The following is a 64,328-nucleotide window of genomic DNA, read 5'->3' on the forward strand; positions in this document are numbered from 1 at the left end:
TCTGTCCCGTTATTTTTTTCCCGGAATTTTCTCGTCTCGTTTCGTCTGTCCCGGTTCATTTCGAGAAAATTATTTCGAGACGCAGGAGTCTATAAATCACTCAGTGAAATTAAAGTATTTGTAAATGACGCTAGAATTAAGGACAGAGTGCAAATTGCTGGCGTTTTATCCAAGTCAAAGAGTTAAGATGGAATTCCAGCATACGAAACGATTGCTTCGAATGAATCGCTTTTGGATTGTAAAATCTTCAAATTGCAAAGTTTGTTTACATTTATTTTCTATTCAAGGATTTTCACATATATGATGAATACCAATGATGTTGAATCATTTCAGTGCGTTTGAATGCTTCTCCACCAGCGAACTGCAAGCTAAGAAGACGATAACAAAGGTAAATGATCAAATCAGAAAATGCGTCCCACAACAAAAGGTAATCAAACATTTAACTCTCTTTTAACCAAGAGCAGTCAAATCCGGGTTTGAATAACCTGTTTTTTATTTATATTCAATATATTCGTACCTTTTTATACTGGTCAGGTTTTGCGCACTTGACTTTTCAGTTCAAATAACACTATTAGCGGCAACGTTTGGTGCCCAGGGCGGGTTTACATAGTTGAATGAACCGTATTTATTTAGGGTTTCCGAAAAGAAAAATACATTTTTATTAAACGTCACTTTGCTAAAATATTCTGAATAAACATCAACAAACTTAATAGAAGAAATGAAGGCATTATAAAGTGCAACGCTTGACCAATAGCCCTACATCAGTGGTTCCCAAACTTTTTCAGGCAAGCGCCCCCTTTGGCTCCCTAGTGAATTTTTAGCGCCCCCCCACAGACATGCGCCTCTTTCTTGAAATTTAGTACACTGCAATTTTAAAAGATAAAGGTTAAACACAAATGTATATTTCACAAATAGAACCCCATTTAGTGAACCAATATGTTCTTCAGCTCTTATAACTGTTTCAGCACTGGAAACCTAAGACGTCGCGTGCGAATTTACGGCTGGACTCGTGGCCGGTCTCACGACCAATCTCCAAATTAAATTATCAAACAATATCTCCCAAACTAATAAACGCAAATCTATGAAACTTGGAACACGTATTCATCAGAATCTAACGGTGATGTTTAGCTCGTAATTTTTTTTAATTTTACCTTCTTTCGTGAGTTACGCGTATATTGCGAAACAGGGCAAAATTCGCAGTGATCAAAGAATTTCTCCCAAACTATTGAACAGATTTGAACGAAATTTTGAATATACATGCATTCCTAACTACCAAACGGTGATTTTTAAGCTTATAAAAAATTTTTCGGTTTTACCTTCGTTTGCGAGTTTTTTTTTTTCATTTCGCCGTCATTCTTGATTTCACACTTCCTTATAGCCTATTCGGCCCGTATAGCCGGGTAATTTGTCACTTAAATTCGCGGCGATCAAGAAATTTCTTCTAAACTACAGAACAGATTTCAACGAAACTTTGTATATAAATACCTAACCTCTCAACGGTGATGTTATAATATTCGATAGAATGTTCACCTACAATTTAAAGGAGTTTACGAAAGACACAATCGTACCTTTTTATACTGGTCAGGTTTTGCGCACTTGACTTTTCAGTTCAAATAACACTATTAGCGGCAACGGTTGGTGCCCAGGGCGGGTTTACATAGTTGAATGAACCGTATTTATTTAGGGTTTCCGAAAAGAAAAATACATTTTTATTAAACGTCACTTTTGCCAAAACATTCTGAATAAACATCAACAAACTTAATAGAAGAAATGAAGGCATGATAAAGTGCAACGCTTGACCAATAGCCCTACATTAGAGCAGCAATGACCAGAAGGTTCCACCTATATATGTTCGTATTCATGTAGTTTGGCATGATTGAATAGCCATATACTTTATTACCCAGAAATTTTCATTTCTAAAAAAAATCTACTTTTTGATTCGATGAATTTGTATCCAAAAGTTAACTTAAGCAAGCTTACTCGATTTAACGTTAATGCAAATACGTTTGGCTGTGCAATTTGAGTGATTGAGAATTTAATGGAATTATAGTTGAATTAATGCATTAATATCTTAATATTACTTGAACTTTCTGTCAAGGCACGAAATTTGTGTTCGGTTTGTTGAGCAATCGCAATTATCATGAGACCACTTGAGTTTATATAATCATGAGATAAGATTAAACAGCCTCTAATTTCTTCACTACTAAAAAGTATACAGCCTACAAATACAGAAGCGTTAAATTATTAGTAGAATAACATAATACGTTTTCTAATTAATTGCCAGATAAACTTTCGATTTATATTAATGGAAATGCTTTTAAATCAAATTTTCGGGAAAAGGAACTGAAATGCAGACTGAATTATTACTTTAAATCAATTAATTGTGATGCACGTGAATGCAACAACAAATATCTCCTTGCCTCCATAGATACAGGTACTCACGCACTCTATGACAATGAGACAACAGTGCTGGCTAGATATAAAGTTTGCTGGATATTGATTGTCAAATGGCTGATCAAATTATTCACGAACCAATTATTCTACGATTTATTATTTACAACTACGACAAAAAATGTATCGATGCCACAATTTTCCCAGAATTTCCCACACGAAGAATATTTTAATCCCTATTAGCGAAATCATTTATAGTCTTCAGCAAGTAGTATGTCATTAGTAAAGTGAGTTAAACATCGTTCGGTGGATTGAATACTATTCTCGTACAATAACATTAAAGTCGGCGAAATGATCGGGTGGTTAATATTAAGAGCAACAAAATCGGATCTGGGAGTTATAGGTTCTATCCCAGCTAGCTGTAAACTTTCGGTCAATATAAGCCAGGTGGTTAAGAGCAGACAGATAGGAGCAGCAAGTTGCGGGTTCGAAGTCCAAGCCAGCTATACGGAAATATTGCGATGTTTCGAACGATGAATCTATAACTACAAGTCCGATTTGGCCTGATCGACATTGACACCACTTTCACTAATATCACTCAGCCACAAATTGTTACAGGCAACTCTCGATAAATTTCCCAATTCACTATACCCAAGACAGTTGAGTTATGATGCTGAATCATATATCGATAAAAACGCTTTTATTTTAAGTGCAATTTAGTGAAAACAGCGGTATTTGGAGACATTTACATCAGAACTGATGTTTCCTGCCGATTTTCTGGTTCAAAGAACAGTTATAGCTGCCATTTGATCATAACCATGTTTTTCGACACAAATAAGATTAACGAAGTTTAATGCATCCTCAGAAAAAGGCTCGAATCTTGGACAAGTGACAATTAACTCTCTTTACCAGATCATCCGCTCCTCGTGGCATTGACAGGATGAAGTATCTTGCAACAAATTTGTACCCATATGGTAATGACCGTAACTGTAGATATTGATAAGTGCAACGACCACCACTACAGTTAGTTAGTTTAGTGGCCACATGTTTACTAGCACTTCAGCTATTTAGCCACCTCGCACAGACAGTCAAGATGGGCATCACCAAAGAGGTGGAAGGTCTCAGTTATCGAAAGTTTCTCAAATCAAAAATTGTTCATCACACACAAGGGGCGGAAGGTCTCAGATGTCCAGCCCGCTGAAGCTGGCTCGAAAGAAGCAGCGTTAGCGTCTCAAAGAGACGAAGTGACAAGGAGGGACAGGTGAAAAGCAACAGAAGGCTCAGGGTCTTATTTAAGAGTAAAATTTGTGGCCTACGGCTGCGCCCCCCCCCCATCCCCTCGTGAAACAATCAGTTCTTCATGCAATTAGCTATTTGGTAGGGCAATTTGAATTTTGACATTTCAATGTGGTTTCAAGAGCGTTTAATTGAAATTTAATTTTAGCTGCAAAAACTACGTACACAGATATATTGGCTTCACCTGGACCCTAAACAACTGTTGAATAATTATTTGCTAATATAAATGATCTGTCATTACGATTATTCGGATCTTTCATTATAATTTTATATCTAACTGGATGAACTAAGAAAGGCATGATATGTTAACTAATCAGGCGTTAGTTAGAAACGATTTGCAACAGCTGTCAGAGGCCACCAACCTGCGTTGTACAGAAAAAATATTAAATAAAAAATACATTAACTTATTGTACTAATTTCTAGCTGATCTTGAATGATAAAAATAATTACCTAATAATACTTATTAACGGCTAATACTAATTTTAATTGCATGTTGGCAGAATGCAGCAGAGACCTGGTTATTTCCAGGGACTGTACTCGCCTGCAGTGGTATTATATGGTGATTTTAAACATACTACATATTTATTTGTTATATTTGTGAAGATGATATGAAATAAATGATATTTATAAAACTTAGCCACAAAAGTGTCTTTTCATAAAATTATGATGTAAAAAGTTAGGTTCAATAATTTTTAATTCGTTATACTATCGACTTCACCGTGTCTTAGAGGGTTTAGGCTTCGCGCACGAGCTGGAGGTTCCGGGTTCGATCCCGATTAAGGTTGAGGGCGCTTTTAACGGAGAATTAAATGTGAGGGAAAATATTGGTTTTAAAGAGTATAGTATATACGTATATTCATCAAATGTAACTCACTGTAATACAATGCCCAAATAATGTGACTGTCTTGTATAATTATATCTGGTCATAAACGAATATGATATCAACATTTTTGTCTAATTTTCAAAACCAACCTTTTATCAAGCGTTTTCAACTCGATCATTCCAACGTTGAAATAACGTTTGCATACTACTAATAATACTAGTGACATAATTTCAATCTTGAAATCTAAAGTCAACACAACTTTGCATGAATGATTTTGCTTCAAATTTCGTTCTGGACTAGTATTCAACTTAATTCTAACGTCGCGAATGGTGGTTGTTTCAACGTTGATTCATTCAAGAAATGCCTGCTGGGTTAGCTTCCACGTTAGTCATGGAGAAATCTGGCCAAGAGGGCAATTTTCAGGAGACAAGTCAAGAACATTACAAAAATCGGTGACATGTCAAACTTGGCCTAATTATTCAACGCCGCCACAAATATACTATATACTAGAACACATGGACATAGTCAAATTGATCATATTGAAAATACATCATTTAATTGGCGGCGCATGTACAGTTCTGTGATTGGATCTCTTGCGAATAGGGCTCATACAGCGTGCTCTCCTACAGTTAGGCCTTCTGCAATTGAACCTCATTGGGCACCGCTGGTCCCCCCAGAGGGCAGCTTGTCCGTGATGTGGAGCCAAACCACCCCTTCCTTTCTGTGGGAATGCAGCAGCGTTACTACCCACTAGGCAATGAATATCCTGAGTGACAAATGACATATTATTACAGCAGCCGACATCTTACGTAGGCCTGAGCCATAAGATTGGCCGCCATTTGAATGTACGGGCCGTCAGGATGGACAGCAATTTCAAGTGGCCCTTTGACATATGATTCACCATATCTGAATGGGTGATCCATCAGGATCAGCCGCCATTATGAGTGGCCCTCCTTCATTTGATTCGCTGCCCTCTGACCGGGGACTGTCCGCCATGATTGATCGCCATTTTAAGTGGACCTCCTTAATATGATAGGCCGCCATCTGAGTAAGTTGTCCATCAGTACTCTCCCACATTTGAGTGGCTTTTTGTCATATAAATCGCAGCCATCTACGTGGAAAATCCATCAGGATCGGCCGCTATTTCGCTTCATTTTGCGATGGACTTTATAATCGCACTTTCAACATCGGTACAATATATATAGTCTATAAGTAGTTATAACCGAGCTTATGATCACAATCTGCCTAAATAGCTTAATGGATTACCGATCATTTACCCACCGATCTTATTTCGAATCTCGACCGTCAAATTGACCAATTACCCCCGAATGAAACCTGATCATTTACTTAAAATCTTACCCCGAATCTTGACCATCAAAATTGATCAATTACACCCAAATAAAACCTGGTCATTTACACATAATTTTAATTTTTATTTAGAAACTTGGCCATCAAAAATTTGAGCTCTGTCTTCCGATTGAAAACCTGTACATTAACCCACAATCTTACCCCGAATCTTGACCACTAAAATCATGAGTTAACGACCATTTACTCCGATTGATCGAGCACTTTTTAACCGAGAAAACCTGGGGCGGCTGTCGAAAATACTTCTGTGGAATATATAATTGATTTAAATTTCTAAAATTCTTTCCAGAACCTGGGTGCTCATCTTTATCAATCAACACAAAGCGATAAGGTACTTTATACGTTTCATTACAAAAATTCTTCGAACCCGGCAAAGGGCATATCACAAGCAATGTAAACACTGTGAATATTCTTCATATCGATGAAAGGTAACTCGGATAGAATTAATAAATTTGAATTCGTTCTAATTCGTTCTACCCGCAAACTATTTTCTCACCTATAATTGTCTCACTAGTTTATCCTCAATACCCATTTATATATTTTGTACTTTGTCATCGAGTGCTACCTGCAAACTGATGATTTTCTCATCAATTTGCTTAATTAGTTTTTCTTCAACATGCAATTCCAAATTCTTGACTTTGCCGTCGAAAGCTGACTGCAAACTGAAATTTTCTCATCGAACTGTTTAAATAGTTTTTTTTTAGAAGAATCGACTTATTTCATATATATATATATTTATATATAGCTTCAAGTGATGACTCTAAAAATTTCTAACCTAGATAAGTATTAGAAAACTCAACTCGTAAGTCTTCTCCCAGGGTTGTAATAATTAAATTGAAATGTGGGATGTTCAGTTCGAAGAGTTTCGATTAAAGTTTTCAGAGACTCGAAGGGAAATACTTCAATTGAATCTTCCTCACCATCTTTGCAAGTTGATGAACGATTCAAATTAATAGAATAGATATAATGCTAGCGTATTAATACCGTCTGCCAATATATATAAGTCTTAATAATCCCTCAAAGTCAAATCTTCATAGAAGTCATCGGTTTGGATTTTATAAGAGTGAGTTGGTAACTGTGAGCAATAGCTTTGTTCCGCTACCATATATTTTTACAATTTTAATGAAAGTCTCCATCAAAGTCCCGCTTATATCCAGTATGCTCATCCCTATACATTGATAGGTTTAATCGAACTTTAGCTTATGTTCTCTGAGTGTGACATGCTATCAAGTTTTCCGAGAATATTTTGAATCCTTTGAAATTGGGTTTATTAACTAATTTTCTCAATTCGTTTTTAGTCTTAACCAAATAAACTTCGACTCGGTTTCTAATGTTCTCCACTGTATTTCCGGATACAGAATTATTCATTAGCTTGAAGAAATCTCTATCAAAATCCGATTTTACGTGTTGACGCATTTCAGTATTCAGATCTATATATGACTTCATCCATTGACTTTCATCGAATTCTAATACTCTATGAATCTTCTCTAGTTTCAATACAAGTTTCTTATGGTTTTAAATTACTGCAATGGATTGCATATTTTTCACGCTTAGGAAGATTAGGTACTAACTTATGAACATCCCCTTTTTAAATATTTTCAAGAGCTATTGGTAAATCATTGATTGTTATGCAGTTCTTTTTGATAGCTAGAGTCAACTTCGAGAACGTAGCCTTTATTATATTTGAATGGTTCATTTTCTTTCAACCATCTAAGGTTTCCTGTTGCAGGCTCTATGACATTGCCCAACCATGTAAATTATTTGCGTCCTTGCATGATATATAATTAATCGGTTTTTGAGGATCAGACCTCTCAGGAATATAACTGTTATTTGCTTTAGCATATCTTGTAGAAATCATTGGAACACCACCTCGAACAGCTTTCTCAAAGAATAGTATCATATCAGGATCGTTTAGCAAGAGCGTTTTACTAAGTAATCCGGAGCTGTAAAATAATATGCTAAATCTAATTTGTGTGTTTTCAAACAGTTATTTCTAAAGTTCTCAAACACTTCACCTAATAACAAGGTGTCGACTTTGAGATCGAGATTATGATAATCTTTGAATGTTTTGCATTTGAATACATTCCAAACCTCTTTAGTATGTTCATATTCTTTCTCTGATATATTCTTATCATTTAATTTCTTATGGATTTCATCCTTCAATTCTGAAATAATTGAATACATTGTATCATAGGTATCTTTGTAATCGTATAGATATATACCGTTGTTTTGTATCAATTTAACTTTTCATTATTAGGGAAATGTCTTTTCAATTCCACATGCTCCATTAAATTTTTTGATAATGCATCCAACGATGAAGACATGTATCTGAGAGTGACTAAGAATCTTAAGTCTCTTGTTATATCTCGCTCCCTCCCAGTTTTTTTTTATCTATATAGGTCCCGACTTTGATGGTCTGTGTGAAACTTATGTATTTCTGATCATTTATTTTACCACACACTTTACCTAGATCTTTAATTAACAGATTTTAATCATTATTGAAGCAGTTAAGCATAATCACTGGAATAATATTAGGATTTCTAATTTTAAAATTGCACCTGAGATGTGCTGGACCTCTATATGGGTTTCCCGTTAGGTGGTTGTGATCTCAAACCTTTGGATTTCTTTAGTAAACACTTCATGGCAGACATAGAAAACTGTAGCATTTCTGTGATCGTGATATTTTTCGGTTGGTAAGATCATCTTTTTCGTAAATTGATTTGATAATTCATACACACGTTTGGTTTCTGCTTCTAGATATTTTACAAATATTTCCGAGGCATCTTCACCATTATACAACTCCAACTTGGAATGCCTATCTTCTTCGCATTTATTATATCAACAGAAACTTTTATGCTCTGATTTTGAATATTCCGCGTATAATTCGACTTTAGGTTTGGTTGACTTGCATCAACATACCAAAGTCGATTCAAATAAGCGTAAATTACAAAGGGATGCTTGATAGTCTTTTGAAAGGCCATGAATTTCAGTTTCTCATCACTAAAAACATATATGACGCGTGTGTGAACAGAGCAATTATTTTATGTCTTTTCAAGTAGGTCTTCGCGTATAAATGCATGTTGGCAGTATGGACATACATATATAGTTCTATGACTCGCCTTATGAATAAATGGACTTAAGACGTCATCAAAACGTAACTATTTCCATTCTCATTTGTTAACAATAATGAAACCACATCTTTATTTTTAGTTTTAATTTTTCGGAGTGGACATAGCTCCAAACAATAACTCAAGCTATATACATTTATAGGAATATTGTTCATTTTTTAGAATTTATCGATGTCTCTAATTCTCATAGGGAATTTGGTATCTGCGGAATTCAACTCTTCAGCTTTCATCTTTAATATTTTCGTAATTCTGTTAACATTTTTAACGCATTTTCTCATCTATGGAAAAAAGCGCTATTGTGCTCGTTATGTCCGTCTGTCTGTCTGTTTGTCCGTGACTTCATGTTTTCGTCGACGAGAAAATGCGCTTTCCGTCACTCAATTAATGCAGTGAGTAATGAGTTATATTTTTGCATCTCTGCATAAGTGACGCGCAACCGTCCACATTAAGCACATGTTATCTTGGTTTTTAATGTTATTTAAGTTATATTTAGGATGTCTCAATTTTTTGGTAATTCAATATAGCTAGAACCTCGTAAAGGTTTTTGTATTCAGTATGCAACAATTTTTATTGTGAAGTTTAGTAACTTGTTTAATATCCATGCAGAAGAGTTGTTCGTAAATACTTCGATTCTATGTATCAGATTGTAATATAGGTAGCCCTTTATTTGTATTTAAATTTATGTGAATCCTTGAAAGTTCTATAAACCTGTTTGAATTGAATCAAGCGGTATTATGGATTTTCTCTCTTCCTAATTTGAATTTATGAAACTCGACTTGCAAATTCATCTGTAATTTAATATTATCAAATTTTGACTTTTTATTTACTTCAATAATTTCAGATGTTATATTGTTGAGAAATAACTTCGGATCGATCGTTCTCATTTCATGATAAATATGTTTCGAGCAATCATCATTAACAGCCGTCTTAATTTCACCTCGTATGCATTCAAATTTATTTTTAAAATGTACATCTGAGTTTTCATGCACTCCAATATCGTGCGCTTCTAAATTATAGAGATTACGATAAAAGAAAGAGCTGGCTAATATGCAATCATTTAGACATTTTATTTTAAGTTTTGAACTTTACGATTGCAAATTATACATCCTATCTTTGAATTAAAGTATTCATTTGATATGATCGAACTGTTAATTGCTTTACGATGCTTTTGAGTTCTTATATATGTTTGTTCAGGTTTTAAATACTGTGTTACAAACTTTGCAATGATTCATGCCAACAATATTTGCTTTGGATTTATTAAAATGTTAATCCAAAGACTTTTCACATTAAATGTATAATTTTTCAGCAAGACTTACACTAGTAGATTGCTCGACTCTTATTTTCCTTAATAAATTTATCCAAAGGATTTTTGTACTCATGTGTTTTTTGACATGATTTACATTGCATGATTCATCAGCTCTCATTTTATATAGAAAATTAACACATGATCCAAAGGATTTTTGTACTCATGTGTTTTTTGACATGATTTACATTGCATGATTATCAGCTCTCATTTTATATAGAAAATTAACACATGGAAGAAATTCTGTTAATCTAATACATTTATTTGTCCACAATAATTGCGAATAAAACATTGAATTGATAAGATCATTTTACTGATTGGATGAAGTAATGCATGCTCCGACTATGAGGAAGTTAGCGGTGCTTGCAGTGGGAAAAACTAAGTGGATGATGACTTAGAAAGCTCTACTTCCAAGTCAGTGATTGCATTACATCACATCCACTGATTCATCCTGAAATCATCCTGATTTTATAATAAATTAGAAATCAGTTATTATGGAATAGTTGATATAGAGATATTTATAAGTTCATATATTTTTGATATTTATGAGTTAATTTACCCAGGCATAACAAATGATTAACGAATGAGATACTCGTGGGGGTACGTCGCTTCCAAACAATTATGCATTCAAATTTCTATGGAAAGGAGCTTTCATGCTAGGCGTGCGGTGTGCGCATAGTCAATCACCGACAGCGTTGTCGCCACTGGCGCACGCTTCACCCTCTACTTCCATCAGTTGTGCGCGGTGAGCGGCACTGTGTGCATCGTTAATCACCACCCCACAGCTCCTTCCACATCTACGCCCCGTAGATCCTCCCATGTCTCATCCCACTGACGTAAGACCTGGAAAACCCTCAGGAGATGTTTGGGATCGAACCCTGGGGTAGCGACTACGAAGACGCATAGCCAGCCACTCGACTATCGAGGCGATGTCGAGTTAAAGTAAAATCTGGCTTTTCTATTACCTACTGTTTGTTAATACAGAATTTTCAGATATTACAAGCAAACTAAATGAGTTCGATAGCCCATAAAAAGGCTTTAATGGGTGTAAAACTGTCGTTGTAGGAGAGAGAGCGGTGGTAATACTGCGATAAATGAATGAGTCACAGCTGAAAATACAGTACATTTATGAGCAGTATCAAAAGAAAATGAAGTGCAGTTCTGAATTAAGTAGGGTAGGTAACTATGCTAAACTGAGGCGCTGTTCAATCATAGTTGAGTAAGCTAGGTTATGGGCAGTAGTTCTGCTTACCCAGGTTAAGATACCGGGTTTTTAATAACGAAAAGTTCATAAAATTTACTAACAACGGTGATCCAAAAATATTGTGAGTGCTCGGTCAATCGGGGTAAATGGTCGTTAACTCATGATTTTAGTGTAAGATTCGGGGTAAGATTGTTGTAAATGGTCAGGTTTTTGATCTGAAGACAGTGCTCAAATTTTTGATGGCCAAGATTCTAAATAAAATTGCGGTTAAATGACCAGGTTTTATTCGGGAGTAATTAATCCAGTTTTATGGTCAAGATTCGGGGTGAGATTTTGGGTAAATGACCAGGTTTTATTCTGTGGTAATTGATCAATTTTTATGGTCGAGATTCGAAATAAGATTGTGGGTAAGTGATCGGTAACCTGTTAAGCTGTTTATGCAGATTGTGATCATAAGCTCGGTTCAGTAACTACTTCTATCAATAAGACCCCAGACTTATTCACTACTATCTGAATATTGACCCACAGTTCAGTGGTCACCGCCAACTCACCCGACAGCCACGGCGCGCGTGTCGTTTCCACCGCCCGTTCCGACGGCCCCGCCAGCTGTCCTGACACCGCATCCCTGCACCTCTTGCAGCAGTAGCGGCAGCTCTTCCGCACGCAACTTGCAGTCCAGCAGCCTCAGCCTCCCGAATCTGGGCACACAAGCTTGTGTCATTCCGCCAGATGGAAAAGACTACAGTGTCGTTCCGCTAGACGCAAAACCTGCAGTGTCATCCCATCAAGCGCATAAAATGCAATTGCATTTCCCCATGCGCACCAGCTGCCGCATCATTCTTCCTGACACACTGACTCCAGTGTCATTCCTTCAGACGCACGACTGCAGTGTTATTCTACCTATGCATAAACTGCAGAGCTATTCCCTCATACAGTGGCGGAAATGGCTATAGGACCACCCAGTTTTTTCTAAATGTTTTTTCCTGCATAAAAAATACTGGATTCTAATTATACTGAGTTAAACTACGTTTAAAAACAGTTCCAAAGCTATACGAAATGGACAATTTTTTCAAAATATATGAGAAGAAATGAAGATTAGAAAAACCTAGGTGAAAATGGTAATAAGACCATGAAAGGTTTTTCCGTTTTTGGATCCCATACACTCGTTTTAATTGGCAATCTTACATTCTTTCGCCTTAATTACCTCAATGCATCTTCTCCCCATGCGATTTACCAAATAATCCAGTCTTTCGAGGAATTTATCCCAGTAACGAAGGATAGCCGTGCTCAGGCCACTCACAGATTGGAACTGGCGCTCATTTTGGTAAACATCCCTCGCCATGATGCCATATAGGTTTTCAATGGGGTTGAGGTAAGGACTAAGCGCTGGCCACGGCAACAGAATAATATTCTGCTCATGGAAGCACTTATTTGATGACCTTGAAGTGTGAATCGAAGCATTGTCTTGCTGGAAAACATGTGATCCCTCATGTTTCTCATCGGCAAAAGGGAGAAGATGGTGAAATAGCGTGTGCTTGTATGCCTCGGAATCTTATCTCCCTTGTGAAATTGAAAATCCCTTTCGGCTGAACGCCCCCCAAGCCAAGATCGAACTAACACCAGATTGCCGCTTGGAAAATAATTCAGGCTAACGGTCCAGGTGGTACCAATAGCATTGATATCCATCCGGAGCATCAAGATTGAACTTTTTTTAATTACTGAAGATAATCCCTCACCGACAAGCACATTTTTTCAAATTTTAGTCGGTTGATAATATGCTTTTGTTTAAGCATAGGAGCATATTTCCGTTTCATGTACTTGAATTTCTTCGAGTCATGCAATACTGGATCTGACGGATGCGTCGAGCTGTCACATCAGCTCCAGAGACCAATTTTATAGAGGTAGAGGTATAGCGCCAGCTTTAGAAGCCTCTGAAAACAGTAGCCGAAGATCCCAGTCGGTTAATTTTGGAGTTGGTCCAGGGTGCAATTTTTGATATGTAGCCGTCCGAATTAGCAAAAAATGATAGCAGAACGGTTATTGAGCGTTTTATTTCCCGTTGGCTTCTGCCGTTGGCGATGTCCCGTTGGCTTCTACCGCATTTCGCAAAGGCCAAAATTTGCGCCTTCTCGGCCTCTTCGAGTTTTGTCCCTTTTGGCATCTTTTTTTACTTCGAAAAAATATAAATGAGGACACTGAACTACACCAGAAGTACACCAGAAGTACTCTAAATGGCGAAAATTAGGATATTCTATATGTTGCTGTCCTTTTTAACGTGAAAATATTATAGAAAGATACTAAAACGAAGAAAAACCCATCATGGTTTTGTAATGTATTTCCGCCTAGGTTTTTCTGAATTTCATAATTTCTTCGGATATATTTTGAAAATTATTTTTTTTCGTATATTGTTGGAACCGTTTTTAAACGTAGTTTAGCCTTGTATAATTAGAATCCATTATTTTTTATGCAAGAAAAAATATTCGTGAAAAACCGGGTGGTCGTAGAGCCATTTCCTCCGCAGTACGCACAACTTCAATGTTATTCCGCAAGACGTACCATGAACTGCAGTGGCATTCTCGTAGACGGACAAACTGCACTGTCATTACCCTAAACGCACCAAAAACTTCAGTGTCATTACTTAGACGCAAAACTTCCCTACACGATCTTATACCTAAACGCACAACTCTTCCAAATTTGATCGTGCCCCAGACGCACAACTTTCCACTTTATTCTTCCTCTAGACGCAAAACGCCCACTAACTTGATCGTCCCTAAACGCACAACACCCTAAACCTGATCGTCCCCAAATGCACAACTTCAATTTTATCGTTCTCCTGTCGCACAACTCCCTAAACTCTCGTAGCCAAACACAGAACACTCAACACTTTATTGTCCTCAGATGCACAACTCCTACAATTTATTCGTCATCCAGACGCACGACACCCTAAACTTAATAGTCCCCAGACACACAATACCCTAAATTTATTCGTCCTCAGACATAAAGCCTCTTCGATTTGATCGTCCACCAGAAGCACAGCTCTCCCAACTCGATCGTGCTCCAAACGCGAAACTCCACCAATTCAATCGTTCCTTAAGGTGCTTATAAACGGGGCGAGTGGTCGAGTCGACTACTCACATTCCCAGTTTTGCCGGCTGATAGCCTATACACGAGTGTTTTCGGTACCGTCCGCCGGCGCCAGAGCCACGTTGAGAGTTGTCGAGTGAGGTGTGTGCATTGTGGATTATTTGGAACGTAACGGTGATTACGAGTTTGAGGAGGTTGTTTGTTAATTCGATTTTGTAGGTTGATCCTATAGTCCTTTTTCTCGTCCTTAAAAATGTAAGATCAGGAACTAGCAAACCTTGTCAAATAAGGTCTCTCAGTTTTATAAGACTAGTGTCTCGCTTAGTTTTGTTGGAATAGTCATTATGACGTACATTCCAAAGTAATTCGTACTTGTGGAACGTCCCCAAAAAACCACTCAATATCGCCCGGACTTAGTATAGTATATAGTATAGTATCTTCGGCATTTAAAGAATAGGCCTGGATAGGCCTGTCGCCGATTCTTGTACTTTTCTTGACTAGACTGGCCTTTTGATCAGATCTTTTCAACGGACGGTAGATTTAAAATAGCTTCTAGATATCAGTTGTTCCGTAGGGTACGAGGCATTTTAAGACTAAACATATGCTCACCTTGTCTAGTCTGTTCTTGAACGCGCTCATACTCGGAGCGTCAACAATATCTTCAGGGAGGCTGTTCCACATGTCAGTGACTCGAAGCGAGAAGAAATGTTGTCGCGTGGATAAGTTGCACCGTAGTTTTTTTATTTTATAGCTGTGGCTCCTGGTGTTGGTTCTTGTTTCAAATTCTAGTAATCTTTCTGGGACCTTGTACAAACCATGAGTATACTTGTATACTTAAATGAGGTCACCACGCAGGCGACGATAACGGAGACTGGGAAGCTTCATAATCTTCAATCTTTCTTCATAAGACTTGCCCTTTAATCCTGGGATTATCCTTGTTGCACGTCTTTGACTTCACTTCACGTTCTTCTTTGAGCTTTCGTTGTTTGAACAAGACATACTCGCAGCACGAAAGTTACTTGACACAAACACGAGAATGAGCGACACAGTAATGCACACTACAGCGGCCAAGGCGGTACTGGACTACTGGCCATACTCGACCGGCTCAGAACAGAGTGCTTTGGGTGCAATGCACCAGCAACTCACCCCTGAAGACGTTAATAATCACATATGGAGTCGAGTAATTGACTCAAATACTCGACGCGACTACTCGCCCCGTTTATAAGCACCTTTAGACTCATAACCCTCCTCCCCAAAATTAATCGGCCCTGAAACGCACACCAGCCTCAACATAATCGTCCTAAAACACACAACCGTCTCAACATAATCGTCCCTAAACCCACAACTCCTCTAATTTAATCGTCCTTCGGACGCACAGCTATTCCGATATCTGTTTCCGATTATGTATTTGTTTGAAATTATTTATTAACACAATAAATGACGCGAATTTTCGTGATAAATGGAACTCTATTTTCCCTACCTGCGGGAGTCGGGTGTTACACACCTCTTACCAGAAGGGGCAAAGGCGGTGATAGTGGAAGCCACGGCCTTCCAAGACCCCGCTTCTGCTCCCTCCACGTATAGGTATGGCAGGGGAGAAACGGGCAGCGGCCGAGCGAGGGAGGCGCGGCCACGGTGTGGTAGGGGGCGCGTGTATACGACTGCGCGACACGTGAAGACAATGAGATAACATTGAGGAAACGTGAGATAACAGTAGGAACATATAAGAAAACAGCACGCATAGCATATCAGTAAGGACATGTAAGATAACATAGAGGACATTAAGATAACAGTGAAGACAAATAAAGTAACGGTAAGGGTACATAAGATGATATTGAGGACATATACGATCAAAGTGAGGTTACATATGATAATAGTGAGGACGTAGACGGTAACAGTGTGGACGTGTACGACATCGCTGAGGACATATAAGATAACAACGAAGACAGCCGTGAATTTTACAGACGTGTACCGGTTGTGTGCTGCGGTTACTTGTGTAGTTCTTTGAGAAGGAATGACGACCTAGCTACTCCAGTGAGTGGTCCACGCGTATGGGACAGGGGCGCGCGCGGGGGACAGAGGTTAACCTTAGTGCTTTTTTTAGAGATGAGGAAGCAAATACAACATCAGATGCCGCAACTGGAACTAATGCAACTCCAGATGAAGGAGCTGCTGACCCAGAAACGCCTGACGGAGCGGTTTCGCTGCAGATAAGTGTACCAAGAAGAGGAGAGTCTGGCATTCTGCTGGCCAACACCGAGGAGCTCTTCCCACAAAAAGTCCGTCACAAAATTGGCGTGCTGAGAGAGATGGCAGACGAGGGTGGGATGATTGCACTAACGGAGTTGCATCTAGGAAAAGATCCTTGATGCAGAAATTGCAATGGAAGGATTCCAACACTACCGCGCGGACCGAAAAGAAGGTAGGAAGAAAGGAGAGGCACTTGTTTACCTTAGGAACTCCCTCGCAAGAAGCAAGGTGGAATTGAGATCGGAATTCAGTAAATCTGATGGCTTTGTTGAACACGTGCTACTCCACATAAAAGAATTTGACCTCTGCGCAGCTGTAGTCTACAAGCCGCCTGCTTGCCCAGCGGAAAATTTTAAGACATTTTTAGGAAATAAAGACTGGGTGCTCCAGCTCTCACTCAGCCTGATAATGGGGGGAATCCAATATCCAACGTATCCATTGGACAAGCCCTGGCGGCTTGGAGGTAGATGACCACGACAGAAGTCAAGATGCCAAACTAGTAAAGTTTGCTGCGGAGCACTTGCTCAGTCAGCAAGTTCGGCTGCTGACAAGGGAACACAATATCCTCGAATTCTTTTTTACTAAAAATAAAAGAATGGTGGAGGACGTTCGGGTTGAAAAAACCTCACTGTCCGACCACCGGCTGGTGATGGTGGATCCTCTGAACTGATACTTCAGTCTATTACTGCTTATAGGTTATACTTCATAGGTTACTTATAGGTTACTTTAGGGTTATACCCCAGAAATAACTGGCAAGACTTAATTTTCACCATCGAAGAACGGATTGGGTAGCAAGTTGGAATAAACTTGACGAAACCGACTGAAGAGAAGAGTTTTACGAGATGAATTCAGAGGAAATTTATACAAAACTACGTGATAAATTATCACAGGTGTGTGCACGTTATACCCCAAGAAAAACTGGCCCCAATGTCCACAGCATTACGGGAGATAGGCGAATCCTCATGAGAAAACGCAAACGAATAAACAAACATAGCTGAATCCGCTCTGAGACAGAGACTAGTAGAGTTCCACAAGGAAACGGAACGCAGGTTGCAAGACTCGCACAGGATGGAAGAACAAGCTTTCGAGGAACGAGTAGTAGAGGTCATCAGCGAGAACCCCAAAGCATTTTTTCAAATACGCAAACTCCAAGGCTAAAATAAAGACGCAAGTTGGCCAGCTGAAGGATAACGATGTCCTTGTTGGAGATGACCAGGGCGTGTGCGAATTACTAGGATCGCAGTTTGAATCAGTGTTCAGTAACCCCCGCTACTCAAAACAGGAGAATGAAATCGAATTTCTCCACGAGCTGCCATGGAGGGAAGGGATTAAAGAACATCGAGTTTGGACCAGAAAAAATGGAAATAAGTATCAAAGAACTGGCGACGTTTTCAGCACCAGGACCGGATGGAACTCCGGCAGTGCTGTTGAAGAAGTGTGTTGAAGCAGTGAAGGCTCCGCTCACAATGCTCTGGAAAGCCTCGGTGATGGAGGGAATTATTCCTGAGGGCCTCAAAGTGGGACTGATAACTCCAATCCACAAAGGAGGCCCGGGGACAGATCTCAAGATTACAGGCCGGTGACCTCACAGGTGATCAAGGTTTTTGAGATTGAGAAGGTAGTAGTCTGGAAGCTTATCCAGTACATGGAAGAGGCTGAACTGAATAATAATGGACAACATGGTTTACGGCGGTATCGTTCCTGTTTGTCACAGTTATTGGAGCACCATCACCGCCTTGTGGCCCTACTGGAGGAGGGAGCTGACGTAGACGCAGTGCACCTGGACTTTGCTAAAGTTTTTGACAAAGTTGACTATGGGGTGCTCTTTAGTAAGCTAAGGCTGTTGGGGATAGGAGGAAGTCTGTTAATGTGGATCCACAATTTCCTTGCAAATATAGTACAAGCTGTCGCAATTGGAAACTCGAAATCGAAAGAAGCAAGGGTGAAAAGCGAAGTAACACAGGGCTCGGTGGTAGGACCGATCCTCTTCCTCATCAACATCGCTTATATTGACTCAGAGCTTACCCACGCATTTACATCGCCATTTGCCGACGACACATGAGTGTTGATGAGTATCACAGAGAACATAGACTGCGAGAGGTTGCAGAATGACTTGCCGATTGGGCCCTAGTTAATAAAATGCAGTTCAACATGTTCGAAGTAATGGGATACAGAGTCGGCACAGAGGCAGGGATGCCACATCGATATCTTGGCTACTTGGCACCGGATGGCACAGAAATTAAGGAGAAACAACTTGTTCGAGATCACGGAGTGTTGATGGTACCGAAGCCACATTCGATAACCACATCGGGGAAATAGTAGCCCGAAGCAGACAACGGATGGTTTGGATCTGGCAGACATTTTGAACGAGAAAAGCAGCACCAATGATTACACTCTTCAGAACCCTCGTGCTCCCCAATCTTGAGTACTGCTGCCAGCTTTGGGCGCAGCTCAAGGCGGGCGCGGTGCGGAAACTGGAATCAGTCCGGCAGCCCTCCGCGTCCAGGATCAGCGGTTTGAGGGAGCTCGACCTGAACTACCAGGAAAGGCTGAAACAACTGGGACTGTACTTACTGGAGAGGGAAAGAGGAAGGTATGTCATACTGTACACTTGGAAGATGATAACCGGCCTGGCTCCCAACTTTGAGAGTGAGACCTCCAGAATAGTGACATATTACAACGAAACGAGGGAAGACTGTGCAGGATTCCCAAATTTAATAACCGAGACGCGGCCACAGTAGACTCTTCGTGAGGGATCACTGTCCGTGGCAGAACCGAGACTGGTTAATGCCTTGCCGAAAGTGCTGAGAGGTGGGGAGTTTACCCTTGCAACATTCAAGAGACGACTGGACAAGTGATTGAGAAAGATTCCGGATTGTCCAGTTATGGGAAACCACCCTCAGTAAGTGACAAGCAACAGTATATTACAGCAGCTGGCCCAAAGAAGGGCAAATAGACGGATCACGTTCAACGTTACATGCGGGACCCGAGGGCGGGGCGACTTGCCTATCGAAGACTTTGAGTCGGAGGACGACGATGACGGAGCACCAGCTTGACCTTGGACTACGAAATCCTAAACTCATCATAAGGTGTGCCGCTTGTTCTATTCATACTACTTGAGCTTAAGTGTTATGATATTTAGTGATCGTCGGAAAAAATGGACCTCAGTAAGTCAGTAAAAGTATCAGTTGGAAGTGTTCAGGAAAATTACTCCTTTCAAAATTTCGGTTTTAGGCAGCCACTCATGCGGGCTGAATTACACTCGGCAAAAGAGGAACAAATTAAAAAGGAATGTAGTTTTTATAGTAAAGTAGTGAAACAGCAAAAGCAGATAGTGAAGTTGGCACAAGAAATCAGTAAATAAAACAGAAGCAGTAAATGCTGTAAGGCGGCGGTAAATCAATCAAATGTTTACTCACGGCGTTTCAAAGCTCGCAGTTTCTATGTCGAGTCCAGTTTCTATTGCAGTATCTAAAGCCTTCATCTTGAGGCAGCCTAATCGTAAGCAAAGTAGTAACTAGCGGTGACTAGTGGAAGGCTTGCGAATCTTGTAGAACGGAATATACATTGTAATACTGAGATTAGGTGAAGTATGACGGCCAAATTTATTCTGATGGGACCCACAAAAAGGAAGCTCGTGCGCAATCTGAAAAATATATGTAACGCTCAATTGGCCAAGCTGTGCATTGATTGCCGGTTGTTCATTCATCTGCAGTGCACTGAACTCAAGTTGTACCACCATGTAACAAACAAATCTGTCTCATCTAGGCATGTCAGGCCTAAGCGGCATCTTGCGTAGCTAAAGCGACCTCTATCATCCCCTTCCGCACCAACTACATTTCCTCAGTCATAGCACTGCTCCCACAATTACCTCTGTACTCATTCAACTCTTCTCTGTTTCAACCCCCGACGCTTACGTTGCCACCATCTCTACCACTGCCCCAGACCCCAATGATGGGTATCTGGTTCATTTTGATTTTCATCGTTTTCCAAACTTACCATCTTCTCAATATGTACATACCCTCTAGCAGGCCACATGGAATGGAAGATATATGCTAGAACCACCTTCAAAAGAAATAAGAGCAGTACAACGGACATTCATGTCTACGATGAGGGTTCTGTGCTACTGTGGCAAGTTGGAGCACCTGAAACTGTTCTTATTGGAGAGGAGACGGGATCGAGAGGTATGTCATATTGTATATCTAAACTACTTAACATACTGTATGCTTGGCTCCTAACTTCGAATGCGGGACCTTCATGATTGTGACGCATCACAATGAGAGAAAGGAGAGATTGTACAGGATACCTTCATTGAATAATCAGGCTGCGGTCAGAGTTCCGACTTTCCGGAGGGAACTCTTTCAGTGGTTGGTCCGATTTTTCAAAGGGGAGTCCACCCTTGAGAAATACAAGAGACGTCTGGATGCGATTTTGTGCACGGTCCCGAATCGTCCGTCTACCCTAAACACTATACACAATACATTGTTAAACTACATTACTATCAGTAAGATGCAAGCAACAGCATTTTGCATCAGCTGGATCAAATGAGGGTAGATGCACGGTAGTCACGTTTAACGTTACCTCTGCGACCTCGCTGATGAGACGACCTGCCTATCGACGGCTTGACGACACCGGACGACTAAATCGGTGCATCAGCGTGACCATGGACTAGGACGTCCTAAACTAGACATAAGATAACATTAAAGATACGTAAAATAACAGTGAGGACACATAAGATAACGCAGTGGGGACCCATTAGATAGCAGTAAAGAAACATAAGAAAGCAATGAGGACATGTAAGACAGGTGATGGCTGATGACCAAGGAGATAACAGTGAGGACAAGTGTGATAACAATAACGACAAGTAGGTAAGCAAAAAGGAAAAGCAACATACAATAGAGGAGGTGTATAATAACAGTGAGGACATTTAAGATAATAGTTCGGATACTCGTGATAGCAGTGAGGACATATGAGATAATTATGAGGACATATAAGTTATCATAATTAACATATGCCGACACTCATTTTCATCTATTTTCAATCGGCATCACCATATATTCAATATCAATATATTTTAGGATTTTTAAATATACAACAATAGCACTCTCCATATGAATATAAAATAGAATATCGTGTACCAATATAATGTAATCTAGCATACCAGTGCCTGCGCTTGCTGCTTAATGACTGATACATAACTTGGGGTAATAATCACTCACAATGCAATTAATTACGACAGTAAAAGTATAATTGTATGGGCTCAGAGGCACCACTGCCCCATCCGTGCTAAGACTCACAGAGCTCCCTGTATTTTCCCCTGAGGGTGCCGAGGTCCAGGAGCGCCGCCATGCGGATGCTGAGGCGAGCATCACGCGCCGCAGACGCTATGGCGACCACTCCGGCCTGTGTGCCCACGCACCCGCTGAAGTGAACCAGCTTCACCCTGTTACCAAGTGCGGTAATGATGAGGCATGAATATAATGTACTCAGTTTATGAGGGATCAGGAGACCTTCAAGAGACAACTGGACGTTTTCCTGGGCACAATCCCAGATCGACCTCCCCTGCAACACTATCAGCGGCGAGAAGCAAGCAACAGCATCGTGCATCAGGTGGCCCAAATGAGGGCGGATGAACGATAATCACAGGCGGCGATCCATCGTGGCCTGGGACTGCTACGTTCCAAACAAGTACCAAGAAGATGAAAAATGTGAAGGAGCAATGCCGAGTAATGCGGTATTGTTCACGAAAAATTATCGGTATTTAGCAATACATTGCAATTTAGACGATAGGAAAACAAGCGATCTCCTTGCAAATTTTACTTAGAAGCTTGCCATGTTCCTGGTCAAGACTCAATCCCCTTTTTGTGCTTTATGATGCCAAGTGACACTAAATAAAAATAAATTTTTTAAAATTCTCACGAGTTGTATTTTTCTCTAATTTGGCTTCCGTAATACATATATACAGCGTCTGGCAACGAATTTGAGGCAGATGATAATTATTCTAGAATTAACTGTATGGTGTGCATCTATAGATGCTGAAAATGTCGATGAATTTATTAGCTTTTGTTCTGCAGAATGTTCATTCGTAATGATTTGAAAGAATTTTATTACCTGTAACCTGTAAGAAAAATTTTATCTCTACGAGATTCTGAAAAGTGTTTCCCAGATGGATATATTCAATGACACATATGTGATTGCTATGGTGAAAGATTCTATTGACTGAACTTCTAGTTGATGGAGCGCATGAAATAGTGAATGAAGAATTTTCTGATGCATTATATTGCCGGTTGTCGACAGCAGCAGATCCAGATAAAACAGCTCAACAATTGGATATGTCTACGTCAATACCTGTTGTACATGAGGATGAGACTAGAGCAGTCAACGCTCAGTCGATAAAGTGATGGTTTCTGGCTATGGCTGGATCAGTCGATCTCAATGCAGTAGGAAATGTTTAATAATGTGGTGAATGTTTTTGAGAGTTGAATGATGGCTGGGTTGAATATGTGTCTGATGGGAGTGTAATGTTGATACTATTGATATTAATATTAATTTAACATTATGAGTGGAAACGAGAGGAAGAATGTCATGGATATTATACGTGACCATTTGAATTATGTGCGTGAAATTGTTCGAAATTTCAGGGATGGTTAAAATTAACGGTGACGTAATCGATTTGAATGTAAAAATGTGTCAAAGAAGCCCTCAGCACGATATTTTGGTTAGGGTCCTCTTCCGTGAACGGGCCTCCTAAAATAAACTTCATTCATATAAAAGTGAGGCTTATATTAAAACACATTTTTAATGGAAAAGAAGTAAAAAATTTACGAGAAACCGGTGTTACCGCTGTCCTTGTCATTACAAGTCGAATGATTGGAGAAAAACTTATTTTCAACTTGTAGATGCTAACGCGACTAATTCTCCAAAATTTTCACCCGAAAACGATATATTGGTTAGATAAGCATGTGAAAGGATCGCGTGATCTATCACGTGTCTATATCAGATGTTGACTCGTCCTCAATCTCTATCAGGTCAAGTGAATTGACACCGGACAGGAAATCGCTATTGAATGTTGTGAAACAAATAGTGATGCCCTCAGAAATGAGGAAGAAAGTAATGGAATTATCATTTTCTCCACCAGTATTACTGATGGACACTTGGGCGTTCAGAAAACGAAGGTTGAGTATTGGAACGTTTTTGACCAGGCTATCACAATGATATTCGTCTGTTGCATGTTATCGTCCTTAAATTACCATCAATCAAAATGCCTATAATCGGAGGACCATTTCAGCGCGTAGATGTGGACATCATAGGACCATTGTCGAAGAGTCAGAAAGGTAACAGTTTTGCTCTTGTCATGATTGACCTAACGACCAAACATCCAGATGCGATTACTTAAAAGCGTATTGATAATGAAACCATTGCCGAAGCTTTGCTTGAGATGTTTTGCAGATTTGGCCTGCCATCAGAGAATTTGTACAATCAGGAAAGGCAATTCACGTCTTCAGTCATGAGAAAATTCAATCAGTTGCTTCGTATTAAAAGTATTTATTCCATCCCGTTAGAGACCCCATATGTATGATATCGAGTTCAGGTGGGGTTCAACAAGCCTTAACATTTATGCCGAAAGAGCTGGAAGAAGAACGTGCTGACTACACGTTCTTTTGATGACTTTCTTTTGTTGATTAATGACAAGATAATGATTGAATTCATTTATTTTAAAACTAGAATATGCAGTCTCATATACCTGTGATATTATTTTGTTTACTTTAAGGATTTTACTTATGTATGACTAAGTTATGCGTAGACATATTTTTCATTTCGTGACAGAAGCAAGAAACCTCTTTTATGACTATGATAATATTTTGTTAATTCAGGGAATTCAGTTATTGGTGTAACTATATGTCGATGTGTGGCTGAACGTCTTGTAGCTCTAACGCGATTGGTCGAATCAGCTGCCAGCCTCGAGCGGGGTGCGAGTTTATTCCCTTCAGGGATCCACTGGTCTTGGATGACTGAGAACTCGATCTCTTTAGAGTTAGTTAATGATTATTCGACCATTGACTTGTGATTATTCTGCTGGAGGATTAAAACTAGGATTACATATTGAATTGTATCATATTATCTTCTTATGTACATGAATTATGAGGCTAGTTCATTTTGTTGCGCTGTAAACGAGGTATTGTGCCAAGGTTATTTTAGCTGAGTTATCCCTCACTGGTAAATTGTGTGTGTTCAGTGTGGGGTCCGAGAGTTTCCACTCGACATTCAAATCAGCAATACCGTCCCTTGTCTCACACTTCGAACTAGCATACAAGAAGAAGGCTTTCGTTTTTTTAGTTTTTGGCAATATCTTTTTCAAAGTTCTTGACTGCGGTGCGACAAGTTTTTTTAGCTTGATTTCGAGCTGTTGCGTACAGGTTATGCTCAGCATCGCTACGTGTCCGTATATAACGCTTGTAGGCTTCTTTCTTTGCCTTTAGCTTTGCTTTGACCGTATTGTTCATCCACTGTGTTTTTCTTACTCCACCGAGCTTCATCTTAGGTACACACTCATCAACTGCAGACATAACCATAATCTTGATGAATGACCACGACTCCGCCACATTCAAGTTCATAATACAGTCCGAAATGTTCGCTGCACTCACTGATTCGCAAAGTTTAACATTGTCGCCTTTCGCAGCAAAGTTGAAGCGTTCACGCTTCCGTGGCGTCTTTTCTGGATAGCACTTAATACTGAAAAACAGTGACTGGTGGTGACTTTAGCCCAACGGAGCCTCGTGGCGAAGCTCTTCTACCATTGATTCTTCACTAGTAAACACTAGGTCTAGAGTATTTGGAGTCTGATTACCTCTAAAATGGGTTGGTTTTGTGATGTGCTGGTATAAAAATGAGTCTCTCACAGACTCCATGAACAAGGATGAAGGGTGATTCTCATCCCTTGTAGATTATTCATATGTCCAGTCTATTTCTGTATGGTTAAAGTCACCAACGATCAACGTATGCGACCTGCTGAAAGTCATGCTCGGTAGGAGACTGTTCAGTATTTTATCGTTTTCAGAGAAACTGTTACTGTGTTCTATACAGGACACCTATAAGGAGGCTATCCCTGCTTGTTAGGGAAAGCTCACACCACACTGATTCTCTAGTCTAGCTGATTGGTGCTCTGCTGATAACTTAACTTGTTGGGCCCCATAAAAGGTTCTAACCCACAGAACTACACCTCTACAGCACTGCTCTTCGTTTAATTCAAGTTGATGATTTTTAAGAAGTGTCTCTGTAATACAAATAATGTCAATACACTCGTTTGCGTGTGAAAACATTTCAAATTGTTGTGTGCTCTTCCATTTTTATGTATGAGTAAACTTTTTACCATATTTACAGAACTGGATTTAGGTACATGATTTCCACTATTTAATTGTCTTCCATCTCCCCTGACTGTCGGCGAGCGGTAGGAGTCCTCGTGAGATCTTGAATGTATGTGACCTGATTTTCCGTGCTTCTGCGTCTGTTTCGCTCCTGCCATTTCCTGCGGAAATCCGCCCTCTCTAAAGGGGTGGAATCCTTCTTCACAAAAACAGACTTGAATTCAACAGTTTCTCCTAATTTTTTCGCTGCTTTCAGCACGCTCCAAACCTGGGCCGGATCCTTCACAGCCACAAATAGAGGGTTTGCATGTGTTAGCATTAACATTCTTGGAGCGCAGCCTCTTGCAACGAGCTCAGTTCATTACTCAAAGAGCCAACTAAATTACTCAACGTGCTAATTTTTTCCGATAATTGTTCTCCATTTCTGCGAACAAATGCTGCGAACAGAGAGAACCACTTCACTTCCATCTGCTTCTCGCTTTTTCGGGCACTAAGAGTCGGTTTCTCGCAGTCGCTGCAGAACCAGTGAAACGACTGTTTTCTGCAGGAAAAAATACTCATCAGAGCTCAGCTTCGTGCAGCTGATGCAAATGTAATCCTCACGGTGTTCACAGATGACCATCCGATCATCTTCTCTCCACGAGGTCTCTTTGCAGAACTTGCAAGCATCTTCAACTACGCACTTCGATCTCCTTTTCGATTTTTCGGTGCATCTTGTTTCGAAGAACCGCATTCCTTCTTAACAATCTTGTTTACTTTCTTCCCAGCCATCGAAATATCTTCTTTCCTAATTGTTTAATGATTTCCGGGTTCCATCACTGAGATTTAGCTAGGGTCTCTCACAGCAGTAAATCGCCGGAAACAATAAATCACCGGAAACAAGCCTGTACAACAAAACCGCCCGACGGTGTACCTATCATAAGTTCCGAAAGTGCAGCACGGCCGCCCGACGATAATAAAGTTCCGGACACAATTCAATACAGGAAACAAATCGGTCAGGCTCCTAGAGCGACACACAGCACGTCTACTCTCCACGGCGTCTCAATCTGAACTCATGTATTAGCGAAATTCTTTAAGCGATCCACGAACATGTAAGTATTGTCTACCGTATACTGATTGGTGGTAAGACAGTTCATAAAAAACGGAGCTAAAAATTTAGCAAGTTTGAAGCTCGGGGTATTGTAAGCAGCAAAAATTGGGCGTAATTAAAATTTCAAAGCGAAATCTAGCTTATGAATTTAGGGTAAGCCGTACAAAATTTAGTTTAAAAGCAAATTATCGAGATATTCATTAATATCTCACTTGCATTCGAAAAAAATTCAATATCAGATTATTCTTTCCTTTTTCGAGAGCAATATCACGGCTGTTTACTCAGTGTTCATGCCCATTTGGTCACATAACGAACGATGCATGCAATAACGTGCCGTTCATCATTTTCCAGTTTTCTAACGATTATTTGGTATGTAAAATAGAAACACAATAACTGATTGAAATGCTTTTCTTGATTATGTGTGTTTGTATATGTGTTATCCTCAAGGTTCTTGAATTTAAATTAATTGAATATTCCCAAAAAATTATTTCATCGCGTATAAGTAAATAGATTTGGTCAGCCTTGGCCGCGTTAAGGTGATTGCAGCATCGCACTAGATTGTAACTTGTAGTGTCGATCGACCCAATTGTTTCAATGCTGAACATCAACTGGATAGAATTCCTTGGACAAACAGGAGCCTGCATGCTGCTAAATCAAGCTTGAAATAATCGGACTTGTTGTTCAGTTTGGATGAACCGATTTACCTTTAACTATGCTGATAGACTTAATTTTAGTACTTATTTTAATCAATATGAATGGAAAAGAAGGTATATGTGATTTTTATGCCATAAATGAGCGTGTGTATTGTAATAGAAAACATAAATATAATACTATGCTAATATAAAACTATGATCGTGTTCTAATATAAAACAAATGTTTTCTCCATAAATGTTTTCCCTGATCACTGAACCTGTGTAATCTATTCAACCGACAATTTGTATTGTGCTCCCTAGATTGTCGTACTTTTTAAGCTGCTGTCTTCGCCGGGGAAACTTCTCTGTGATCTCAGTTCGCCTATAAATTAATCGTATCTTGCTTCATATCTAGTTATAACCGGCACCTTCATGCAGGGCTCTTGCCAGCACCTTCAGGATTCTCACCGGAGCCTGCAAGGTTCTTACCCACACATACAGGGTTCTTACCTGCACCTTCAGGTTCTTACCTGAACCTGCTATTTCTTACCCGCTGTTTTGCAGCGGCAGAAGAAAATTGTCATGGGGCTCGTAGTCGTCAGGACGGAGAGTAAGCGCGATCTCCACGCCCTCTGCCCCTGTCACGAGCTCCCTCCAAGGCACCCCCCTCAGGGCGAAGACGTCAATTACTACCATCAGATGCCGTGGTTTCGTTTGGTGCAGCATTTCAGTCACTGCTTCTACATGGTGACCTGTGGCGGCCAAAATATGACGAAATTTAATAATTTTGTGGACTTATAAGGATGAGGAAGTTGAGAAGCGACAGTCGTCAAATAAAATGGAGTGGACATCACTCGTCACACCAACATGAGTGAACGTCACCCACCGCAACCAAAATGAGTGCACACCCAAAATAAGTGAGTCTTACCAATCATACTCGCCAAAAGAGAACGTGACTCGCCACTATCAACATGAGTGGACGTCAACATTTTTACCCAGCATGGGTGAACTCCACCAACCAACCCAACATTATCACTTTCAAAATACGGGGTATGCGTATGCTTCTGTGGAAGACTTATTTCGGTCGGATTAAAGTCATTTTTTTGATTGCTCCCTACCAAAATTTTCGGCCGGGTAGAGCTTTCTGCGGCAGACTCGCTACAGTTGGTTCCAATGTTATTCTCGGTCTGCATGGCCACCCGAACGAAATCAGCGACATATCAGAATATCCATGGTAACTTTATTATCACATGAAAGTACGACATGATTGGGCTCGGTCATGTCTACGGTGCTTGCAAGCTGCCCAAGGGCTGCACCGCAAGCTCAGAGCAGAAGTCATTGGGTAGTATGCTGCGGGACGTTAAAAGACGAGCTTGCCCTTTAGCCGTAATACTGTAATAACGCAGTCGGTGCTCGTACGCGTGAATTCCTTCGTATTCATTTTTTTATTCGTTGGCATACGATCTCGATTGCTTAAATTTGCGTTTATGGAAATTTTAGATCTTCATGGTCTGTATTTCTTTCTTCTCATTTGAATAATATAAGTGAATGAAGTTAATGAACAATTCCAATTTAATGGTGCGGTACTGGGATCTTGATTGTAGCGTGTGCCAATTTTTGCAAATAATTGCAAGGCACCTCGTGTTGGACAAGAAAAATTATGATGCAAGAAATTGCTCTACCCAAAATTGATTTCGTATCTTCTGGAATCCACTTGAATACCACCGTTAGGGAACCAATATTTAAGAGAAACATTTTTAGTGGGTACGGAAAAATTGCGATTATCTAGTTTTCCCAAACAATGGAAATACAAGCAAAGCTCTCACTACAGCGACGAACCAATGTTGATGCATTGGATGGTTCACAAATATGAGTTAAGTATTTCTTAATAAACTGTGTTGTAGAAAATAAAAAATCTGAAAATTTATTTATAAATTTATCTTGTGAATGGTCTAGAAAGGATAATTTAATGTTTTTCTATTGTCGTCATCAGTGAGAATTAAAATTTTGTAAGCATACACGTGTAGGGCAGGTTGGCCCAGCTAGTGGTTAAAGTTCAGAGTTCCAAGATTGGCGCAGAGAGGCGCGGGTGCGATCCCAGCTCTGTGCGCCAGTTTCTGGTCAGAATCGGCAATGAGGCCGGGCGGTTAAGCACAGCAGAAGCAGTGAGTGCTGTGAATGTTCTGCAATGTTAAGAATCAGCGAGAGGCCTACGGCCTACTAAACGTTGAAACCTCTATTGTTATCATAGCGCGCTGCGAGATAAATCTCTAATCTTCTAGACACGGTTTCGGTCCTGCGATACATGATCGTTCTTTCACCGGAGTGCACATGAAGCGAGTCTAATATAATGTCAGAACAACTTTATACTTTGTAACTGATGTCACTTGCACTGCTCAACTGGGTATGTAAGCAAATATATATTAATTATTACGTTCTCCGCCGCTGTAAATTCCTACCAGTGAGATTGCATAGAGTGGGTATATAGCAGTTACCAATTTGCACCTTAGAATGTTAGTAAAACGTTTTTGATTTTTCGTCCATTTCTCAATACTTTGGTATGAATCAATTTAGCAACGTTCCGCATAATAGATATTTCGTAACACTGTTATGATTTCGTTTAGCAATTAGTGAATTTTTACCGTTTTTTGTATTATTCCTACGGAAGTGAGTGGAAAATGTTTTTCCCACGCGCATTATCACCCAGGGTTCTGAATTTTCTGGGATCCTCATTTTAGAAGCAGGTATTGAAAGCAACCTAACCTATTCTTGGATTGGCCGTCTCTTCCTCCCATTAAGGCGGAATAGGGATGATTTTTTATCTCACTGTTAGGCTCGTCCAGAGCTGCCGGGCATACTGGGAAGAACCCAATACTTACCGCCCAGTGGCCAGACTCTCGTAGCTGACTAGCTTAGGATCAAATTTTGTTAGAGAGTGAACGTCACTCACTGCACTCAACATGAAAGGACCTCACTCGCCACACCCACCATGTATAAGACGTTTTTCCATATTAATGTTGTAGCGACTAAAAAGAATAAGTGTAGGTTAAGGTAGTTGAAATCAGGGAACAAGGGCGTGATTACAAGAGGTTTGAAGTTGGTGACTACTGACTACCTCGTCTTTTTTGTGATGGCTTTCCGCTAATCCTATTGAATTTACGCATGTAAAGTGCCTTTATAATTAAATAATTACCTAATGCATATAATTTTCCCGTCGTGGTCCAACCCAATAAATTATGCCTTTGGACGCGTTTATTAAATTTATTGCCAAGCTCGCCTCAAGGCTCTTGTTTGATGCGGGAACCAGCTGGCTATTCCATCTGTCACGATGTGAATATTTGGTTCACTGTATTATCACACGTTTGTTATAGGTGCATTTATTGGCTCTCTTACTAACCACAACCTTCTTGAGGTTGGGCCGGCCTTAATTTATTAACTTACCCTTAATTAAATAGTTGCTAATAGGTCATTACACCACTTCCGAGTACCGCCTGCGGCAATATTTTAGAAGGTGCATATTTGTACTATTTATCATCGAAATGCCTTAAATCAGTATTGCGCATATTGGCTTGTCATAGTAATATTCGCTTATTCAGTTCTCACTCTGCGATGAATTCTAATAGTTGTATTATCACTTTCAGAATAATTACGCTTCCTGTGTGTACGTCTTACCGTTGATGTACTTGCTGCCTGCCCGGCTTATAGCGCTCGCCTCCTCGTCCTATTTTTTATTTGCCAGCTCCTGTTGTGTCAGGTTTCGGGGTTTGAGTTCGGCTATTGCCGTGTTTATTTCTGTTGACGTTCAAATATTAAATGTTGAATATAATTTTTGACCTACGAAACTTATCAGCTCATAGCGTTTCTATACAGTTATATAGTTGGTTCTTCATTTCAGCGATGAATTTCCACTTCGGCTCCGAAATTCTTTGGCGTAATCGGAGAGCTTGCAATGGGTTCTGAATAAAATTGATTGCAGCAGTTATATGTGCGTTATTTGATTACACATGAGTGAACGTTACCCATCACAGCCAACGTGAGTAAACGTCACCCAACCAAACTCACCATAAGTGAACGTTACCCACCACATGTAACATGAGTGAACGTCATCCACCGAAATCAGCATGAGAAAACGTTATCAACCACACCAAACGTGAGTGAACGTCGCCCAACCAAACTAAACACAAGTAAACGTTACCCACCACATGTATCATGAGTGAACGTCATCCACCGAAATCAACATGAGTAAACGTTACCAACCACACCGAGCGAGAGTGAACGCCACCAACACAACATGATTGAAAGTTACCTACCGTTGTAGACGTGCCAGTCCCCGTCCTCCACCAGGGCCGCGAGCTCGGCCACGGTCCCAGCGTGGTCAGGGCAGCGCGTGACGCAGTCCCTCACAGCATCCGCGGCGGTGACGCCTGCGTGGCGCAGCGCTTCCTTCAGCTCCGGCCACCGCCGCTGGAAATGACGAGGGCTGTCCCTACTCAATGCCTGCAGCACGTACAGCAGCACCTCACGCAGGCTGGGGGAACACGTGTGGGTGGGGATTCATTGGGGCAGTCAGGACTATACGTTGATTGTATAGTGACATGTTTAACGGTTTTGTTTCCCGCCTGTCTTCTGTTACCGTGAATGTGTCGGTTTTTCCAATAAATGAGCCTGTTTCCTGTTGAAGTTCAGAGTGTTTTCCTCAAGAAATGTCTGTTATCATACCCTAAGAAGGGCTTGCAGCTCACGCCTTACGTAACAAGGCTTACAGGTCATCGCTTACAATGACCTCGTCATTTCTCAAACAACAATGAAACATAAAAACTGAAGTTAGAAATGATTTACTTACATAAGAGCAGCTTTCTTACATGACGAGAATCATTAAAAAGTACAAAGAAATGTGAAGTCGAACGAAAAATGAATCGGAGAAATAATTCAAGACAAGTTTTAATAAGGACTTAACGGTGAATGCGAAGTCCTCATCTGTGAACACACTGCTGAAGAACTGATTAAGAACGTTAGCCTTGCCCTCATCAGAGGAAATCTTTCGTTGGTATACTTTCAAATCAGATATACCGTCATTTGACTCATACTTCGAACTAGCGTGCAAAAAGAAGGCTTTCGGATTCATTTTTGCATTTATTTTTTTTTTCGAAGTTTTTAAGATGTGACTAAACAGGTAACTGAAGTTCAACTCAAGTAGACACTATATATAAAGTGCTCAGCAGCTAACTAACTCGTAACTAATTTGTTAAAGAACTCCCCCACCCGCCCCTCTTTCACGATCTGTCGTGAAAGCATAAATCAACGTACAGAGATGGCAATGGTACCGTCAGGTAGGGCAGAATGTCAGCTTAGTAAGGAAAGATATATGCTAGAAGCACCTTCAAAAGAAATAAGAGCAGTATAACGGACATTCACGTCTACGATGAGGGTTCTGCGCTACTGTGGAAAGTTGGAGCACCTGAAACTGTTCTTATTGGAGAGGAGACGGGAGAGGTATGTCATATTGTCATCTATATCTGGAAGATGAAAACTACTTAACACACTGCATGCTTGGCTCCTAACTTCGAATGCGGGACCTTCATGATTATGACGCATCACAATGAGGGAAAGGAGATATTGTACAAGATACCTTCATTGAATAATAAAGCTGCGGTCAGAGTTCAGACTTTCCGGAGGGAAATCTTTCAGCGGTCGGTCCGATTTTTCAAAAGGTAGTTCACCCTTGAGAAATACAGTCTGGATGCGATTTTGTGCACGGTCCCGAATCCTCCGTCTACACTAAATAACACTACACACAATACATTGTTACACTACATTACTATCAGTAAGATGCAAGCAGCAGCATTTTACATCAGCTGGATCAAATGAGGGTAGATGCACGGTAGTCACGTTTAACGTTACCTCTGGGACCCCGCTGGCGAGACGACCTGCCTATCGACGGCTTGAGGACACCGCACGACTAAATCGGTGCATCAGCGTGACCATGGACGAGGACGTCCTAAACTAGACGTAAGATAACATTAAAGATACGTAAAATAACAGTGAGGACACATAAGATAACGCAGTGGGGACCCATTAGATAGCAGTAAAGAAACATAAGAAAGCAATGAGGACATGTAAGACAGGTGATGGCTGACGACCTGCCTATCGACGGCTTGACGACACCGGACGACTAAATCGGTGCATCAGCGTGACCATGGACGAGGACGTCCTAAACTAGACGTAAGATAACATTAAAGATACGTAAAATAACAGTGAGGACACATAAGATAACAGTGGGGACACATTAGATAGCAGTAAAGAAACATAGGAAAACAATGAGGACATATAAGACAGGTGATGGGCGATGACCAAAGAGATAACAGTGAGGACACATAAGATAACAGTGGGGACACATTAGATAGCAGTAAAGAAACATAGGAAAACAATGAGTTCATGTAAGACAGGTGATGGGCGATGACCAAAGAGATAACAGTGAGGACAAGTGTGATAACAATGACGACAAGTAGGTAAGCAATAAGGAAAAGCACCATACAATAGAGGAGGTGTAAAATTACGGTGAGGACATTTTTGACACTCGTGATAGCAGTGAGGACATCTGAGATAACAATGAGGACATATAAGATAACATAATTTACATATGCCGACACTCATTTTCATATATTTTCAATCGGCATCACCATGTATTCAATATCAATATATTTTAGGATTTTTAAATATAGTAGCACTATCCATAAGGAAATAAATAAAATATCATGTATCAATATCATTAATCCATCATGTCAGTGCCTGCACTAGCTGCTTAATGACTGATACAAAACGTGGGGTAATAATCCCACACAATGTAATTAATTACGACGTAAAAGTATAATTGTATGGGTTCAGGGGCCCCACTGCCCATCCGTGCTAAGACTCACAGAGCTCCTTGTATTTTGCCCTGAGGGTGCCGAGGTCCAGGAGCGACTGATTCATAACGTGGGGTAATAATCACACACAATGCAATAAATTACGACAGTAAAAGTATAATTGTAAAGCGATCTCCTTGCAAATTTTACTTAGAAGCTTGCCATGTTCCTGGTCAAGACTCAATCCTTTTTTTTTTGCTTTATGATGCCAAGTGACACTAAATAAAAATAAATTTTTTAAAATTCTCACGAGTTGTATTTTTCTCTAATTTGGCTTCCGTAATACATATATACAGCGTCTGGCAACGAATTTGAGGCAGATGATAATTATTCTAGAATTAACTGTATGGTGTGCATCTATAGATGCTGAAAATGTCGATAAATTTATTAGCTTTTGTTCTGCAGAATGTTCATTCGTAATGATTTGAAAGAATTTTATTACCTGTAACCTGTAAGAAAAATTTTATCTCTACGAGATTCTGAAAAGTGTTTCCCAGATGGATATATTCAATGACACATATGTGATTGCTAGGGTGAAAGATTCTATTGACTGAACTTCTAGTTGATGGAGCGCATGAAATAGTGAATGAAGAATTTTCTGATATTGCCGGTTGTCGACAGCAGTAGATCCAGATAGTACAGCTCAACAATTGGAGATGTCTACGTCATACCTGTTGTACATGAGGATGAGACTAGAGCAGTCAACGCTCAGTCGATAAAGTGATGGTTTCTGGCTATGGCTGGATCAGTCGATCTCAATGCAGTAGGAAATGTTTAATAATGTGGTGAATGTTTTTGAGAGTTGAATGATGGCTGGGTTGAATATGTGTCTGATGGGAGTGTAATGTTGATACTATTGATATTAATATTAATTTAACATTATGAGTGGAAACGAGAGGAAGAATGTCATGGATATTATACGTGACCATTTGAATTATGTGCGTGAAATTGTTCGAAATTTCAGGGATGGTTAAAATTAACGGTGACGTAATCGATTTGAATGTAAAAATGTGTCAAAGAAGCCCTCAGCACGATATTTTGGTTAGGGTCCTCTTCCGTGAACGGGCCTCCTAAAATAAACTTCATTCATATAAAAGTGAGGCTTATATTAAAACACATTTTTAATGGAAAAGAAGTAAAAAATTTACGAGAAACCGGTGTTACCGCTGTCCTTGTCATTACAAGTCGAATGATTGGAGAAAAACTTATTTTCAACTTGTAGATGCTAACGCGACTAATTCTCCAAAATTTTCACCCGAAAACGATATATTGGTTAGATAAGCATGTGAAAGGATCGCGTGATCTATCACGTGTCTATATCAGATGTTGACTCGTCCTCAATCTCTATCAGGTCAAGTGAATTGACACCGGACAGGAAATCGCTATTGAATGTTGTGAAACAAATAGTGATGCCCTCAGAAATGAGGAAGAAAGTAATGGAATTATCATTTTCTCCACCAGTATTACTGATGGACACTTGGGCGTTCAGAAAACGAAGGTTGAGTATTGGAACGTTTTTGACCAGGCTATCACAATGATATTCGTCTGTTGCATGTTATCGTCCTTAAATTACCATCAATCAAAATGCCTATAATCGGAGGACCATTTCAGCGCGTAGATGTGGACATCATAGGACCATTGTCGAAGAGTCAGAAAGGTAACAGTTTTGCTCTTGTCATGATTGACCTAACGACCAAACATCCAGATGCGATTACTTAAAAGCGTATTGATAATGAAACCATTGCCGAAGCTTTGCTTGAGATGTTTTGCAGATTTGGCCTGCCATCAGAGAATTTGCACAATTAAGAAAGGCAATTCACGTCTTCAGTCATGAGAAAATTCAATCAGTTGCTTCGTATTAAAAGTATTAATACCATCCCGTTAGAGCCCCCATATGTATGATCTCCAGTTCAATTATAGTTCAACAACCCTTAACATTTATTCCGAATGAGCTGAAAGTTATAATCGTAGTAAAGTGAATTGGAGAATTACAGAAAAGAGAGGACTTCGCTCTGCCCTGCTGAGTATACACATGAGACGAATAATTGCCCATAGAAATGATTAAGATCGGAAAATAATTTGACAATAATTCATATAAACACTAAATTACAAAACACAAAACCAAACTGCACTCGTACTTGGGAATAGACTACTGCAGCCTATAATCGCTCCATATTAGTCTAGCAACGACACTAGAGACAAAGTGTTGTAACTTGACTGGCTAGGCCTTACGACAAGTACTATTTTTCGCGCAAGTGAAAATGACAATCTCACATATGTGACGGGATATATATTTTGTGATATTTTTGTTTATTTGAGGAGTACCGTTTTGATTACACGTTCTTTTGCAGATTAATGACAAGATAATGATTGAATTCATTTATTTTAAAACTAGAATATGCAGTCTCATTTACCTGTGATATTATTTTGTTAACTCAAAGGATTTAACTTATGTATGACTAAGTAATGCGTACATATTTTTCATTTCGTGATGGAAACAAGGAACCTTCTTTATGACTGTGATATTATTTTGTTAATTAAGGGAATTTATATATTAGTGTCACGATGTGCGGCTGAACGTCGTGTAGTTTCAACGCGATTGGTCGAATCAGCTGCTAGCCTCGCGTGGGTGCGAGTTTATTCCCTTCAGGGAACTACTGATCTTGGACGACGGATAACTCGATCTCTTTAAAATTAGTTAATGATTATTCGACCATTGACTTATGATTATTCTGCCAGAGGATTAAAACTATGATTAACATATTCTATTGTATTATATTATCTTCTTATGTACGTGAATTATGAGGCTAGTCAATTTTGTAGCGCTCTTAACGTGGCATTGTTGTAAGGTTATTTAGCCTATGTTACCCCTCACGGGCAAATTGTGAGTGCTCAGTGTGACTGTGTGGGGGCCCGAGCGTTGCCACTCGATTTCAAAAAGACAGATCTGGGCTACTAAGACTCTGCCGGAGTTGTGGACAGATCTCACAAACTGAACCGACTGGTAGTGCGCTTGGTTAAACAAGGCGTCAGCAAGAGATTCAATAACTGTCTAAATACGGCGTAAGTAGAGTTATTGGCTAGTCCCGGTTGCCGGCGGCGTTTTGGTGCGGCTAATAACCGTACCGTGCGCACCCTCGTGTCGTGGGGACTAATAACCTCTGAACTCTAGTATTTATAACAGCGGCTTATCGAGGACTTGCACCCCTGCCTTTGCACCTCTTTAGTCATGCCTTTGGGGCGTAACTGATATCCAAATTTTGTTCCAAATATCGGCATCGGCAAATGATGCTGGTTATCGGCATCGTGGTGCGGCTCGAATCCGTATCCCTGTCATCCAATTTTTGTGTTTCTTGCAGCGGTATTTGGGCTCGTACCTGCACGATAACTGCAGCTGGTTGTTGGTATCGAGATGCGGCTCGAACTCGCATCTTTGCTGTCCACTTTTGTGTTTCTTGACTATATTAGGGTTCGTCGACGTTGTACTCCTGAGGTTGCAATCCTGTCTCCTGGAACTTTTAGCTAATACTAAATTGTGCGCCCATGTACAGAGAAATTTGTATTAAGCCTGAAGATCACTGGTATTCTACGAAATTCCTCGTTTTCATTCCTCCTCTCTCCAAAGCAAAGGAATTTAGAGCTGGACCAAAGGGCGACTTTTCAGCCCTTGTGTGTAAAACCAATACCAAAGTCTCTACCAAAGTCGGCTCGCTGCCCGCAATTATTTCGACTTCGCGGCGGTGTTCCGGTTAAACTTACATTTATCGTTAAAGCAATCAAAAATTTAAAAGCAAATAAAATAGCCAGAAATTTCACCATTTCTTAAATAGGAAAACGTTTCGGAGACGATCTCCATCATCAATTCAAAAGCTAAAACACAGGTACAAACAATTAACAACAAATTTACATTGAAGCATAAATCTTCAAATGAGAAACATACAAGAATGAAGCAAATACGGGCAGACAAACCTATCCATTTACAATTTCGAGGGGATATGCACTGTTGGCGGCATTTAAAATAGGCTTTTGTTCAAAAATATAAAGGGACTCTAAAATTCGCAGGTCGGAAACACCGGTCGTAGAGGCTAAAATTCGAAAATCAATATCGGACACTGGCACGTTGCACTGCTCGGCATGGACGCGTACTGCTGTATGAGGTGGATGCGCAAGCAGGTTTCCTGTTCTAAAACTCCTTCCCTTATGCTCCGCCAGCCTAGTATAAAAGTTGCGAGAAATCGATAGTTTCATGGAGAGGGTACATTGGTAAGCAAATTTTCTACATCAAATGAAGCCATAGTCAAGTCCTGAACATTAGCGAAATTCTTTAAGCGATCCACGAACATGTAAGTGTTGTCTACCGTATACTGACTGGTGGTGAGACAGTTAAAAACAACGAAACTAAAAATTTAACAAGCTCGTAGTATTGTAAGCAGCAAAGATTTGGTGGAATTGAAATTTCAAAGTGAAATCTGGCTTATGAATTGAAAGCAAATTATCGAGATATTTATTAATATCTCACTTGCCTCTGAAAATAAATCAATGATATCAGATTATTCTATCCTTTTTCCGAAAGCATTATCACGGCTATTCATGTCCATCTGGTCACATAACAAACGATGCATGCTATAACGTGCCGTTCGACATTTTCCAGTTTTCTATCGATTATTTGTTATGTAAAATAGAAACACAATAACTGATTGATATGCTTCGCTTGATTAGGTGTGCTTATAAATATGTTATACTCAAGGTTCTTGAATTCAAGGTTCTTGAATTTACAAAAAAATATTCCAACGCGTAAGTAAATAGATTGGGTCAACCTTGGCCGCGTTACGGTGATTGCAGATTCACATTAGATTGAAACTTATAGTGATTAACCCAATTGTTTCAACGCTGAACATCAACGGAATAGAATTCCTTGGATGAACAGGAGCCTGCTGCTAAATCAAGCTTGAAGTAATCGGACTTGTTCAGTTTGGATGTACCCATTTACCTTAACTATGCTGATAGATTTGTACTACATGTTCTATTCCATATGTATGGAAAAGAGAGTGTATGTGATTTTGTGCCATACATGTTTTCACTATGAGCGTGTTCTAATATAAAACAAATGTTTTCTCCATAAATGTTTTCCTTGGTCACTGAACCTGTACACTCTATTCACACGACAATTGTATTGTGCTCCCTAGATTGTGGTACTTTTAAGCTGGTGTCTTCGCCGCAGAAACTTCTCTGGGATTCTCAGTTCGCCTATAAATTAATCGCAACTTGCGTCATACCAGACTCTCGTAGCTGACTAGCTTAGGATCAAATTTTGTTAGAGAGTGAACGTCACTCACTGCACTCAACATGAAAGGACCTCACTCGCCACACCCACCATGTATAAGACGTTTTTCCATATTAATGTTGTAGCGACTAAAAAGAATAAGTGTAGGTTAAGGTAGTTGAAATCAGGGAACAAGGGCGTGATTACAAGAGGTTTGAAGTTGGTGACTACTGACTACCTCGTCTTTTTTGTGATGGCTTTCCGCTAATCCTATTGAATTTACGCATGTAAAGTGCCTTTATAATTAAATAATTACCTAATGCATATAATTTTCCCGTCGTGGTCCAACCCAATAAATTATGCCTTTGGACGCGTTTATTAAATTTATTGCCAAGCTCGCCTCAAGGCTCTTGTTTGATGCGGGAACCAGCTGGCTATTCCATCTGTCACGATGTGAATATTTGGTTCACTGTACTATCATACGTTTGTTATAGGTGCGTTTATTGGCTCTCCTACTAACCACAACCTTCTTGAGGTTGGGCCGGCCTTAATTTATTAACTTACCCTTAATTAAAACGTTGCTAATAGGTCATTACACCACTTCCGAGTACCGCCTGCGGCAATATTTTAGAAGGTGCATATTTGTACTATTTAGCATCGAAATGCCTTATCAGTATTGCGCATATTGGCTTGTCATAGTAATATTCGCTTATTCAGTACTCACTCTGCGATGAATTCTAATAGCTGTATTATCACTTTCAGAATAATTGCGCTTCCTGTGTGTACGTCTTACCGTTGATGTACTTATATTTGCTGCCTACCCGGCTTATAGCGCTCGCCTCCTCGTCCTATTTTTTATTTGGCAGCTCCTGTTGTGTCAGGTTTCGGGGTTTGAGTTCGGCTATTGCCGTGTTTATTTCTGTTGACGTTCAAATTGTAAATGTTGAATATAATTTTTGACCTACGAAACTTATCAGCTCATAGCGTTTCTATACAGTTATATAGTTGGTTCTTCATTTCAGCGATGAATTTCCACTTCGGCTCCGAAATTCTTTGGCGTAATCGTAGAGCTTGCAATGGGTTCTGAATAAAATTGATTGCAGTAGTGATATGTGCGTTATTTCCTTACACATGAGTGAACGTTACCAACCACAGCCAACGTGACTGAACGTCACCCAACCAAACTCAACATAATTGAACGTTACCCACCACATGTAACATGAGTGAACGTCATCTATCGAAATCAATATGAGTAAACGTTACCAACCATACCAAACGTGAGTGAACGTCACCCAACCAAACTCAACATAAGTGAACGTTACCCACCGTGCACATGTAACATGAGTGAACGTCATCCAACGAAATCAACATGAGTAAACGTTACCAACCACACCGAGCGAGAGTGAACGTCACCAACACAACATGATTGAAAGTTACCTACCGTTGTAGACGTGCCAGTCCCCGTCCTTCACCAGGGCGGCGAGCTCGGCCACGGTCCCAGCGTGGTCAGGGCAGCGCGTGACGCAGTCCCTCACAGCATCCGCGGCGGTGACGCCTGCGTGGCGCAGCGCTTCCTTCAGTTCCGGCCACCGCCGCTGGAAATGACGAGGGCTGTCCCTACTCAATGCCTGCAGCACGTACAGCAGCACCTCACGCAGGCTGGGGGAACACGTGTGGGTGGGGATTTATTGGGGCAGTCAGGACTATACGTTGATTGTATAGTGACATGTTTAACGGTTTTGTTTCCCGCCTGTCTTCTGTTACCGTGAATGTGTCGGTTTTTCCAATAAATGAGCCTGTTTCCTGTTGAAGTTCAGAGTGTTTTCCTCAAGAAATGTCTGTTATCATACCCTAAGAAGGGCTTGCAGCTCACGCCTTACGTAACAAGGCTTACAGGTCATCGCTTACAATGACCTCGTCATTTCTCAAACAACAATGAAACATAAAAACTGAAGTTAGAAATGATTTACTTACATAAGAGCAGCTTTCTTACATGACGAGATTCATTAAAAAGTACAAAGAAATGTGAAGTCGAACGAAAAATGAATCGGAGAAATAATTCAAGACAAGTTTTAATAAGGACTTAACGGTGAATGCGCATACGGAGCGATTGAACAAAAAACTCACTTGAAACTAGAAGGCAATTTGAAACAACCATTCAAGATATCCAGCGTATATTTCGAATTCATACCTCCTGGCCGGGATGGTACGGTAAAAATATATGATAGCTAATTGTTCGGAACTTATCGTGCTGCTTAATGTTCATATAGCTGTGAATTTTGTACTGCTCATGACTCATTTAGTGCTGCTCTCTGCTTATGGTTGGGAATATTATGCGGTTCACTATTTATTATATGGAAAGTTTGTGCTGTTTACTGCTTATGGCTGGAAAGTTTGTGTTGCTCATTACTCTTAGCCTGCAACATATTACGCGGCTCACTGCTCAGAGTACCGGCGTACAGCAGTTATTTGTCCCTCGTGCTCACCGTGTCAATCCCTCCTTCGGGACTCCCAGGATGCTGCTGAGGGAGTCGGGTCGTCCTCCTAAGATACGCTGAAGGATGTAATTACCAGCAAACATCTCCTGCTCGCTCTTGTGCTTGAATGAATAGCTTACGCTCTCGTGTCCAGCCAGAGGCCGGTGCTCCCTCAGTACCACTGAGAGTACAGCGGCTGAGTCAGACTTTTCATTGCCCCTCATTGTAACCTTACATCTTTCCTTGATTGCAAGCAGCTCTTCCTGGGAGAAAATCAAAGCGTCGTCGCTAAGCAGATCCAACGCTTCCGCACCAACGGCAGCAAACATATTTTTTATCAGGACGTCTATGTCCTCAAGCGAATCTGATAGTTTGGTACGGACAAGTTTCTTATACAGAATCAGCTTAGTAGGTGCCACGTCCCCAGGTGTCTGCCACGATGCTATCGCCTCAGGGAAATGCTTATACATTTCACAGTAATGAAGCAAGTTGATGGGCTCCGAGAATTGACTTCTGACATCTTCACTGAGCGACTCGAAGCACTTAGTCATCCCTCCAGCGGGAGAGCCGCCACCCAGGTAAGCTTCATACCGCCGCAAGAATGCAAGTTGATCAGCAAGCTTCGTGATAGGCATGATCTCATACAGAGTAGAACTGATATCGTTACGGGACAAGAGCGGCGATAGTTTTTCCTGCACGGCATGAGGACGAGTCGTGATCAACACACGACAGTTAAGGCGCCACGTCATTTTGACAATCTCAGTCACAACTTTCATGGAAACGTCGTTGACTTCGTCAAAGCCGTCAATGAGAAATAAAACGTGAAGGCTTAAAAGGGCATCGAGAACGTTGTCCTGACCTCCTAGTTCATGACACAGATCGCCGAAATGCTGCTTAATGACGTCACTCAGTTTTTCGGTGGTGCGATCTCTGCACTCAAAGAAGATGAGTTGATCAAAGGAGCTCAAGTAATCTACGCTACCTTGCTGCGGCTGGAAAAATTGCAGCACGATGTTTTTAACGAGAGTTGTTTTGCCAGCACCAGCGACGCCCGTTATTACGATAATCTCTTCCTGAGCTTCGAACACTTTAATGTAAGAAAAAGCCTTTCCGTCAGCGCCTGCTCTCACCTTCACGTCGAGGGAGTGGAATACGTCCCGACGCTTCACCTTTATTGTGTCGTTGTTAAGCGTGAGCATCTCGCTGGATAGCCTGGCCTCCCACAGAAGCCTTACGGCCTCTTTCCCGCATACCATTAGCCTCGAACACCAGTAATAAATGCTCTCCGTATCCGGAGCCTCCAGTTTGGCAATGTCATTGTTCACCTCTTGTTTAATGCCATCCATCTCAACATGGGAAAGAGAATAGAAACTCCCGGCTTCATCAATTAGCTCCACTAGCGCTGCCCGTAGGCCTTCGAAATTTTGCTTGCTTGTAACGGCCTGAAGGTTGTGAAAAGCTTTGTTTCGCCAGTCTTTGACTTCTCTTAACTTCATCAGTAGTTCATTACAATCCCTAGAATCATCTCTGTGAACTGTTGTGATCATATAGCTAAGCAGACAAAAGATGGCTGTGACGTCTTCTTTGTCTGGATTTGTTACAGTTTCGAAAACCTTTGACGAGAACCCAAATGTTTTTTTCCATTCTGTGTTGGAGAAAGGGTTTTCGCCTTTGCATATCCGCTGTTTTTCCAGGTATTGTCTATAAGTATCATTACTTGCCTTGTCATGACACTCTTTGTTCAGGATAAGCCCCATTATCTTGGGGCTGAGGTACATGAAATTGTCCATAGAAACTTGTGGCACTATTTCCATCATAGATTGTAATTGCACTGTTATTTTCTGGGGAGAAAATCACTTCATACGTAAATTTAGGTCATCTGAATGTACTGGCTGAAGTTGCTCATACATGCGCATCAAAGCGATGGAGGAACTTCGTTGCCGAGATACCATAAAACATGACGGATTACCAAAATACCCATTAAGGGATGTATAGCCTCGAAAGATTTCATTTGAGGAATTTATAACAGTTGTATTTAAACGCTATATAGTAGTTCATTAAACGAAAAAAATAACGCATTGATTGGATCAGGTGTGAAGTGTCAGCTGCTACATCTGACGCATTGCCTGTGCCAGGTGTGTAGTAGCAGGTGCTACATCTGACGCATTGCTTGTGCCAGGTGTGTAGTTGCAGGTGCTACATCTGACGCATTATTTTGCGATTGCTTTTTAACTCTATTATTTTACTTCATTTTTCCTTCACACAGGAGCATTCCAAAAATACATAACTAGAGAACATCGAAAATTTGAAGAAAAAAAATACAAATTGCTTCCTTGTGAATGCCTATGTAAGCTGGAAAGCTTCACAGGCGACATAGGCGATATAACTTTCAATAGAATAATAACATATAATGTTAATGAGATAAGTCAATAGGGAACAGAAAGTGACAAAAGTATAAACATCCTGATAAACTAACCTTTGATAAAACTGATATGAGAATGAGCAGATTGGCGACTAAAAATGAATATAACCAAGGAATAACAACCCTACTTAAAAGCCAGATACAACTAAGACGAAAAGTCAAAACAATGTTGACTTACACCATTATATTTATCTAAGATCGTATTAAGAAAGGCAGTTAGTAAAATCTTACATGATAATCGAAGTCAAATTAATACTGGGTGAGAATAAAATCGCGGAAATTAGTCTTTAAAATGAATTTAGAGCAATCTATTTTAATATCAACAGGCAATTCATTTAAATATTTTACACAATTAAAAACTGTACCGTTTCTTACAATTTCTAACCGAACCGGGGGTAAGTTAAAACGCATGCCCCTGGTGTTATGTGAATGTTGAGGAACAAGAGAGGCGAAAGCAGAATTAAAAAGACGTTCATCATGGAAGAGTGCCCTATTCATGAATTTTGAAAGCTGAAATTTGTGCATATCGTCAAGTTTGAAAATTTTCGACTGCTTATACGTATAATACTTTAGTACGAGTCAATGGGATATTGTACTCGTCATACTTAACCCGAAATATTGTACGCAACGATTTATTAATTAAGGTGATGGCCCGTTTCTTTGAATTTTAAGGTACCCCAGATTAGCGACGTGTTTGATAGTTTAGATAAGGAGAATGAGTAGAAAAGCGTTCTTAATTATGGAAGAGTTAAAACACTTGATAGAGCACGCAAAACTCCGTGGGCTTTACTCAGCCCCTGATCACAGACGTAGTTAATGTGTTTATTGAAGGAATTCTTATTGTCGACTATTAAGCCAAGATATTTAAAATCATCGACCCTTTCTAAAACTGTCCCATTAAAAGTGATGTCGCGTAGAAAGGAAACGGATCTGGGAGTAAAGAGCATCAACTTAATTGGTCGTATCTGTGTGAGCCACAAGCCTGTTTTTAAGAGCCATCTAGGCAAATTCACTGATAGCTCCGCAATATAATCACACTCTTCATCGTAAGAACTTCTCGAGACATAGAAAACGGCATCGTCGGCAAAAAGCTTGCAGTTCATGTTAAAAAACGAGGTGATTTTATTGATAAAAATATTTAAAAATAAAGGCCCAAGTACAGAGCCCTGTGGTACACCTATATTGATGGGTCCTATGGGGGATTTGAACTTGTTCAATGCAACAAACTGCTCTCTGTTCGCTAGGTACGACTGGATAAGTAAAAGGAAAGGCCCTCTAATACCACACCGGCGGAGCTTATTCAAGAGAATTTGGTGATTTATACAATCTAAAGCCTTTTGTAGGTCTAAAAAAAAGCAACACAGCAATCTTTGGAATGATACGTCATAAGGAGATCATTAACTAGATAAAATATAGCCATTGTCGTATTAGTACCCCTACGAAAACCAAACTGATTATCTGATGATCAGAATTTTTGGGGATCGCTAGTGTTAATGTCTGTATTTGGAGTTGTCCGTATGCTGTGTGTATTTGTGCGCGTAGGGTATCGAGGCGTCTGTCGAGTGTTATTGATGATCCGTGGGTGTGGATATATTGACGAGTGGTTTAATATTTTGTTGTATAAGCCGTGTTTCGTGGTCCGGGTTTGATGGGGGGAACAATTTGGTGCGTTGTGGTAACAATCGAAGTTCCAGTGTTATTCTGTACGTGTTTTGTGCAATTTTCTAGGGGTATGTGTCTATTTCCACTGTTGTAGGGTCTGCCTTGTGTGGGCACTGTGTGCTGGGATAAGGTCTTTTTCTATCGGGTCAATATCGCTGTATGGAAGGATCGGCAAGAGGATGAGTATTTGTATCGGCTGGTAAAGATCTATTATGGAAATGCGATCGGAGGGTGTGATGGGTCTTAGTTGTGTATGTTGCGGAATGTCTTATGGTGCTTGTAGGTGTACGGGTATAGGTGTATGTTGTGGAATGCCTTAGGCCTCTTGTGTAAGCCAGCATACAAAAAGTCTGCTTCGCGGTGCAAATTTTAGTGCAAAAGGGCGGAATTTGTGGACCTGAACTGATCGGAAGCAGCCACATCAGAATCGCTTGAGGAACAAGGAAGAGCTCACAGAAGGCATCACCCTTGTTACCAAGACCTTCCCCTGCGCGACGTTACGTATAGATTTGCCATGTGAACGGTTTATTCCTTTACAAGTGATGACTACAATTTATTTAAATATGTTAGTTTTTGCGTCCTTGTCCTATTGCTGTTGCACTTCGGTATAGAGCAGTGGTTCCCAAACTTTTTCAGGCTGGCGCCCCCTTTGGCTCCCTAGGGAATTTCTAGCGCCCCCCACTGACATGCGTACCAAATTTTAAAAGATAAAGGTTAAACACAAATGTGTATTTCACAAATAGAACCCCATTTAGTGAACCAATATGTTTTTCAGCTGTTTTAACTGTTTCAGCACTAGAAACCTAGGACGTCTCCGGCGAATTTACGGCCGAACTCGTGGGCGGTCTCACGACCAATCTCCAAATTCAATTAGCAAATAATATCTACCAAACTAATGAACGCAGCTCTATGAAACTTGGAACACGTATTCATCAGAACCTAACGGTGATGTTTAGCTCGTAATTTTTTTCAATTTCACCTTCATTCGTGAGTTGCGCGTATATTGCGATACAAGCCGAAATTCGCATTGATCAAAGAATTTCTGCCAAACTATTGAACAGATTTGAACAAAAAATTACATTCCCGACATTCCATTCCATTGCTAACTACCAAGCGGTGATTTTTTAGCTTATAAAATTTTGTTCGATTTTACCTTCGCTTGCGAGATTTTTTTTTTCATTTCATCGTCATTCTTGATTTCTCACTTCCTTATATTCGGCCCGTATCGCCGGGTAATTTGTCACTTAAATTCGCGGCGATCAAAAAATTTCTTCTAAACTAAGGAACAAATTTCAACGAAACTTTGTATATAAATACATAACCACTCAACGGTGATGTTTAGCTCGTGACAAATTTTCTATTTTGCTTTCATTTGCGAGTTATGCAGATAAAATAGGAACGACCGGCTTTTCCAAGCCCTATACGTATAGCCGTATAACTCGCAAACGAAGACAAAAGGAAAAATATAACTCAGTACTCACTGCAGTGAGTGACAGAGAGCGCATTTTCTCGTCGACGAAAACTTGAGGTCACGGACGGACAGACGGACAAACAGACAGACAGACGGACAGACGGACATGGCGAGCACAATAGTGCATTTTTTCCATAAATGAGAAAATGCGCTAAAAATTGTAAACATCACCGTTGCTGAGATTAGTTATTTAGTATATAGGATGACCATTGAAGCTGTTGTTGACATTGTCTCCCGTAGCAGCATGGTTCATTCCGGCAGTATTTGTTCTAATAAGTGAAAGCAGCGTATTCTTTGGCCGCGTGACTCCGGACACAGTTGAACAGGTCAACAGGATTTCTACTGTATCCAATAAACTTATAATAATCGGCCAGTTTATAATTCAATTGACCATGACGCTAATGGAACGTGCGACTTAGAATGACCCACGGAATGCTTGCCTGCATGGAGCCCTCCTCTGAAAATGTATTCATCATACATTTTTTGGCGTAGTGAGATACGTACAAATGTTAACAACATTGTTTCAACAACATAACATGTGACACGATTATTAGTTTTAGGAATAGTGTTCTCCGCGAACTAGCCAATTGAATTTCACAGGAATCGGATTAAATTGAAATTAGCTACAATTTCGATGTTCATTTCAGAACATGGAGCCCTCCTCTGAAAATGTATTCATCATACATTTTTTGGCGTAGTGAGATACGTACAAATGTTAACAACATTGTTTCAACAACATAACATGTGACACGATTATTAGTTTTAGGAATAGTTTTCTCCGCGAACTAGCCAATTGCCCTTCACAGGAATCGGATTAAATTGAAGTTAGCTACAATTTCAATGTTCGTTTCAGATCAACTGAGATGAAAAAGTTTGTCATAGCAGCACTACTATGACATTGTAATGAGAAAAACTACGGTTTGGAACACTCAACAACAGATCTGCTTGAAAGACAAATATTTAGTTCAACAAGTTTAAGAAACGCTAATACAATCGCAGATAATAGCTAGAACGGAGGAAACTGCATTTTGGCAGATGCGTTATTTGTACTTTGACTAGCTGAGAACAATGGTGAATTGACCCAGATAATGGAGTTAATGCGTCAGGTTCGTCATTTTTTACTCAAAGACAAATTCTAAACTTATTTCATTTGCACATCTAGACTGCGCCACAGAATGAATAGAGGCTGCACGGCGCCGAATCATGAATGCAGGCTGCCGTGCGTCACAACATGAATGTCGGCTGGACTGCGCCGCATCATGAATGCAGGCTGCCGTGCGTCACAACATGAATGTCGGCTGGACTGCGCCGCATCATGAATGCAGGCTGCCGTGCGTCACAACATGAATGTCGGCTGGATTGCGTCGCATCATGAATGCAGGCTGCCGTGCGTCACAACATGAATGTCGGCTGGATTGCGTCGCATCATGAATGCAGGCTGTATTGTTGTATAGGTATAATCTATAATGGATCAAAATTTAGAGACTACGTCACATATACGTAGCGTCACAAATAACTGCTTCACCAACGCATATTGAATCGTCGCACAGTGCTGCTCGAGGCAGCTTTTGCACACTTTCTCTCCCTCATGCGAAAGAGTACCAAGAATTGTTACTTTCATGCATGTAACGAGAATTGCTGCTAACATATAGGTAACAAGACCTGTTACTTTGAAGAATGTTTTGTCAGCTGTTGAAGGCTGCGGACATCACTGCCACCGGAGCAGCATGCACAGGCCACACTTCACTGCAGTGTACGCTTGAGATTTCACTTCACTGCACAGAGCACGTTTAGGTTACAATTCACTGCGCAGAGAACGCTAGTGATTACACTTCACTGTGCAGAGAACGATATTGATTACACTTCACTACACGCAGCAAATTGCTTATGAATCTACACTGCTTTTCACTATCAAGCTGCTAGACAAGACGAGCGTCTAACGGATCGCTGATAAATGAGATAAGAGGCAGCAGATAGCGGACCTCCGAGTGCCCTCCGAATCTAGGCCGCGGTGGAATGGTGCATTACCTGGCATCGTTACCATGTCACAGTTACCATGCAACCGTTACCATGTAACCGTTACCATGTCACCGTTACCATATCACGGTTACCATGAAATAACTGCTTCACCAACGCATATTGCATCCTCATACAGCCCTTTCCGCGGTAGCTTTTGCACACTTCCTCTCCCTCATGCGAAAGAGTACCAAGGATTGTTACTTTCATGTATGTAACAAGAATTTCTACTAACATGTAAGTGTTAAGACCTGTTACTCTGAAGAATGTTTTGTCAGCTGTTGGAGGCTGCGGACATCACTGCCACCGGAGCAGCATGCACAGGCCACAATTCACTGCAGTGTACGCTTGAGATCACACTTCACTGCACAGAGCACGTATAGGTTACAATTCACTGCACAGAGCACGCTGGTGATTACACTTCACTGCACAGAGCATGGTTTATAATTACACTTCACTGCGCAGAGCAAGTTTAGGTTACAATTCACAGAACGATAGTGATTACATTTCACTGCGCAGAGAACTAAATTGATTACACTTCACTACACGCAGCAAGTTACTGATGAATCTACAATGCTAATCACTATCAAGCTGCTGGGCAAGACGAGCGTCTAACGGATCGCTGATAACCAAGATAAGAGGCAGCAGATAGCGAACCCCCGAGTGCCCTCCGAATCTAGGCCGCGGTGGAACGGTTAATAACCTGCCATCGTTACCATGTTACCGTTACCATGTAACCGTTACCATGTCACCGTTACCATGTCACCGTTACCATGTCACCGTTACCATGTCACCGTTACCATGTCACCGTTACCATGACACAGTTACCATGTTATAGACGAGGAAAAAAGTAAATTTATTCATAAAGCTCATAGCCGTATAATTCGATGGACACAATTTGACACAGAAGTGCGCAGGCTTCCTCTTGTCAGCCTTGAAGAAAGCAGCGCGGCGGGCGGGGACTTATAGTAATTAGTTCAACACGCACCCACTGCACTTTGTATATTATTGACACTACATCTAAGCTGGAATTATTGAAACTAATCCATTAAAATAATGCTTGGACATCAAACACGTAAGTTATAATCTTATAATTTGTCTGCGGACAACATTTCCTTCAACTAAATCAACACAAGCTGTAATATACCCGTGAATTGTAACATAATAATTTACTCGTCTCGTATACGCACAAAATTTACCTCTAGTAAACCACTGACTGGTAACTGTGAAACTTAGCCCCGTAACTTGGGTACCACTTATGACTTGTATGTTAGTCAACCATTCATGAAGTTCGCAGCAATATGCGTGCAGCATATCACAGCAGGCGAAGTTTCCTGACTAAATGCGGCTGACAATATTTAATGATAAGAGCAACCAATTATTCATGAAAACTAGCGATCAAGCAAGACGATGATTCGGATAATGTTCGAAGTAAATTTACAACTCATACATTTTCTGCACCTGTATCGGGTACATAAACTTACCCTCGAGTTGAAGATAAAAGAGTTAAATGATGCCAAAAAAGAGAATGAAAATTAATAATATAATCGAAATTGTGGGTGCAAGAGAGATTCAAGAAATCTTATCCAAGTGAAAAAAATATGCAAGGACGAATCCATGGGCTAAAATTACTATTAGCAAGCGATAAATAAGAAATCGAAAGTTAATCTTAACGACTCAGAGTTTGACTTGCTGCAACTTTTAGGCCTTTTTTTCGCCACGACAGTCGCAAAATTTACTAATGAAAAGTTAAAGTCCTCATTCTTAACCTGGAATTTCATTATAGGGTCAACAAATTGGCTTATTTTAAATGAATAATACGGGTCTGTGAATTTTTGATTAAACTCCAAGAATGCCATATGATGCCGGACACTTTAAACTTGCTACTATGAAATGCTTGCTTGAGCTTTTATACGCTTGCAGTTTCTTGTTTGATTGCAGTATATTCACTATTCTGAAGAAATATGGATTTCGAATTCATTTATTCTTCTCCCGTTAACTTAATCTTCTCCCAGGTTAACCTACCCTGGTCGTGTGCAAAAAAGTGACTAAATTGGTTACCTTTTTGGTCGGTTTCATTGCGGTCGAATTTCGTAGGCTCCACTGTCCGGTTCAAGAACGGAAATTATCGAATATTTTTTAGTAATTCCGTTTGAATGCACAAAAGTTTTTTTACTCATCATAATCGTGTCTTTGACTCACTCTTGCCACATAATTACTAAAAATTCACAAATACGAGGGACGAGTGATCTTAGAGAAGTTTGTCGTTTTAGCTTTAAAGTTTAGAAACCAAAACTTCGAAATATCTGGAACACTTAGACTTTTTGTCGTTGGAGCTATTTTCCTGCAGTGTCTTCATGAATTTTGAGCTCAATTATCTTTTTACAAGAGCATTAATACGAGTGAAGTGATTATGTACGCGTGTCGATCCGTGGTCAAGACGAACGACCCTGACGATAGTGATCATATCACATCTTCCCGATGCTATTCAAACTCAAAGTCCGTCAATAACGGATGATTATCATCGATCCATACTCTCCGTACACTTTAGAATACAGACTGGTATTCCAAAAAATTGTTATTGAATATTAATAAGCGCAATTATTTGTTCATGAGAAATGATTCAGTTTATCCCAATTAGAAATTTTCTGTATTGAAAAAGAAATTCTAATTCTAAATCTATTTATGTTCTAAAATAAAGAGACAACCGAAATGATTGCAGAGTAAATTTTTACATTTAACATGCATCACGTTTGCCTTGGATGTTGTGGTGATAGGTTGTATGTAGAACTTTAAGAATGAATTTTGTTCTAAGATCTTTGATGAGTAACTTTATTTCAAACTAAATGTAAGAACTTTATTCGAGGAACTTTGTTCTTAGAACTTTTTCTTACGAACTTCCTTCAGGAAGTTCATTTTTAAAAATTTTTATATAAAACATTATAGTTGCCAATTTCTTCCTGGGAACTCCAGTTGGTTGGCATAGGTGCCAAAATGCACAAAGGAATAGAGGTGTCTTTTGATCGTATCTGTTTTCAGTTATCCACCAATGATGCTTCTGTAGGTGCGCATGGCTCTGAGGAGCACACCCAATACATCGGGTACCCCCCTGTCAGCACGTCCATGACTGACATGGCTCAGAAAGCCATGTCATTATAATAGCAAGGAAGTCCTTGAATGTCTTTTTATGCAGCAGATTTACCCTTATCCGATCTGTCGCTTTCTACCATAATGAGATGGGATAAGTTTAGCGTCTCGAAGAGCCTGGGGTTCAGCTCGCGGAATTCAGCCGTGTTGTAGTAAGCCGATTGCCTGTGACACAACGGCCTCTGCTCCTCCGTTCAAGGGCGTTGAGTCCAGGAGCAAGCTTGTGGCATTCATTATCTTCGTCAGCCGACGAAACTGACTGGCCACGGTCGCTGGAGGGGGTGGAGTCGCTTCGAAGGAAGGATGAACTCCTGAGTGTATCGGGTCATTCTTGAGAAATGTCTCGTGAAGTCAGCCGAAAAATTGAACTTTCCTCATTGTTGGATATTCCAACAAGATAATGACCCTAAGCACACGTCTTGGGCAACTCTTTCATTGTTTCAGGAGAGGGACATTGCGTTATAGGAATGGCCAAACACCTGACCTCAAAAAGATTGAAAATCTGTGACGGAAATCGAAATTGTGGGTGCAAGAGAGATTCAAGAAATCTTATCCAAGTGAAAAAAATATGCAAGGACGAATGGACTAAAATTCCTATTAGCATATTTGATAATCTTGTGAACAAGTAGTCCAATTGGGTAGATGCAGTTTTGGCTGCCAAATTAAGGTCATATGACGAAGTATATTGAGTAAGTTTGTTTACTGTGTTGGATACTTTTTGAACTTTGACTTTTACAAAATTGCAATTATCAAGTCAACATTTAATGATATTGTTGCTTTGATATGATTTTGTATTTTTCATGTAAATTTACATTAAGAGACTTTTTGTTTATGTTGTTTCTGTTGAATAAGTTTTAAGTAAATGAAGTTCCTTTGTGTCGGATACTTTTTGCACCCACTGTATGTTTCTTTAATGATAACAGTTATAAATGGAGCTAAATAAACATGAAAACAGTACAGAAAGTATTTAAACATAAGAAAACATTTAAACAACATAAGGAGACACCGTTTTGACTGTGATGTGATGCCATGACTGGATATTAGTGTTTGGGAGGAGGGGAGGAAAAGAAGGAATTAGTGCAAGGAGAGGGAATGCCTGTACAAGAGAACATCGTGAACGTTAACCTCTGTAACCCTCTCAGTAACTTCGAGGTTGGAGATAAAACTTATCTAGCGTCGGTTGTTCCAGCCTTTTTTGTTACATTTTTCGGCAATATGATATCTCATTGTCATTTAACAAGTTTAAGCTCCTATTGCTTACCGCACTACTATCGCACCTAACCTTCTTGGTTAGGTGCGACTAACCTAACTACTATCTGATTGAAAGTTATAATTATTCAAATAGGGCACAAAAATCTCTAAATAATTTGGATGTGAACAGATCAAAATAACGAACTTCAGATCGAAGCTGAAGCTTCCGCACGATCGAGCGTCATGTCGTCTCGGAAGCTGGGTCACGTGCGAGGTCATGGCGCATTAATTCTGGGAATCTTCGCCGCCATGAGAAGACGAAGAGTTCATCAAGTCGTGGTGGACATTCATGCGGGAAGCAAGAGTGACACATGCTTCATGTTTGATGATCATCTTACCTCCATCAACCATTGATCATTGCGATGCTTCGCCGCCATGAGAAGACAAAGAGTTCATCAAATCGTAGTGGACATTCATGCGTGGAGCACGAGTCACCACACAGAACATGGAGCGAACGCCAGGCTCAATGATTGTTGATTGATTGCATGGCATAGTTGAATGTTTAAGCGTTCTAACACATATACAAAAACAATCTGGAATAAAACAATTACGAAATAAAATATTTGAAACGTTGCAAATTTATATCATCGGACAAAAATGACAGCAAATATCTATTTAAAACTCTAAAAATCACACATGGAATTATCCGAGTTCAAACAAAAGCAAAATTGCGTGTCAAGCCCTGAAGTTAGCGAGGTCTCAACGCTGCTATCGCCGCGCCGCATGCGGTCTTTTATTGGACTTCCGCCCCCTCCTAGTCCCTCTTCATGCCCTCTTCTTTTCATCTCACCCCCTCTTTTCCATTCCCAAAGCAAAAATATTTACTTCATGGACATATATCTCCCTTAAAATAGGTTTAATTTCTTGGATAAATGGTACGAAGACACGTGCCCACGCAACGGCATCAACCCGGAGGCCAAAACCCGTGAAATTGAAAATAGATTAATTTCCAAAAATAGGGCCCCTTCGCTCTATATAACACGGAACTGGATTGTTTTTTCCCGGAAACGGATCACTTTTCCGTAAAGCAGTAGCATCTTCCGGAAACCGCAGAGCCGTTCGACAAACTGGATCGGCTTATTCCTGTAACCCTAAAATTTCCAGCGGAACTGAAGCGTCCGGAAGCCCATGGATATCGAGAATTGGCGGCGGTAAAAGAGCAGAATTTCTAAGGCAGGCTCCTGCCGAGGTTGGCAGGCCTACCAAGACCTATTCTGCATCGGGTCTTACGAAAGTGACACTGCTGTTGCTGCTGGGTCTGTTTGGTGTGGCGCAGCCTGGGTCTGTTTGGTGTCGAAATGTTCAAGGCGGACTCCAGCAAGGGTGAGAAATGCCGGCACCTCGAGTGTAAGCTGGCCTATTTGGATTGCCATAAGGGATGTATTGCATTGAAATTGCCCTTTAACATATATACTCTGTGTTGGCCAAATATGAACACACGCAACCAAACGTTGCTGCTACTGAACATTAAATCTTCCAGACAGCACATTAGTTGACCAATTATTTCTCGTTATCTCATTAAAAATACATTGCAGGTTGCCTGCGTACTTTCGGCAGCGTTTGGCTCCTTCGTACCCGGTGACCTTTTGTCAGGTGAGTACATCCAGTTCGCAAATAACCCTACCTAAATAACCCCTACTCAACATCCAGTACGCAAAATACACACAATATACATTTCCTGTATCCCTACGCACATTTGCAAATATCCCTAAAAGAATGTATCCCTAAAATAACCCTACCTAAATAACCCCTACGCAAATAACCCCTACTCAACATCCAGTACGCAAAATACACACAATTACACATTTCCTGTATCCCTACGCACATTTGCAAATATCCCTAAAAGAATGTACAGCCACAATAGCGGGGAAACACACAAGCGGAAAAATACAATAGCGATCAAATTAAAAAATACGACCCCTAATATAACGTGGAGTCGTGACTGACGCAGTCGTGCTGACAACACTAAGCTGCTGTCACGCGTGCACTCGTGGCTGAGCCAGTCGACGACACTATTCTCCGTACAGCTTCTGCATTCTGGGATGCTTAGTTGCGCTGCTGCACTTAGTGTGTTGACGATGACTGACCCACGATGATAGTTTCCAGTCTAGGTCAATGAGTGAATTACATAGCTTATCCAGTTACCGCTGATAGAGATACAGCATTGAAAAACTGATGTCCAGACTAAATCCTCTATGACTGATATACATATTTTTCCTTACCCCGAAGGTTGAGCCAGAGACCAGTTCTTCGCTTTCCCACGAGTCGCCGTCCAAACCCCAGTCAACGTTCCAAATTGATGCTGCCACAACCAATGAGATAGAGTCTTGTGTTGATGCCAGAACTTCTGAAGAGCGACGACATGATGCTCGACGTGTCAATGCCAGAACTTCTGAAGAGCGCAGACTTGATGCTCGACGTGTTGATGCCAAACTTTCTGAAGTGCGAAGACTTGATGCTCGGCGTGTCAATGCCGAAACTTCTGAAGAGCGCAGACTTGATGTTCGACGTGTTGATGCAAAACTTTCTGAAGAGCGCAGACTTGATGCTCGACGTGTCAATGCCAGAATTTCTGAAGAGCGCAGACTTGATGCTCGACGTGTCAATGCCAGAACTTCTGAAGAACGCAGACTTGATGCTCGACGTGTCAATGCCGGAACTTCTGAAGAGCGCAGACTTGATGCTCGACGTGTTGATGCAAAACTTTATGAAGAGCGCAGACTTGATGCTCGACGTGTCAATGCCGGAACTTCTGANACATGATGCACGAACTTCTGAAGAACGAAGACTTGATGCACGACGTATTGATGCCCGAACTTCTGGCGAACGAAGACTTGATGCACGAACTTCTGAAGAACGAAGACTTGATGCACGCCCTATTGATGCCCGAACTACTGAAGAACAAGGACTTGATTCACGACGTAGCGATTCCCGAATTTCTGGAGAACGAAGGCTTGATGCTCGGCATATTGATGCTGGACAAGTTACAGACTGTAAAGTTATTGCACAAGCATCTGAAATGATGAAAAATCCCACCCATGTCATTGACAGAGAAGACGGCGGCGAAGACGTCATTGCTAGTAAATATGGTGGTGATGATTACGTCCATAATCAAAATGCCAGCCATAATGTCATCAATAGTCAAAACTTCTGCCATGACGTCACTGAGTGTCAAAATTGCGGCCATGACCTCATTGAAAATCAACATGGTGTCTTTGATGTCATTGACGGCGGCCATGACATTGCTTCTTCCGCGGATTCTCTTACTGCACTTTATTTAGCTTCCTATCAAAGCGAGGTGAGATACGCTACTAGTGAATGATTGAAAATGCGCTAGAAAATTCAATAGCAAATTCTAAAAGCAAGCACATGCACATTAAAATATAAATTTCTTGAAATAAAGCTTCGTATAAGGGTTAATTATGTCCACCGAGTTCAACCATTTCGCTTTTTTGTTGCTGTTTCGCTTCTTAATTGAACAATTCGCTTGCCATTACTTCTTCTGTTCAATCATGGCTAAAACCAACGACAACCTTTCTAGTAAATTGTCTGCAATTGATAAAAATATTGTAATTGGCGTGAGGAGAATATTATTAGCCCTCTTCTGCAACCATTTTCGTCATGTTTAAAGAATTTAGAACTAAATGTTCATTACAGAAATCTTTCTTATATAATTTCAGATGGCTCCGAAAAACTTGGAATATCTGGAAACATTTGCGCTGTCGAAGCCGTGAGTATCAATAACAATTTTTCCTTTCATTCAACGAGNGTCTTTAGTGATGTGGCCTAGCTTATTAAAGTTAAGCAAAGGAATCGTGACGCAAGAAAAGGGCCTTGCTGGTCACAAAATTCTCCTGCAAAAAAATCAACCCAATTAATAGTTTTCTGAAGTTAGTTATGAGAATTTCAAGGCAAACCCCTATAAACTGTTTAAGCAATAGAATGGAATAGTCAAGTGTCAAGTTCAATTGATTGTTGATTCAATTTTCGTTATTCAGTGCATTAATTTTCTCGCGGTGCGGCTGATGAGACAATAATTATTTGATTGCAGGTACGACGCTGCGTTCGAGACGTTTGACGTCCGATCAGCCGTGGCTGCCTTGTTGGTGGCGCAGACGTTGCCGCTCGTCGTCGGGAAACGCTTCTCTGCGTGCGTCTTTTAAGACGTCAAGAGTCTTCGTGGCACGGCATTGGGTCTTCAGCAGTGTTGTCGAATGTCTTGAGTGTCGATCAAGACCCCGCACGTCTTCTGGGACATCTGTTGTATGTGACGGCAACCGCAGCGTCTAATATGTGTCTCAGACGTTGCATGTCAAGCCGTTCAGATTTGTTTAACACGTTCGAAACGTCGAACGTATCTACAGCGGACGTCTCAAGATATATCTAGTCAATCTTCCCCATTCAATTAAAATATAAAAGTTTCAGACTAAAATTTTTAAAGTCGCGCCAAAGTTACTCAATTCACAATTGTAAATTCGATAACAAATGCGGAAGCAATAACGTCCGAAATTGCTGGGAAACAACAATATAAATTATATCAACATAATTCTGATCAGCCGTGGATGCCTGTGTACTCATACATTAGGACTCCACACGAAACTTTACATTAACACAAAAACAAAAGTGTAGATATAAATAAAGTGCAAGACAAAGCCAGTAAATAACTCCTCCACATACCAAAGGAACGAAACCGTTGCGGTAGCGAAGAGCGATCCCTTATACAGTATTGATGCTTACCTCAATGGTATAAAGTATGTCATATCCACATTCAAATAATTTATCTCACGTAGCTTGAAACTCGTGCATGCAAAAAGAAATCGATGTATGGAAATAAAATTCACTCCTATATAACTGTGCATATAATTTCTGTGGTCCCATATATATTACGTATTTTATCGAAAATATTTCGGTATAAAAAGATACACGGCATCTCTGCACATCAGCCAGGAATCTCTGCACACCACGAAACCTTATTTCAGAACAATCATCAATCTCCTTAATTTTTCAAATAATCCCTGAATTAGAGTAAAAAATCCCGATAATTGCGGTTTATATAAAACGTGCGTGGCATTTACAAGAAACTCTCCGACTGAAATGCTTACAGTGACATTGAAACATAAACTACCAAGTTCAACAGATTAGTTGTGATGAGTGCAGCAGGTTAATTAGTTATCATGATCTAATATATGAAGATTAGTCATCATTTCGAGGACTCTGGTTAACTCGACCACCAATGACAATTTTACCTTTTTAAACAATTAAATCAGTAACTTGAGTCGTATAGTTCATCATATTTTTCTATATCTCTCATGCAAACAGGAAACTGGTCGTCCGTATCTTTAAAAAATTTCTTCCGCAATTCTGGTCGTGCAAATCGTCTGTGCTGGTCTTTATTCGTGTAGATGCGAACCCTTCAAGTTTATTAGGCGAAAAAGGTCACTATGTTGTTGGATTATATACGGCCACATGCCTGTTGATGACTGATTAATGGATACGTGCACACAACGAGCTCTAAGATTACACGAATTAATGCACGCTAAAACAAAGACGTAGATTGACTTTCAGGACTGCGACTGCCTCCTCGACTGCAGCTACACTTGTGAGAGTTGATTTAACCCTCTTTTGCACGCTGAGGGTCAATGGAAGCAAGNTGTTTCCACACTAGGTTCTGACGCACGACAGCGACAAACAACTGCTTCATCGCTTCTGCACCTAGATACTCGTAGGAGCGTCTGATCAACCCAAGTTGTTTATTGGCTTTATTTACTTGAGCTTCAATATGCATTGAAATAAATTCCTAAATATTTTTCCATTGTCGACTTCGACATCGTCACTCTCTCGTTGCAACCATGAATTCTCATACTTTAATCTTGCTGATCATTGTTCTTGCCAAGGTGCATTACTCTACACTTGTCAGCATTAAAACGCAGCTGCCACGTATCAGCCCAGTCAACCAACATGCCAAGATCACCTTGCAACTGTAATTTTTGCGACGTATTCTTCACTGTATTATAAACTTTTGTGTCTTCAGCATTGTAAGGAAAATTCAACCTTTCTCAGGTTTTCAGTTATTTTAATTTTTTTGTGTAATAATTTTTATGGCTGCGGGTAGGGTTGGCAACCATGCCATATGCTGACGTGGCATTACCGGCATGAGCCCGTGAGTTCTTCTCATTCGATTGCTGCCACTTGGTCGGAGCGTACTTACTGTCACTATTAGGATTAGCGAGTGTTCCTGTAGCGTCCCCATTAGTTGAGGAGAGTGCATTTTCACTTTAGTTTAATGTTCGAGCCTTGAATATAGTGTTTGGATTCTTTTAATGCATTCGTGTGTTGTGTTAAATGAAATGATTCCATAGTATAATATTGTTAGCTATAGTCTTGCTGACCATCATTGTTCGGCAGGACCAACTCTTTGCCCGGCCAGTGCACCGTCATTCCTGTGTGTTCCTTATCTCATGCTTGGTTTCGTAGATGTTCTGGTTTAGCTTTATTTACTAGGATCTTTTCACCCATTCATCTTGTTAGTGTTCAATTAGCGGGTTTTGTTCAATAAATATTTGTTCATCATGCTTTCATTTCTCCCTTGTTGAGGATCGGTGGCAGTTTTTGGTTTATTTCCGAATCTAGTTGGAGTCGTCCTTGCTTGAACCTTACAAGCATAAACCGAGCACACGCCTGACACAGCGTCTGGCAGACCCTTTATAAACGCAACAAATAAAACAGGCCCGAGAACGCTTCCTTGCGTGTGGCACGCCGCTACGCGCTGAAGCCCAGTCTGATACGGTCTCATTAATACTGACACAGCTGCTCGTGTGGGACACTGTCAATAGCCTTGGCAAAATCGAAGTACATCGAGGTACTACTGGCTCCTTTTCGTACAGCAGGCGGGTCCATTCATTCAAAGTAGACAAGAGGTTATTGGTGCAGGAGCTACCGGCAATAAAGCCATGTTGATAGTCTGATAGGATATTATTAACAGTCAAATGATCGATCAATCTATCCCTCACAACAGATTCTATTACCTTGCAAACTGCACTTGACGAACTGACAGGGCGATAGTTTCCCGGTCAACTTTCGTCACCTTTTTGAACAATGGTGTCTCCTGAGCCTCTTTCAATGGTGTCACTTGCTTCCTTTCCTTTATACTTCCCTTGGTATCATACAGAACCTGTATGCAAAGGTGGGCAGTAGCGCGCTACATGTAACGGCCGCTACTAGCGGCCGTTACATTTTCAGTAGCGGTAGCGGCAGCGGCGCTTCATTTAAGGCAATGTAGCGGTAGCGGTAGCGCCCGCTACATATTTAAGTAACGATACGAGGTTCTGCCGCTACAGCGCTACCGCTACATTTATAGATAAAGCCTTTACATTTTACGGTAGCGGCAGCGCTCGCTACAATCTAGTGGGTATAGCGGTAGCGGTAGCGCCCGCTACATTTAGAGCATGCAGCGGAAGCGGCCGCTACATTTCAACGTAGCGATGTCCCGCTCTGCCTGTATGCTTCCCTCGGCCTAGTAAAAAACCTGTGCGCTTGCTTCGGTCGCGTTAGCGGTAACGGGAAACTGGACATTAGGACGCAGGAGGTAGGACGTCGGTGCGCTGAAGATGGGATGTCGGGTCGCAAGAGATAAGACGTCGGGGCGTGGAGGATTGGACGTCGGGGCGCAGGATATGTGACGTCGAGATTACAGAGATGGGACGTCGGGACGCAGGATCTGGGACGTCGGGACGCAGGAGATGGGACGTCGAGATTACAGAGATGGGACGTCGGGACGCAGGAGATGGGACTCCCAACAACTGAAGTCTCCGCAGTTTACTAATCGAAAAACTCGAAGATTTTCATCGACCGACTTCCAGGGCAATTTACATGTTAGATAACATTTTATTTACTTTCATCTGCCTACTTCATTTTCATCATTCATTTGTACGCAATAGCATAGCCGTAAGCAGTACATAGCGCAGTTGTACGCAGTAGTGCAACTGCATGCAGTCGCTTAACTGTACGCAATAGTGCAACCGNAGTCATCAGCGGACAGCCCGCCGCTCCATCCGGTGGCCATGATCCAGTCATCAGCGGACAGCCCGCCGCTCCATCCGGTGGCCATGATCCAGTCATCAGCGGACAGCCCGCCGCTCCATTCGGTGGCCATGATCCAGTCATCAGCGGACAGCCCGCCGCTCCATCCGGAGGCCATGATCCGGGCTCTAGGGCTCCCGTAGAGGGAGGAGAAAGACCAATGGCGCTTATACCACCACCCACCCCACCAAGACCAGCACTAAGACCAGCACCAGCACCAGCATTTATACCACCACCCCCTCGTTTCCCCTCTTCCAAGCGTTGCGAGAAACGATCCAAAAATGGAGACTGTGTGACGGACTTAGGGTGTATTCTTATAAGGACGCGGCGCAGACCTATACCCAGTACTCGATCTTAACACTTTAACGGACAAGTGACCATAAATGATCACATAAAATCTCGCCCAAAAAGACCCACTACGGCCCTCGGCTTGTCTTAGAAGCTACTTTATCATGCCCCTGCCAATCACCAATTATCAGACCATCGTTCCATACACACCATCATCCTCTCAAAACAATTAAAAAATGAGCATTGAAATGAATTTTTTTGATTGGGACAATGAAATTGCATGACGCTCTTTCCGCATTTTTTTTGGAAGTTGGAACTAGCACTATCTATTCCATCGATTAAATTAACTTGAGGAAATTTATTTTAATTAAGGCTTAGTTGTTACTCGTGTCAATTAAATGTTTGAATTTATATTATAAAACATTTTTTACCTTGGTGACCTATTCGATTCTTCAACTGAGATTTTATAGTTCAATATTCGAAACTTTTACAAATTCAAAGGAGTGAATATAACTTATAATTTAGCACGTTTTTCCGGAATTGAATGCGTTTCCAAAATTTGAATTGCTTCACGTTTCTATGCTTGCATGTGATAGGGTTAAGTTATGCTGATCAACAAGCGCGTGTGATGTGCGTGAAGTCTGATGAGCGTGAGCTCGTGAATATTTCGTGTTTAACTTGGTAAAATATATCTGATTATACATTAAAAACCCTTAAGTTCAATGTATGCTTGACTTTGATTTACCAACCTTATACAATTACTAGAATTCGTCACGTCAAGTGTATGAGTCAAGTGAGTTGAGTTATTGAGTGAGTTATTCGTCAAGTGTTTGAGTTGAGTTCTGGCAGTGATCGAGGACGCACGTAGTGTTTGCGGGTCCCAACTTTCTCACTTTTTACTATGCCGGTTTGACTTATCTCGCGAATTTTGTACCGAAACGATTTCAGTGAAAGGTTCACTTTTAGTGCAGTTCAATCAAAATTGTGCGAATAGTGAGAAAAACGGCTAGTACAAGTGTTTTATTCCCGACAAATTCTAGTGCGTGAAACGAGGGCAAGTTTTTGAAAACCCTCGGCGACTGCCGGTAACCCGAGAACAATCGCTGCCTTGACTGCGCTCAGGCCTCGCCTTCCTATACCCTCCCCACCCTCTTGGCCCCTACACCTCCCCCTCTCCACCCGCCTTGCGCGTTTGATACCTTGATTCCTCCACCACACCTCTGTGTTTCCCTCGCCAGCTGCAGCTCAGCTGTTTTTCCAGCCTTAATTTTCGAGGGAACTTTACTATACTCAACTCAACTCAGTCGTATGTTTCTCCGTCCTTTTTCTGTATTTTTCTCCGTTCAAGAGATCTAGTTCGTGCATTTAATAATGGCTGGACAGAAAATAAAAAAGATAGTCGAAAAGCCCTCAACC

The 64,328-nt window shown here is 40.7% G+C and overlaps 2 protein-coding genes and 1 long non-coding RNA gene across 3 annotated transcripts; 2 read left to right on the forward strand and 1 right to left on the reverse strand.

The window, feature by feature from the left end:
* Window positions 1–4,361: 4,361 nt before the first annotated feature.
* On the reverse strand, window positions 4,362–44,390 carry LOC108667680. The gene is made up of 8 exons (XM_018154728.2): window positions 42,586–44,390; window positions 41,537–41,758; window positions 32,242–32,459; window positions 28,482–28,683; window positions 22,142–22,287; window positions 16,099–16,255; window positions 12,062–12,208; window positions 4,362–5,231 (listed from the first exon to the last, which is right to left on the reverse strand). The coding sequence occupies exons 1-8, from the start codon at window positions 44,388–44,390 to the stop codon at window positions 5,162–5,164; spliced, it is 2,967 nt and encodes a 988-aa protein (XP_018010217.2). The 3' UTR covers window positions 4,362–5,161.
* An 11,401-nt stretch (window positions 44,391–55,791) lies between these two features.
* Window positions 55,792–56,851, forward strand: LOC125178723. The gene is made up of 3 exons (XR_007156998.1): window positions 55,792–55,868; window positions 56,081–56,138; window positions 56,775–56,851. It is a non-coding gene; the product is annotated as an uncharacterized LOC125178723 (long non-coding RNA).
* Window positions 56,852–57,333: 482 nt separating this feature from the next.
* On the forward strand, window positions 57,334–58,744 carry LOC125178722. Its single transcript, XM_047883173.1, has 3 exons — window positions 57,334–57,843; window positions 58,226–58,275; window positions 58,597–58,744. Exons 1-3 carry the CDS (start codon window positions 57,565–57,567, stop codon window positions 58,706–58,708), a joined length of 441 nt encoding a protein of 146 aa, XP_047739129.1. The 5' UTR covers window positions 57,334–57,564; the 3' UTR covers window positions 58,709–58,744.
* Window positions 58,745–64,328: the final 5,584 nt, after the last annotated feature.

Source organism: Hyalella azteca, unplaced genomic scaffold (assembly GCF_000764305.2).
Source record: "Hyalella azteca isolate HAZT.00-mixed unplaced genomic scaffold, Hazt_2.0.2 contig12182, whole genome shotgun sequence".
Lineage (NCBI taxonomy): Eukaryota > Metazoa > Arthropoda > Malacostraca > Amphipoda > Hyalellidae > Hyalella > Hyalella azteca.

Coding starts and splice junctions, on each gene's coding strand:
- LOC108667680 (XM_018154728.2), bottom strand. CDS start 44,390: ATGGAAATAGTGCCACAAGTTTCTATGGACAATTTCATGTACCTCAGC. Junction 41,759..42,585: donor CCGAAGGAGGGATTGACACG/GTGAGCACGAGG, acceptor GTGTTCCCCCAG/CCTGCGTGAGGTGCTGCTGT. Junction 16,256..22,141: donor GGGAAAATACAGGGAGCTCT/GTGAGTCTTAGC, acceptor CGTGTCGCGCAG/TCGTATACACGCGCCCCCTA.
- LOC125178722 (XM_047883173.1), top strand. CDS start 57,565: ATGATGAAAAATCCCACCCATGTCATTGACAGAGAAGACGGCGGCGAA. Junction 57,844..58,225: donor TAGCTTCCTATCAAAGCGAG/GTGAGATACGCT, acceptor ATATAATTTCAG/ATGGCTCCGAAAAACTTGGA. Junction 58,276..58,596: donor ACATTTGCGCTGTCGAAGCC/GTGAGTATCAAT, acceptor ATTTGATTGCAG/GTACGACGCTGCGTTCGAGA.